General features: G+C 40.1%; 1 protein-coding gene across 5 annotated transcripts; it reads right to left on the bottom strand.

The window, feature by feature from the left end:
* Window positions 1-26,110: 26,110 nt before the first annotated feature.
* On the bottom strand, window positions 26,111-56,634 carry cdh19 (cadherin 19, type 2). 5 transcript variants are annotated; one of them, XM_023800298.2, is made up of 14 exons: window positions 56,418-56,634; window positions 56,264-56,302; window positions 55,735-55,788; window positions 43,245-43,634; window positions 42,826-43,120; window positions 42,250-42,369; window positions 39,801-39,968; window positions 38,533-38,720; window positions 35,434-35,687; window positions 33,563-33,699; window positions 33,331-33,452; window positions 32,224-32,341; window positions 31,170-31,421; window positions 26,111-29,510 (listed from the first exon to the last, which is right to left on the bottom strand). In XM_023800298.2, the coding sequence occupies exons 4-14, from the start codon at window positions 43,452-43,454 to the stop codon at window positions 28,996-28,998; spliced, it is 2,379 nt and encodes a 792-aa protein (XP_023656066.2). In that variant the 5' UTR covers window positions 43,455-43,634; window positions 55,735-55,788; window positions 56,264-56,302; window positions 56,418-56,634; the 3' UTR covers window positions 26,111-28,995. The 5 variants fall into 5 exon arrangements, with proteins under 5 accessions (XP_023656066.2, XP_023656067.2, XP_023656068.2 ...); XM_023800299.2 differs by lacking the exon at window positions 55,735-55,788; XM_023800300.2 differs by lacking the exons at window positions 55,735-55,788; window positions 56,264-56,302.
* Between the last annotated feature and the right edge of the window lie 15,455 nt (window positions 56,635-72,089).

Raw genomic sequence — 72,089 nt, 5'->3', positions numbered from 1 at the left:
TCTGGCACAGCCTCTTAGAGCGGCAGGAAAAAAACAGTGGCTGCCCTATACACAATACTGAAGGGTCACATCTCAAACCGTTTGTCTGATGGGACGTGTGCCTTTTGTGATATTCTCCTTAATAATATTTAATGTCCTTGATTGCAGTCCACAGTGGAGAAAATTACCATGTACTGTGACAAGTTCAGAGAAAAGCTCTTTTGCTGAGCTTCTGGCTATATTTAATTGTCCATTCATTTTCCATAACCACTTACCCAGTGAAGGGCGACAGTGAGTCCATTCCTGGAAGAAAATGGTGTGAGGCAGGGGAAACACTGCACAGGATGTCAATCTATAACACAATCACACCCTACAGGCAATTTAGAGACACCGATTCATGTAGGCAGTGTTTGGTAAGCAAAACAAGCATTCAAAGAAATCCCACGCATATCAGGTGCAATTTGGGGAATTTTGAGCTGACCTTGTGCCTTTGAGCTGGGGAAGGCAACCGGAGTTTCCAGAGGAAGCATGAACACGAACAAACTGAATAAACACAAAGGTTGGGCAGGAATTGAGTGCATAATATTGATATGAGGCCACCCTATCTTCTGCTGAACCACTGCATGACTCAGTGACTCACTGAGTCAGTGGTCATTAAAATGAAAAGAAATATATCCCTTGTGCTTGGTCCTCTTGGTTAGATGCTATTTTATACATCCTTGTGGAAATTAATTGAAACAAGGAAATGAAAAAACTTTTTTTTTTTCTAATTGGTATTGTGAATCTCACTATACTCACATTAATACCATAATATGAGCTCCTCAGCTTAGTTAGAGTAGTGTTTCTGATCACATGACTAATGGTTGCCAGACACCTACTGTTATTGCTGTGTCCTTGTAGGTCTTTTCTGTGTAGGCTCACGACCTTCGTGCACTTTTTGGGAGTCACATGCATTTCGTACAATGACTGAATCACAACTAACAGGTACTGTAGTTACCTCGCTAACCAAAATAAGTGTGATGCAATCCTGGCTGATATAATGACTGTGCATTGGCAATTATTACTTCATCTGATTGACAAACAATAATGCATTCCAATTCTCATTTACATGTACAACAAAATAAACAGATGCAAAATGGCAGCTTTCCTGCATTAAAAAAAAACACGAAACATGATAGTCAATGAAAAGGTGAAAAACACTGCAGTTTATTTCAGTTAATTTGCACAAGGATGTATTTAATTAGCAAAAATTATTTGTCAAGTTGGACTGAGTACACCAGACACACCACGATATTCTGGCATTGTGACATAAATAATTTTTATCATTTTAAAATCAGTTCAAAATGTGTGTTGTGCACAATTTTCTCCTATAACATCTCTTGATGACTTTTGTTTCCTTTCATTTTTCAAGTCTGTTCTTTCTTTATTCTGTTTTTCTTCTCTCTTCGTCTAATTATTGTATCCAGTACCTATATGGGGAATTTGTCATTCCTCTAGAGTAGTGAGACCAGACTGAGGTATTCTATAAGAGAGCCGCCTGGCTACCTCTTCATGGATCCTGGGATTGTGCAATCAACCATATACCTGGATCCACTCACCCGCAGTTTTATTTAGCTGTGATCAATTCCAGAGTCCAAGGCCATGGAACAGTACATCCAGGAAGCTTTGGATCAGGAATTTATCTGGTCTCCACCTAGCCTATCAATGCATTGATTACTATGGTCTAAATGAAGTGATTATGAAGTCTCTCTACCGTTTACTTTTAGTTCCTGCAGGCCTGGAGCAATTAAGGGAAGTCAAGTACATTACCAAGCTAGACCTGCAAAAAGTATACAATCTCATTAGGATGCACAAAGGGTATGAATGTAAGATGGCATTACATACCCGCAATGGACACTGTGAATATTTAGTAATGCATTTCGGTCTACCTAATCTTCCATTGATTGCTCAGGCTCTTCATTTGAAACTTTACATGATACTTTGGAATATCTTTTACTATTTATATTGACAATCTCTTTATGTAATCCTCAGATATCAAAGTTACATCAAGCATGTTTGCTTTCTGTTGTAGATTCACCTGGCTCATGTTTTAGGTAAGACAGAAAATTGTCAGTTTCATATACCAGACACCTACTTTCCGTAGTTATACAATTAGTGCTCAATAAATACCAACAGGTCAGTAGTAGCTGTGAAGGGGTGGCCTCCACCTAGGAAAGTGCCAGCACCACTTATGGCATTGCTTACAAAGAGCTGAACACCAGAATCACCAGTGCCCCAGTTCTGAAAAATGAGGGGGCAGCATGGGGGCAGTCCTTCCAAAGAGCAAGGTGAGACATCCAGGTTCCACCTGAGCACCTTCTTTTCTAAGAAGCTTTTATCTACAAAGAGGAACTATGGCATCAGCAATAGAGAATGTTTATCTGGTGCTTACAGATCATCGTAACCTCAAATCCATCAGGATGGCCAAGAAATCAAAACATCAGGGATCCAAGTCTATGCTTTTCTATGCGTTTCCAGCTTACCCTGTCATTGAGACATTGGTCAAAAATAGTTTGATGCACTCGCATCCATAACTAACAAAAGACTCAAGATGCCCCGGAAACTATTTTGTCCCAATTGTACAGTATAACATTACTTGGATACGGTGGGATAAAATGGATCCGATTCAGCAAACACTCATCAGCAAACCCAACTGACCCCCTGCTGGCACCCAACTAACCTTAATCACATATTTTGATTAATTTTACTTCTTGGACATAGTCTCCAGTTATCACCTACAAGCTGAACAGCCAAACAGAGAATGTCAACCAGGAAAGTATTTGCAAATCTGTTCAATTCTTTGTGATTATTATTATACCTGCCAACATGATTTATGCATGTTTCTTCCATGGGCTGACTACATGCAAAATTCCCTTAATAATAAATCAACTGGATAGGTGATCTTGGATAGTGGGCAGTGGTGGCTTTATGGTTAAGGAAGCGCTCTTGTAATTGAAAGATTGCAGGTTTGAATCCCTGACCAGCAAGTCACCACTGAGGTACCCTGAGCAAGGTACCACCCCCAAGCACTGCTCCCCGGGTGCTGAATTAGCTGCCCCCAGCTACGTCACGAAAGTCACATATGGGTTAAATGCAGAGGACACATTTTGTTGTTGCGCAATGTGTGCTGTGGTGTGTTGACAATGACCACTGATCACCAAATTCTAATTCTAGCTAATTTTCCCCATTTCCCCTAATTTTTCACTACTAGACTACCCATTCCCTTTGAATGGTGAACAATCAGACCATCCCAGTGGTGGACAAGTGGCTGAAACGCAGTGAGGAAGTGTGACAGGAAACACACGTGAACCTAGGTGCATGCCATTAGTTGCCAGAAGTTCCATGCTATCAGTGTGCTCTTCAGTACCAGCCAGGTGAAGGTGTTTGGCTCTCCACCTGTGATATATGTCTATAACTTTTTGAAATGTTTTATTACAGAAACAAACAACCCAAATGACAGTTCACTTTGGGCCAAGGTCTTGGCACTGTCCTTTAAGTCAATCCATGATATCCAAAACCTTTAGCATGTTAATTATGTATCCTATTTGTCATGGACCCGGACAGGTCTGGTGCAGGAACGTGGCATGACACAGGCACAAAAAAGGTGGACGACCCACTGGCGAAAAAGTCTGTATTTGTTGAATCTCAGTACTGTAGGATGTTTACGCAACATATTGAACAAATTTGGAAAAGGCAAAACCCATTTTAAAGCAGGGAACTGCAAGTTAACCAGTGAAATGACCGCGTGGATACCATCAACCCACACTTTCACATGAAAAACAGTAAATCTAGAAATGTGACCCATGATGTATTTTAATTATTAATTCCATTTATTTTATTCTACTGGGATTCCATGTATTTCTGTAAGCCAAAAACTATGTATTTTCTGTCATGACCTTATGTCGTACGATCCTTCCGTGTGCCACGCCCCCTTCATTACCTCATGTGAATTCCTGATTGTATTCAGCCGTTTCGTGTTATTTCTGAGTAGTCCTGTGTGTTTAAGTCAGCGTTCAAGTCTGTTTCCCCAGTTCTGTCCTTGAAGTCTTTTCCGTAGTTTACCTTGTCTGCCTGTTTGTCCTGAATAAACCCCGTTTCCTGCATCTCGGCTGCCTCATCCTGACTCCGTGCTCGCTCGCCCAACACTCGGACCTGACAGAATGACGGAACTCCAAGAAGACTCACTTCTGCAAGCCGAGAAACAACGCCTCGGTTTACTCCAGGGGGGTATTCCAGAAAGCTTGGTTAACTTACCATTTGGTAAATCTTAACCTCTGGGTTGATATACCCCAAACCCGCATACCATGAGTATGTCGGTTCCAAAACACCTGAGAAGAGTAAGTTCAATCAACCTCCTATTGGTTACCCAGAGTTAATGCGCGTGCACCGTGCATACATAAAGACGTTTTCAATGGATCGCCGATTTCACGAGTCAAAATGGAAAATCAAAGTGAAAAAAAGAGAGCGGCATACTTCACAGAGGCGGAGTTGGACGTTTTAATGCACGCATATGAGGAATTCAAGCCAATAATAATGAAAAAAGCAATACGGCTGCATCGGCTAAAGAAAGAGAGTTGGCTTGGCAAAAAATAACGGACAGAGTAAATGCGTGTGTATTAAATTGCAAATTTGACATCGCCTCCCCTTTTATTATAATGCAAAATAATTAAACACGTACCCCTCCGCATCCTTTTGACTGTTAAATCACTATGAAAGCATTTACTTTTCCTGCCATTCATTTCTTTAGGTTAAAATAACAATGTGTCTCGACTAGGAATATATGGTTTCTTATTTAATAAGGTGTAATCCTTCTGGAGACAGAAGAACTTTGAGCCAAGTCAAAATGAAACACAAAAACATTCTGCAAAAAGGTAATTGATTACACGATCACTTAACTATTTATTAAACACGATTTAGTATATTCTTTCTGTCATGTAGCTAATAGAAAAAAGGCTGAAGCCCGTCTAACTGGCGGGAGCCCACCACCACCTCCCCTCACCCCATCTGAGGGCAACCAGTGGTAACCAGCATTGTACTGTCCTGTAATGATTACCTATAGTTAGTGGAAAAAAGTAATGAGTTTGATGATTTTAACAAGGCAAAAAATTAAGGATACAAAATCAAGTTACCTGCACATTGATACTATGAATAGATTTCCTCCGCTATCTCGCTGTACTTGTATAGTGACAATAAAGACATCTATCTATCTATCTATCTATCTATCTATCTATCTATCTATCTAACATAGTCTCCCTCATTTATTGAAGGAGCTTTAATAGGAATGTAGGTGCCATCAATGCACCCAATTATGAATGAATGAATGAATGCCTTTTATTGTCACTATACATGTATTACATGTATTCCAAATTACATTTGGAAACCCTGAAATAGAAAGTCATATAGGGAAGTATCAAGTGTGTGTGTGTGCAGGATGAATACATGTAGGCTATAGATATAAATAGTATGACTATATATTAAATATGCATCATAGATTTTACTACAAAGGACAAACCTACCACTCTGTGGAATTCCTCTTTAATAACACGCAGAGCTTTATGGACAGGGAACTGTATAAACGTGTGTAAGAAGCGTTAAGTACCAGTCATACTGTGCGAACGGCTCTACACACAGTTGCCTTTCCCACATGCTCTGCGTCGCCCATATTGTACAAAAAATGCCCTGACGCAAAAAACCGAAGCGCTATGTACAGAATATTTTCTGTGCTAAGCGCAGACCCGCGGTTTGGGTTTGTGACATTTGCAATATGCGGTTTCAAGAGATGTTAAGTAAATGAACGATTCTTTTGAAAACTGATAACGCTTTTTCAAATAATCATTAGGAAATGACAAGACATCAATACGCGGTCTTATAACTCTCTCCCGGCGAAAAAAACCTTGTATAATTTATGCTTCCACGTTCACAGGATCGTCATCAAAAGCGCACGCCATGCTCAGTAACCTTCTGCAACAAACTTACCCTGGAACATAACCTGCTCAGTAGCAGGTTATCTTCAGAGAGTAAGCTGCTATGGTTACGTACATACCCAGAAAGTTAACCTCCGTTTTTGGAACCGAAAGTTGAGGTTATCCACTAACTTACCCTTAAACTTACCCGGGTATGTCACATAACCTGCTTTCTGGAATACCCCCCAGGAAGTGATATTCTGGCTAAACCAGTCCGAGGTCCGGGAGGACCCTGTGGCGCCGGAGTTAGCCAGCCGGAGCGGGACCCTCCTAAGGGAGATGCCTCCGCCCGGGAACACACCCCTCATGAGCGAAGTGCACGAAAACCTCCGGCAGCTCATGCAGCGCATGACTGAGGGGAGGATCCAGTCAGTCGCGCTACACAGGGCAGAAGTTGCCGAACCGCCGTCTGTCTTCCCGGAGATGGTCCAACCTCTGCTGCCAGCCACCAACCGGAGGAAAAAGAGAAAGAAGTCAAAGGAGAGGAGACTGGAGGAGGAACCATTGATCATCCTGGGAGCCGTCTCTCTCTCCGCAGCTTCTCTATCCATCGGATATCGTGAGGGGCGCCTCCCGATCTGGAATCAGGCAGGGCTCACCCCAGACATCATCACCGCTTCGTCCCTGCAGGTACCCAAAGCCCACGTCGCCACCACAGAACTGCCGCTGCTAGCAGCTTACCACTTCCAGGAGGCACGCCTGGCTAATAAGGGGGCCAGGGCAGTATGGGATACTATCCCGCGGGTCCTGAGGGCTCGTAAAGGGGCAACGCCTACTATTACGGCGCCAACCCTGGCGGCAATAACTGATGTTCCTGACTTGCCTGTTCAACCCGTGCCTGACCTATCTGTTTTGCCTGTTCCTAGCCTGTCTGACCTGCCTGACGTCCCTGAGGTTCTGTTCCCAGAGGCCCCTGCTGCACTGCCACCCACAGAGGCTCCGGTCCCGGCACCTCCACCTCCTGCTCCACCCGAGGTCCCGGAACCACTGCCCCCGGAGGTTCATGTGCCTCCCTTCCCGGCTGCACCCCCGGAGGTTCCTGCGCTGGTGGACGATGCTTCGACCCCTACCTTCCCATACCTGATGTGCCCGACTTTCCTGTACCTGATTTGCCTGACCTTCCGGCTCCACCCATCCCTGCTCCGACCACAGCGGCTCCTGCTCCACCCACAGAGGTTCTAGTTCCAATGCCCCTGGCTTCCTGCCCCGAGGAGGTCCTTGACTGTCAGACCATCGCTCCTTCTCCCCTATTGGAGATGGAGGAGGAGCTCAAATGTGACCCCTTGGAGATTACCTTGACTTCCCTGTTGACCCCCTCTGGGGGGTCACCCCGACCATCGCCCCAACGTGAGTGATCCCGGCTAGGTCCCCAACTGTTGGTGTCCCAGAAGGGGAGAGAACACCTGTGCAAGGGTCGGGTCTCACCCGCCCTGCCCCCTGGCTTGCCTTCAGTCTCCTTGGCTGTGGCTCCAGGGGCGCCTGCGGGTCCTCCGACTCCTGCTCAGCAGTTGCCTGCAGGTCCCCCTTCAAGGACCCGTCGGCCGCCTTCGGCCCTGCCTCTGATGCCTCGTCGGTCGCCTGCAGGTTCCCGAACTCCGGCTCGTCGGTGAATGGCACCTTCGCCTGCTGTGGCTATGCCGTCGCCTGCTGCGGCTTCCCCTCCCTCCTTGCCTTCGCCGGGGTCCCCTCCGACTTCCTTCTCGCCCCTTTCTGAGGTCCCCTCCTGCTCCGGCCTTGTGGTCGCCTGCTGCCCCTGTGGCTGCCACCTTCTGCCCACTGGGGTTCCCTCAGGCTTCCCGGTATCCCCTGTCCTTTCCTGTCCGGCCTCCTGTGTCTTCTCCTTGTCCCTCTGTGTCTCCTATGTTCTGCTTGTCTACATTCCCTGTGGTCTGTCAGTGGTTGTCCTGTTTCTTGTCCATGTGCCAGTTCTGTGTGTTTGTCCTGTTCCCGGTCTTCTGTTAATGGTTTGATAAAAGTTTGATAACTGCGGCCTCAGGTCTTCAAGGTGGTCCACACCTTCTGCTATAAATCTCAATGATGTTCATGCATATGCTGTCTTCTACTGGACTCTCGACAGCACTGTCTCATTCTACAACTCCAGTACTGGTTATATTACACCCAGCTCTGAGAGTTTATTGTCTCTGTTATACATGGCATGGGAAGAAACACTGGCAACCACAATAAGATGAGGATATCATTAAAATAATGATCAGATGTTAGTTAAAACTGTGCTCTACCACATGCAGAGCTGTTTTAATGTAAAATTTTCTTTAAGGAAGAATTTTGGCCTTTGGATTATGGGTGATTGGCGCCCTGTCCTGGTTTATTCCCTGTCTTGTGTCCGTTGCCTCTGGGATAGACTGCTGACTGCTGTGACCCTACAAAGGACAAGCAAGTATAGAAAAAGAATGGATTGATGGATTATATGAAAAATCATTGCTTCTAAACCCTACTACCCACCCATTCCCTGTAACTGCTCATCTAGTACAGGGTCACAATAAGGCCGGGGCCCATCCCAGGAAGTACAGGGGAATGGACAAGGGAAACTCTAGATCGAATGCCAGTCTGTCACAGGGGATGCAAACAAAATGAAACACTATGGGTAATTTGGAGAATATTGGAGAAGACTGGAATGCTCGGAGGAAAGCTTTGTAAACACTTGCGGATATGTAAGCTCCATACACACACATACATACCCTTAACCTTAACCATAAGTAACCAACCCAAATACAAGACTTTTGGCATTTTTACTTTTTTAATTGCATTCACAGATTTTTATAAAACGGTGGTTATCCAAATGTGGACCTCAAAAGATATCCCCAAAAGTAGGGAAATTTCAAGTTTTAGTACACTTTGGGGACAATTTGGCCCTCAAATGTAATCTATGCAAACCCACACACACACACACACACACAAGCAGGGGTGTGATTGCTGAAGATACTGTGAAGGTTCTACCCACTGAGCCACCACGTTGCCCCATACATTCTAACCATTAACATTAAAACATTGGCAAATGGAGAGTGGCATTATGGTCTCTGGAAGCAATTTGAGAGAGCTCCTGATAGCGATGCAATGGGTTTTAACACTGCATCACTCTCATCCGTAGATGCGAATCAGACAGAGCCGTATCCCTCAGCTAGAAATTGGTTTTAGGCTCCTAAGTGTGATTTTATTGTTTTCTGCTTTATTAACATCTTATTTTGTTTCATTTCTATACGTTTGGGTGGTTTTTAGACCCATGATCACATCCAGGAGCTCTCCTGGGCATTGTAACAAATGCTTTAGACCTTGACTTCTGCTACATGGTGCTTAACTAGTAGGGATTAAAAATGGGCCCTGCTTTCCACTGTTGTGCAGAGACGAGATATTAGGAAGAAGTGGAAGCAGAATTAGAAAAAGAAATAAAAGAGTAAAGGGTCTTTTGTTTCAGTAGTGCACTCAGAACGTTGACCAAAGCATCAATAAGCCATTAAGATCTCTAGATACCATGCAGAGCTGTACATACGCAGTGTGTTCCTGGGTCCGCTTCAACTGGGGCTTCTGCAGTACAGCCAGGAAAAGCCATTTTGGCAGACATGACTGGCACCCAGCGAGTGCCAGATTTTAGACTTTGATATGAACATATTCCCTTCCCTAGGGCTGCCGCAAGGAAAAAAACAAAACAAAAAAAAAATAACGGAAAATCGAAGCAAACTGGTTTACTGTCTGTGCGAGTGTAGCGCACCTGTTCAGTACCTGATGGAGAGCAGTGCAATTAACCATTCACTCGATACGTACAATGAAAGAGGAAAACAAGCAAGTGAATGTAGCAACTTCCACACACGTCTATAAAGGGAAGTAGGTGTTTGCTAAAACCCATATTTGCCATTTATTACCTCCTGCTGTTGTTGTTTTCTTCCTAGATCTCTCCAAAACTTTCGTTTCCTTCCAGTGTGGGTGTCATCTAACTAATATACAGAGGAGCAAGCCTCTTATTACACAAAGCCCCAGTATGGTAAATAAACAAAAGCACATCTCAAAGATGTATAATGTATTTATTCTAATGACATGTAGGTGCACTCATTCACCTTAGATGTGTGTCTGTCCTGTATTGAGAAGAAGATTAGTGCATCCTGCCAAAGACAAACTGGGCTTTTCTGATTCGTTCTCACGGGGAATAAAATGTTATAAAAATATTAAAAACAATAGCAAATCAGCCTGCCTTGTTTCTGTAGCTTCCAGGATAGGCTCCAGATCCCCTAGGGCAGGGGTGGGCAATCTTATCCGTAAAGGGCCGGTGTGTGTGCGGGTTTTCGCTGCTACTCCCTAATTAGGTCACTAATTAGAGGACTGATTGGCTGAAGAGTCCTCACACCTGGGTTTGAACAGCTGACCTAAAGGTTATCCCAAAAACCTGCATGCACATCGGCCCTTTGCAGATAAGATTGCCCACCCCTGCCCTAGACCCTGCATAGGACAAGCAGGTACTGATCATGGATGGATGGATGGATGGATGAATGGGACAATTCAATTTTCTATTCCCCATTGTTTTGTCTTACCTTTATTGTGTAGGTAACTGCTGTATGTACTGTATGTATGAGAGCCACTATCAACCAGAGAAATTCTGTCACACCTGTCCCTGCTTTACTAATTGGTTAATTTAACCTGCTCTGGGCTGGGTTCAATTGGAGCAGTGCTTGCTCTTTGGTCACCAGCATTGCTCTTCACAGTCAGCAGTAACCTTGTCCGAGGTTTGGTTTTTGTGGCTGTTAGTGTAGGTATGTTTTCTGTGTTTGTCAGTAGCCAGCAGGCTCTGACTTGGTGGTGTCGGTAGCCCCTGGGGTTCATGGTCCCTATTGACTGTAATTTGGGCTTTTGCTTGGGTGACCTCTGTGTTGGGGCTTCTTGATCCCAGGTGGCCATCATTCTGTAGCTGGTGTGCTGTGCTGCTGGCTTCCTACCTCTGGGGTTTTAACATCCTGGGCTTTGTTTTTGTCCCTTCTAGGTTCCCAGTTTGGGGTTTTCCAGGCCTCTGCAAATGAGTCAGCCTTCTGTTTGACCTCATCTTGGCCATCTGTCCAATCAGCAACCTAAGTGACCCTGGTTCCCTGTTTACAGCAGTGTTGGGGACAGTTGGTCTCAGAGGCTGGGGGGCAGAAGACATGGCATGATGGATGGTTGGCCCAGGTAGAGGTTCTGTCACAGATCTGTATTTTAATCTGTGTCCTGAACCAAAATTCCCTGTATGTGTGAACATACTTGATTAAATAAGCCTGATTCTGACTAGGGTGAAACAGCTGTGAAACATAGACTATAGACTATTGTACCTAACATGCCCTAGAAATGGTATCCTTTGCAATTGTTTGAAGACTGTGCAGTAGTTTGCAATTACTGTAAAAACCAGTTTCACTTATTCTGCATGTAACAACAGCAAGAAGATTAATTCATATAGTGCCTTTCACCAACCTAAGGACGCTTTACAGAGGAATGATAAAGAAAAAAAAAGCTAATCATTACAAATAAAGTACAGAAAAATTATAAAATGATAATAACATGGCAAAGACAACAGGTTAACTCTAATCATGGGACTTGAGTACTGAATATATGGCTTGGGGGACGGGGGTAGTTAAGTAAGAATCTCACATGCGGTGATAACTTTGAACTCCATAAATTTACATTACATGGTCCTGGAAATACTGTATAACTTGTACACTTGTTGACCACAGAATTGGTATATATTTTTAACAGTAATGTTCTTTGATGCTGTATGAAAATGAATTTTCCACTGGGATCAATAACGTAACATTCATCCTTCCATCCAGTTAAAATATATACAGTATCTACCCCAATTTAAATATCGATTCATGATAGTGTTCCAGACTGACACACCAGGGCATCTCTAAAACAAGACCCATCTGACTTTTTTGGATGAGCTTACGATGAGAACACAGGGGGCGCTGCATCTCTTCCCAGCATCCGTCCCAACTGGCCCTACACTGAGTGTTAGGTAATGAGTTCCCATTTGGGATCAGGGGAACCCAACTTCGTCTGCTCTCAGCTGCGCTCATGTTCTCCGGGATTGATCTCTATATAACTGATGCATAGGTCCTTTGTGTCTCTTAAATGAAGTATCTGGGTTGTCCATTGTTTTACTAGTACAATATGCCATACTCTGCATGAAGATGAAGGATTAGAAACCATGTTGGTGGATTGGACAGTAAATAACAGCTATGGCAGGGAAAACCCAGACAATTTGGGGCAGACTGATTAAATAAACGTGCAAAAATGCAAATTTACAGACTGCACTCCAAGGTCCTCCTCTGAAATGGGTAAAAAGTTCTGATAATCTTAAACAAAGTTATAAAACATTACTCTGTTTATTTTGTTTCAAAGGGAAGGAATAAAGAATTTACGTATTAAAGTATACCTTATCCAGGAAAACATAAAACAATTATTGAAGTTAAAAAAACTTCATATGTAATTTTAATATGGAATGAAACTACATCTAAACTTTTACCAGACTAATAATCATCTATAGAAAAACCTTATCCTTTACAGACCACCATATTTTATGTGTTTTCACTTTGTTCTTAGTTCTGAAGCTACAGATCTCTGGTGTATCCTTTTTATTTATTTTCTACCATTGCAGTCATTTAATAAAAATATATCATTATCACCTTATAATTTGTAAGTAGAAAAAAGGTTTCATTACAGAAACAATACAATAAGCAACACTGAGCACTAGGAACCTTGGAATACATTTATTTCATACTTTAGAGGACACAAAAAAGGCAAAAAAACCCTGATGGTCATTAAGATCGTTAGTTAGTTCTGAAATGGCAGGCACATAATGCTAAGACTGACGGCTAGACAAAGGCTGGGAACACTGTGGTAGCTGGAGACAGCCACCCTGCTGTTATAGGTCCAGACATGATGTTAGAGTATAGCAGGGGTGAGGGCTTCCCAGTGTGAGTCCTATCCGGTGCTTAGTGGGGTGCAGAAGTTCTAAATGTAATTAGAAATTGTTCATAAATCCACCCTCTCTTCTGCCTCCAGCTCGGAGCCATCTGCTCCTCAGGCCACCGACGAGACGCCGATATCCGGCTTCCGACGCTGTCCGGAGGAAGGGTCCATCCATCAGTCCAGCAAGCCGCTCATGAAGCATGAACCACCCCTTTCTGTGTCTGCAGCCTCCACGCTGTGTTTGCTAATCCGGGGCCAAAATGAATCAAGAGAATGAGACTCTCATCTCTACTTCACAGTTCGATTTCTCAGATGTTCATGCATCCCATACGTTTTTGAGCCCTTTGAAGGAATCTTTGGGCAGGAAATTATCTTTATGACTTTTCCCATTAGCTATTAGTTATGAAAATCATGCTCAGTGAGACAAATAGCCTGGTGGTTCCTATTCGTGCACGATATGATTGACCTTGCACCACTTTAGGAAGGGCGTCAAGATGTCCTTCTTCCTATAAGGGGTCTCCAAACCCGTTACCTGAATTCTATTACTGCTTCATGTTGGGGGTGTGGGGGGACCATAAGAAACCCCCAAAAAACGAAAATGACTTTAAACTTAATGATGGTGCGGTAGCTCTGAAAGAGATTATGCTTATAGGGAAATTGACACATAAGCTGGTTAATGAATTATTTTAACAAACATTAAGCATAAAACGCAATATTACTAAGTGGCATTCAGTCAGTGTTTTCCGCTGCTTTATTCCGTATGTTTCATGAGATGGACTGCAGACCTGCCAAAAGCCAGGACACTTCTGCTTTGAATGTTTGTTTGGGGTCACTTCCCATAAACCACTATATGACACGTTCTAGCTATGAACTGTCCACGTTCAGACTCTAACTGTTTACACAATTGAGACAAGCGTCAATCTGACAGTTTGGCATTCTGGGTGGGGGCATAAACACCCCCATCCCCATGCTGGCAGGAGATTGGTATTTAAACAGCATTCCCAGAAGATATAAATTTTGCCACTGGCCATATGGTGGTTGAAGCTAACACACCCCTAATGGCTGCATTAGACACCAGCAAGCTAACACGTACGCTATGCCCAACATCTCACCAACAAGCTAACATGTACGCTATGCCCAACATCTCACCAACAAGCTAACACATACGCTATGCCCAACATCTCACCAACAAGCTAACACGTACGCTATGCCCAACATCTCACCAACAAGCTAACACATACGCTATGCCCAACATCTCACCAACCTCTCTGCCATGGAACCTGTTTCCAACCAATGCACCTCATGGAAAGCCCAGTGGCTGAGAAGCACATGTCCTGCATCCACCATAGTCCTGCCTGTATAAATCCACTGACCACAGACACTTCGTTAGCAGAACTGACTTTGTGCATGCTTAAACATAACAATCAATGCCATAATTCACTGCCATTTTTTCAATTTTCCCTATTTGTGTGCGTGTGTGTGTGGATTATGTTTATTTTACATCGTGGGGACCGAATGATTGTAAATATTGGCATTGTGGGGACCATTTTTCAGGTCCCCACAAAGATCTGTGAAGATAATCAAAAAACTAAAAATGCCAAAAGTCTCATAGTTTGCTTGGTTACTTGGTTGAGGTTAGGGCTGGATAGGGGTTAAGGTCGTCATGTTGTGATTAGAGTTTTCCCCATAGAAATGGATGGAGAGTCCCCACAAAGATATAATTGCAAACCTGTGTGTGTGTGTGTGTGTGTGTGTGTGTGTGTTTTGCTTTGGATGGATGTAGTTTTTTTAGATTAATAGTACTGAAGTTGCATTCTTTTGTTGTGTATGGAACTAAGGGTTCTAGTAACAGTATGTTCTATTCCCTTTGGTTATTAGGTTAACAATAAGGACCATCTTTCTCTTTCTTTTTCTGATCCTTCAGGTGTGTAAATGTCATCTTCATATATTTTAGAGCCTTGAAGCATGGAGGGAATAACATTTCATTATTTCAGATATATTATCCTGTAAGCAACACTCATGAAAGAATATCTACTTTGAAAACTGTTTAATGTATTTAATGCATATCATTTGACAATAAGTACATAAAATCAAACCTTCAATTCCTATAAGCTCACAACCACACTGGTATAATGCATATTTAATCCACTTTTATTTCATTGACTTTTATTATTCACTTTATTGTTTGAATTTGGCTAAAAGTTCAATCCTAGCATTTATTGCAGTTTTTCAATGGAGATAATTGAGGTTCAGTAGTAAAAGTTTAAAGCTTGAAAGCTTGAGAACTCAGCTGCTTCTTGTTTATAAGTCTGCACTAATTATAGTAGCATTAGATCAGTGCTTAGAAGTCATGGTAGCTTAAGCATTGGCACAATGAACTACTGCATGGTTTGTAATATATTTTAACTGGAGTATCTGGTACCTAATAATAATCACTTTTAGCATCACTAAAGATGTGGAGTTGAATTAATGTGCAGCTGTTTTAGCCTATGTGTCGATAACAGGAAAATTGTTGTGAAAATGTATAACACAATCAAACACAATATAACTCAATATGACGTAATACTTTTAAATCAAGTAATTTGTTGTTCTGACAAGAACAATGCTTGTCTTCAGGCAACTGAAAGCGAAAGTAAAATAGAAAATGTGAATCAAGTGCTAGGTGCAATATGTAATTTATTTTTCATTACATGATGTATTTTTCCATGGAAAAAAATGGCAAATTAAATAAATCTTAGTCACAAGCAACACAAAGCCAAGAATACAAAGAAATCCCTGATGTGTTATTGCTGACGCCATCGCTAAGCAACAAGTGATGTCACTTGTCTGCTATGTGTCAAGGGGTAGCAACAAGCCGCAGAAAACCAATAAGCCAACATCCATCCATCCATCCATTTTCTGAAACCGCTTGTCCCATTCAGGGTCATGGGGGGTCCGGAGCCTATCCCGGAGGCAGGGAACAACCCAGGATGGGGTGCCAACCCATTGCAGGACACACTCACACAGCATTCGGTCACAGATGCACCTCCAACCAACAACTGCAGATTTCTTTTTAATATCTGACTGTTACTTTGTGACAGGCAATTATTATAGTTTTTAGGTATAACAAAGAACCGAGAGCAGTCGTTCAGCGGCCCCGCGGTTATTGTAGCCTCGCATCACACAGCTCTGGGTGGGTGAGGAAACTGCCCCCCCCCCCCCCCCCTGCTTTTGGCAAGGTTTCCTCCTGCAGTTCATGCAGGTTAGAAAATTGGAGTCTTTAAAATGCCCTTGATGTGTGAGTTTGTGCCCCATCTTGGACGCTTCCATTTAGTTACCGTTCATTTTAATTGTGTTCCATGTCTGGAATTTTAAGTAATGTTTTTTTTAATTAAAGATTAAATAGCGCATTGATTGAGAGCACATTAGGAGGAGCTGTGTGGCTCAGCGGGGTAGGACTTGTGCCCATGATCCGAATCCCGGGGCCCGCAGACTGATGCTGCCATTGGGCCCCTGAGTAAAGCCTTTAACTCCCAATTGCTCCAGTGGCACTGCATGCTGGCTGAGCCTGACCTGTGACCCCCAAGCTTTTTCTCACCTATATGTGTGTCTTATGGAGAGCAAGATGGGATAAGCAAGAAGACAGCATCCACACTGCGATCAATAAAGTATCATTATTCTATTGATTTACTACTAGGATTCCCCTGGCTGGCAGTACGTGTGTGGTTATAGAAAATTAATCGACACCCTTATGTCCAATGAGATTTGAGAATTCAACCATGCTGTGGTATAAAATAAGATTCTAATAAAAAAATAGACCACTCTGAGGATTTTCAGCATAGTGGATGGAGTTTGTGTGCTTTAATGATCCACAGTGCTATGGTGTATGGAGTTTGAGCTTCTGGTAGGGCTTCCCTTGGCGAACAAATCACTGCAGAAAAAGGTATCAAAAAAATACCAGTGCACCCTACAGGGAGGAGGTGTTTGCCAGCGAGTGTCTGGTGAATGGAGACCCACGTAACCCTGCGGGTCTCAGCCCGAATTAGCTACACGGAATCAGCTTGTGGGCTGGGTCAGGGGCACCGTTATTTTGGAGACGGGCATGAAGCCATGGAGAATGACATCTGCTCCGAGCCGCTCGGCATGCAGCCACTGCGACCCTCACCACCAAAAGCACTTTGAAAATGATAAAAAGCCATCATTTCCTTGTCTCTCAGGCCATATCCTCTGGCTATACCGAGCACCCGTCCTGTTTCCCTGACCACTGCAAAGAAAATGGCCGTCTTTTCTGCAGGTTCCTCTCTCCCAGTTTGTAAGACCCAAATAAAGCCTTCATCTACATAAATGTTCTTGCCATTCTCTCAAAAAGTAGCCTTAGATATGATCTTAAAATAAGTCCAGGAGATGCGTCTTCAGCCCGGTTTTCTATTAATCTGACACCCTTTCCATAAGCCACCCTGCACAGTCATCAAACCTGATTAAACGTACACCCTGGGCTGCACAGTAAGCTCACCCATTCGCCTGATACGAGTACTTTAGACGAAGAGCGAGTACAAAAACCTGAACACTGCTAAAAAAAAAAAAAAAAAAAACTGCATGTGAGATTACAACCAAAACCCACATTATGTTAAACATTCACAGGCATGTCTAAATATTCCCTGTGGTGATCATGAGTACAGGGCCGTCACGGCCAATCCCAGTTTCAAGCCAATCAGCTTGTAGGGCCAAAGCAATCGGTATTCCACCCCAGTATACACCACCTAAATATATAAACCCTGATGTGTATATTATGCCCCTGTATCAATGAAATGTGGGATAATATCCTGTTAAATGGTATTTATTCCCCTAGACCTTATTACTTATTACTTTTAAGGTAATTCAGGAAGAATGTCACTTGTAACTGAGGATTTCGGAACAGGTTCACTTCTGCCAGGGTCTTTTTTAACACCTCCTTAGCGTGAACTGATATTTAAAGGTCAGTGTGGCTCATTAGTACTCCGACCTCATTACAAAGGATAATTTCAGTATGAATACATGTTGCTTGAATCGCCTTAAAAGATGTTAAAAACATTTGCCGAAATGCCTGCCACTTTCTGCATGACCGGACCAGCAGACTGTGGTGCTTTCTGGTGTATGAAAGGCAGTCTGATTGCGTCAGGAGTGAGCACCACATACATGTGGATGCCAGTTTAGATATAGTCCATAATACACCTTTTTCCACCGTAATGAATAGAAAAATACACATGTACCACTGCAGCCTGGTCAAATGTATTGGCTTGCAAAGGGGAGCCACCCCCACCCCACCAAGTCAGCGGATTTAACCGAGGGAGACTTCTCCCCAGTTCACCCCCCAAGTTGAGAACCTGCCCCTTTGAGAAGCCTCTGCACAGCCCTGATTAGTACTAATAGTGGCTCAGCAGTTGTGACTGCAACCTTACATCTCAGCCATCTCTGGTCAAATTCGACACTCCAACTCTGTTTTGGCAAATGTTTTGCCTCTTGACCTTTCCTGTGCACTGAGTCTGTCCATTTCTTATCGCTCAGTGTGTGTGTTTACACCTTTCATATGTTCAGAGCCATAGATGGGTCCATTAATTGGTAGCATTCAATAGTCGCATCCTATACTTATAATTATATTTCTTAATTAACTATTATTTTTATAACTGGCCACAAGTATGGTAATTTTTTTTTTGCACAAAAAGTTGTTTACAGAATAACTGGATTTGTCAAAAGTTTGAGAGACTTTCTATTCATTAAATATACATAAAATTAAACAGTTTCAGTTGATGGAACTGACTTGCAGTATAGCAACAAATTATCATAATATTAATGAATAGTCAGTATGTAAGTGAATCATAAATAAGGCAGCACAATGTGAAATGTGTTTGCCAAATTGTCTTGACCGGAGCTCAGGATAAGCAAAACAGTAAGTGAAAAATTCACAGAACCACAAATAAATAAAGCAATCACATTCCCCTCATACTACATTTCACTTCCCTCCATTAAGCCTGGTTTCCACATTTTGTGTTATTTGACAAATCAGCTAATTGGCCTTCTGTGACATTCCGGGGGATTAAATACTCTAGGGGAAGCAAGTATTTTCCCAACGTCAAGTAAGTGTGTTACAAGCTACAGGCTGCCATTTCTAAAAACTAATACATCTACTAACCGAATTACTGGTGACAACAAGGTACAGTATGACCAGCAAACTCTACCACTCTTGCCTCACTGTAGTAATTACTTGGATGGTAAGTCACATTCTGTGGCATTTAAAGTATAAATAAGGCTCTAATTAAAATGTATTCTGAAAACCGTAGGGCCTCTGGGCATTGTGCACTGGAGCTTTGGGATTTCCAGCATTGCTGGGCCTAGTCTGATGGAGCCTTGCTGAAAATCAGCAGTGGGACTTGCTTCATGTACAGGGGCATGTACAAGGGCGGGCCAGAGACTAGCCAGCTGAAAGTTGATTGGCCCATGGAGTTTTGCCTCCTGTCACTCACCAAGTTAAAACATATCATTGGTTAAGGATAAGGTTGGCCCCTCAATATGACTTATGGCCTCTCTTTTGCCCCCCCCCCCCCTCCACCATAATTGAAATATCCTAGAATCACCCCTGCTCATGAAGGAAAGGACGTCCCTGGCTGGAGGGGATTATAAAGATTAATTGAAATTAAGTTGAAATTAACCAATATAATTAAACCTTGGGTGGGGTGCATAGATAGGCTTAAAGAATTTGTAGCAAAGCAGATCAGACTTTTCTGTATCTGTGTATGTGTGTATATTATATATGTGTGTGTGTGTGTGTGCGGATTATGTTTATATTACATTGCGGGGACCAAATGATAAATGTTATTTTGACGTTATGGGGACCATTTTTCAGGTGAAAATGCCAAGTTTCGTATTTAGTTTGGTTACTTATAGTTAAGGTTAGGGCTGGGTAGGAGTTAAGGTCGTCATGTTGGGATTAGAGTTCTCCCCATAGAAATGAATGGAGAGTCCCCACAAAGTATGTCTGCGTGTGTGTGTGTGTGTGTTTGTGTGTGTGTGATAAATAGCTCGATTACTTAATCTGTGGTTAAAAATAGGCATTTGTCCTCCCATTTCAAACATGGCATTTCTGAAATGTCAGTCATATTATTTAATAACTGTCAAAATGAAACAACACTACTTTCAGTTTTTCTTCAATTATGTATATCAAATGTCTCCCTACATCTTCCTAAGTTGCTGTGATACACAGCCAAACACGTAGTCCAATTCCCTTCTTAATTATTTTAAACTGCTGGTGGTTCGGGAGCCCTATTTGGTATTTTTAATGTTTTTCGGTCATACTGCAACACACTCTAGGGTGAAAGTGGACAAGAACTTTCTAAGACATCTATGTAAAAGCAGTTCATCTTTAGCAGGCTTCCAAGGTGGCATAGGTGCCAGGAAGCATTTGGGGATTTCATTTGTTCTGTTGTTTCTCCATTCATCCGTCTATCCATCCATCCATCCATCCATCCGTCCGTCCAGCAATATTAGCTGTGGAGGCAGCAGAAGGTACGAAGCTGGAACTGCTGTTTCTAAACCCTCCTTGATGAATAGCACTGGTGCAAATTTTTCACTGGTACCTTTCCTGCTTCATGAGATGCAGATAGAGTAGAGTAGAGTAGAAACTAAAATATGGAAAAAGATGTAATGAGAGGAACGACTGCTAACCCAGGTTGACCTTTAACTCCTCCTATTATCACAGTCTGTTAACAACTGCTTTGTAATTAATGTGCTAATGTGACTTTGGCGGGTGACCATGTGTGTCTGCTGGCCCCTCCACACCCCCCCCCCCCTTTGCCCCACTTTTTTCAATTAGTCAGTAGTTTCTAATATAGATTCTCATTACTGAAAGAAAATTGGATTTAAATTCCATGTCCATCAAAGGCAGAGTAATCTCAAGCCCATACAAGAGCATTATGCCATGAACTTACCTTCAAACTAATGTTGCTCTGGTTGAAAATTCAGCGTTTAATCTTTTTTCCCCATAAAGTGCTTCCGCTAAGTGCTTGCGCATTCGTGTATTTTACAATGAATTGAAACTTACATTTTCGTCAATGCATAGCAGACATATTAATTTACTGACATATTCACTTACTGTTCACTTACTACCTAGACTGTGGCGGTGGGGTTAATATGCGCAAAATGAGTATTCTTAGGTATTCTTTAACTTTTAAGATACAGTTAAAGTTGTGACACGGCATAATAGAATATTTATACGTATCATGTGTTTCCTAAATGTCACATTATACAACAGTATGCTTCTGTTTTTGACAGCAGTGGTTAGCACTTTCTAAATCTAATCAGTGTTGTGCTTTCCTGTGAGCATTACATAAAACATTATTTTGAAAAAAAAAATAGACAGCTGTATTTGAAATGTAATCTATTACATTTCACATTCATGAGTTTTGAAATGCCATAATTTCCATTCAATTAATATTACGAAACAAAGAATTTGCAATACTACTTAACTACATTTTTCAGCCACCACTTGGGTACTGTATGAAATTTTTGTCATTTAATCAACTTTATGTCAAGGGAACTCCCCAGGGCCGGAGTGGGACAAAATGTCACACCCCAGACTGGCTTCTGGGGTGGGTGGGAGAAACTGCATGTGATCAGCCAGATACAATCAGCACCCCCACCAACCAACACCAATAAGTAACTTTTCTACAAGAGCCCTTAAGTAAATGAAGGCGTTGACATAACCCATAGTCACATTTAGAGTGTATTCCTGTGTGGGTCCACACCCCCTGCTGGATAATATGCAGTACTGACAAATAACACAACTAAGGTCTTAACGTAAAGGTCTCCCACTCTAGTGCTGGAAAATCACCAGCCCTGCATTTTTGGGTTTCACCTCATTTAACACACTCTCTGCTAAATACCACCCATTTCATGAGCTGAATCAGGTGTAGTAGAACAGGAAGAGAACTAAACTGTTCAGATCTGGGGCTCTCCAGGACAGTAGGAGACCCCTGTCATAATGAAGCATCACAATTGTCAGAATTGTGTTAAAATCAACAATTACCTAGATAACATCAGAGCAAACACACCACTTCCTGGTCTTATAATACATCTCTCTACCTCTAATGGTAGAATTGTATAATTTTTCATAATATCTGCCATTGAAATATGCACCACACCATAACTTCCTTAACTATCAACCAAATCAGGATTCAAACCAAAACGTGCAGAGCACATCAGATTAGCAGTACATCAGCTTTACCACTTGGCCATATTGCCCGCCATGTTTATAATATTATGAATCTATATGCCACTGGGAGCCCTGAAAATATAAATAAAACGCAAAACATCTTAGAGGAACAGCATCTACACAGTGGCCAAAAACTGGCATTGATTCAACAGCCTAAACTAACAATAATAATCAGTAATTTGCTCAACAATTTCTTAGATGCCCTTCAGGTAATACTACTTTCGTTTTTTAGTAAAGGTCATCAGATTTGTCATTAAAAATGATGAGGAAACATACTAAACACTTGTAATTGCAGGGGAGGGTTTGGATGGGTTGAAAAATGATGTCCAAAGCCAAAGATGGCAGGAATAACTGCTGTTTCCAATTATTACCCCACTGTGCATACGCCGCACAACATCTGTCTTCCACTCAAGGTCATCCGGCTCAAATTCTGATTTTCACTGATTGTTCATTAAATGTGGCAAAGCATAGCTTAAAATTTTATTCAGCTTAAGGTTGGCATTAATTTCACATCAGAAGTTTTATATTATTATCATTATTATTATTAATAATAATAACAACAACAATCCATAGTGAGGTAACAATACTGGAAGAAAAGAAAGTTTAAATGACAGTAAACAGTCTTCTGTTGTCAGAAACAAAACAAAAAAAATCCGTCCATCCATCCATCCATTCATGTACCTATTACTACATCTTGGTTGGGGGGCTTGGAGCCTATCCCACACAGTATAGGGAAAAAAAGCAACTTTCACCATTAAACAGGATGCTAGTACATTACATAAAAAGACACAAATAAACTGTTACAGTGGGGCTTGTCAAAGGAGGAACAAGTCATGTAGCGGCACCAACAAAACTGGGTTTTACAGTATTTAACAGCATAGAACAGAAAGGGAGAAAACAGAAAACAAAGGGACTGTGAGGGGTCAAAACAAAACTAATACATTTGAAATCAAGGCATGGAGTAACACAGGAAAACAAACAAGGAATAACAATCAAAAAGATACAACTAACAAACACATAGCAACATAGGAAACCAACCAGACAAGGAAACAGCCACAACACACCAAAAAAAGCACAGAGCAAAAACAGGCATTTAAATACACACTGAAAACAGGGCTAACAAAGAACAGACGTGGAACAAACCAAAAGCAACTAATCAGCAAACTCATGGAACAACATGACAAAGGTGGAATAACTATAATTAACATGCACAGGAACTAGAGAGCATTAACAAACACAGAGGTCTAACAACACTAGGAAAAAGCTATGGACAAGTTCAAGCAGAACATAGTTAACCCAGGCACTGACACGGTTAACTATGACAGGAACACCAAGAAAGGACAAAGCAAACCATGTCAAACACTAAGGAAAATAAAACCAATATAAATTAAGCAAAAGGTGAGTGGCCCGGGGAGAGGGGAAACACACTAGGGACTAAGGATACAAGACAGAGGGGGGGAGCAGGGTGACCAGCGACACCTGCTGGCCAACAAGGGTCAAAATACATAGGGCAGGGAAGGACAGGTACTGACTCTGACATAATCGACCGATATCAGAAGCTCTATTATGCTTAGGCAAGAATATGTAGTCCTTGATTTAATACCATTTAATACTCATTCATAAATGCCCAGAAGAAAAGATTTGATATAAACTAACATTTAGCAGTGGGACCCCAAGTCTTCTGGTGGATTATCAGTAATTGGCTTGCATATAACTATCTCCCTATGTTGTGTGTAGATCATTTTAGACTGGTACCCTATGGTGCAGGGTTGACAACTTTTCAAACAATCACATCAAAAAATTGAACCAATAATACTATAAAAATCTCATTGCTGAAATGTATGCCAGTCATCAAACGTAACAAAATAGATTGTTACAGAGTTGTGTCTATTTGGGAATTATTAGATTTTAGGACCCAGTTATAAAACCCACCAAATTATATTTGCAATCAATTTAACCAAATAGAATATTATTTACATTCAGATGAAATAAAGCCACAATACAAAATGCACCACATTATAAAAACAAGAGTTCTGCCTCATATCTTCTATGTTCATTTTAGCGAAAGCAATGACTATGCTTTTCATTAGCCATTCCTTACTGATCTTCACATTCAAATGAGTTTTTGGTAACACTTAAGGCCATGTTTTTAAATCTATAAACACATTCATAATAACTAAAAATGCATAATAAAGCATTATAAACATGACTATAAATTTTATCAAAAGGCATACCACATTGTAACCATGAGTATTATGCATTATATAAGTTTAATGAAGCTCTCATCTATAATGCACTATAGATACTTTTATAATGCATTATAATGGTTGGGATAAGCATTGAAGATGCTTTGTACTGCATTAAAAAAGTATCTATAGTGCATTATAGATTACAGCTTCATAAGACAGTCATAATGCATAATAAACATAGCCATAATGTCTTGTGCTTTTTAATAAATATTTATAGTCATGTTTATAATGCTTTATGAATGTATTATAATGCATTATGAATGTGTTTATAAATTACTAAAAACATGGTAAATTGTTACCGCATTATTTTGATTGGCTGTAACTTGAATGAAAACAATATACTGTATCACTAATCCCAGGGGTGAACTTTTTAAAGTTAGGAAAAACTGTGAAATTTGTAGCTATCCTTTAGCTATTTCAGTTGTGGTGTAAAATGCATTGCTCAAAAATATAATATGGACATGTTATTAATTATGATGTATTTACTGTGTTAATTATAATGCATTATTTGGTGAATCAGTCATGTGTGGAATAATCAGGCTGGCATAGAGTTTATTTATACATACAGTGAATATGCTATCATTTTGGCCTGTCATTAAGCACCTTAATATGAGCTGTTCCTCAGATGAATAACCTGGTTGATCTTAACAAGCCTGTGCTGGTCTGGTGCCAGAATTGGATGTAGATTGACTGGCTGCTTGCCACAGTGCACAAGAAAGATCGGCACTAAGATATTTGATTGGCTGAATTTGTTGCTTTCTTACACCTTTCAGCTCTACAAGAGAAAAACAAGAATCTGAATGACCACCAGATGCAGTAAATCTAATAAACCTTTAGATAATTGCAAGGTAAGTCTCAATGGGCTTTTTTGAACCAAATAAAACTCATTGATTAGTGAGGACCATGACACTGAGATTCGAGTCCAATTGGAACCCTCTGGTGAAAAAGCCAACTTCTGCTGAAGTTCAGTAAGGTAATATATTTTAATGAAGCTTTTACAAGCAATTTCAATTGTCTACACTGCTCTGCTTCTGCTCCACATAATCCCATGTAATCCCTATAATCAAAAACAAAGCACAAAGTCATATCACTTTTGGTATTTTGTAAAATTATATTTTGCAAGTATAGGTATATGTGAGTTAGAAAAAAAAGCATAAAACACAAGTAAGAGTGTAAAAATAACATTAAATGTGAAAGCTGCCCTTAGTGCTGTCTTTTCACTGTTGAATACCATTGCTTGTTAAGAATGCTTTCCAAGCTAGTGACAGTAACCAAGGGTTTCATAGTGGTATGAAAAGGTCAATTGTCGAGAGACAGCTTTTCCGGACAACGAAAATTACAAGGCATTCAGATTTATCTTCTAAATTCATTTTAAAACATGACTGCATTGATTTTTTTTTTTGATGGGTGCACCAGTTGTGTTAAATTTTCTACTAAAGTTTGAACTTAAACCCTGCACACTTGGCAAGTTAATTTTTCAAGTTTTATTGTGTGTGACTTTCAAAGGGAAACAGGGAAATGCAAAATCAAAAGGAGAATAAAAAACAGCTTATATAACTTAAAGTGGCTATATTTAATATAATTTAATGGTCAGTATACCTGAATAATATATGCAAAAATGTAATGCACAAAAATATAGAGTGGAAAGCTCCCAAGCAAATGAACAGAAACCCACAAAACTTTGTTGGAAACTGACAAAATGCCTACAAGCCAGATCGAGTCTAATCATTTATTATGCAGCATTTCTGAAAAGCAATGACAGATAATAACTTAATAGGTACTTATTCAATAAATACAAAATAAAACATACATATATAATAACGATATGCAAATATACAATGAAATGGTGTGAGAGTAACACGACTTTGCCTTCTGATCCAGGGGCATTTGCAGGGTTTGAAGAAAGCTCGCTAAATGCTCTTTGTAATATTCCACATTTCCCATGAGGGACACACGCATGAAATGCACAACTACCCTTAGCGAGGAGCCGGGCACGTTCATGACTTTGGGGGATATCGGAAGACAAATTGCCATCCATTTGTGTGTAGAGCACATAACGCCTCAGTAGTTTTGTTGTACATTTTATAATGATCTGGTTTATAACGCAAGAAGGCTTTGTATTGGAAGCCACCGTGGGTTATTTTCTGTTCACCATCCCGGAGCATGGAGGAAGGGGCTAACTGTGCGTTAAATTGGGTTGATATTGGGCAATGACTTTGGATCAGTGCACTCTGCAATTTTAATTGCATGCCCTTTTTACATGGGGCAAAGCTCTGTAATGTCAATGCGCTCTCCAACATGTTGAGTGGATAGTTTCCATGCAGTAGAAGAACTCCTGATCTGCTTAGTATTCATACACTAGAGTCTCCTAAAGGTTACCATACCTAATTAGATATTTATGCAGGATTTTCAAAGGTCTTTCTGCTATTAATGATGTACCACTCCCGTGGGCTTCATAGATGGCATTTTGCCTGTGAATGCACGCCCTTCATAATGTTTTCATATACAATACAGTTGGGTATTTGAGGTGTGAAGTAATCCTTATGTCAAATGTACACTGCAACAAAAATATCTGAGCTCCGAGTTTGTATGGAAACATTGGTAACTCATAAAATGAGTGTCCATTGTTTGCTAATAAGTTTGATATATATATATATATATATATATATATATATATATATTGTGCTTTACCTAATATCAATTCCCCTTCATTTTAAAAGAATATTGCTGAAAGTGTTGTCAAGAAAAGAATAGTCATCCCACAAAAGTAAAAAGTATCTATTTCAAATCATAATGCCAAAAAATATACATCAAACACGTCTATGCAGATTCATAAAATTAAATGTATCCCACAGCAATTCAAGACAACCATTTTTTTGAAGCTATGGGGTTACATTCTTAGCACAAAATGGCACTTTTTCTCAATGAAGACAGAATTGATTTTACAAGAACCAATGCAAACAAAAGCTCCGGGCGCATGACCAAATTTCATGTTACAGAAATCTTAATAAATAATTTGTATCAAAGTTTCTGCAACTTGTAAAATGAATGTCCATCGTCTGCTTGTGTGTGTGTATAGTTCCAGTCAAAATTCTGGACACACCCAGCAGCCTACAGAAGAGAGTGATACTGTAACGTCACATGACCTGACCACCTGATTTAAACACAGTAGAAATGGTTCACCAGAGAAGAAAGTATGGTCAGCCAGTCCCTGGAGCAATAGGGGTTAGGGGCCTCACTCAAGGGCTCAATGGTAGCATCATTCCGCCGACCACGAGATTTTAACCGAAAACTTTCCTACTGAGCTGCCAACAAATTAATTTTCTTTTTTTTTGTTTAGTTTTTTGGTCAGTGCATAATTCATAGTGCATATATAATTTTATCATTTTGATGTCTTTGTAATAATTCTAAAATATAGAAAATTGTACAGATAAACCTTTCTGTGGGTATGTGTGTCCAAACATTCGATTGGCACTATGTTTATATATATATATGTGTGTGTGTGTGTGTGTGTGTGCATCTGTGTGTGTAGTGCTCTACTGAGTATTAATAATGTATCAAAAATTAACAACATTGATCTTACCAAAGTAAGCACTTATTACAAATCATAATGCCAAAAACCCACATCAGCCATCTCGGTATACAATTCATTAACATGACATTAAATCTGCCTTCTTTGGGGAAAATAAGAAGGAATGTCCGACATGCAGCCACGCTGCTCGAGTGCTTTTCAATTTTACATGCAAGAATCTAAAGTAAGTGTGAATATTTGTAACCCCCCTTGTCACCTGGGACTTCATTAAACCCGAAGTCACAGGCTCGATATGTAAGGAGCGGCGAGATTCGCTCGAGGCTCAATCTTACGGTCCAAGACCTCGGCTTTCCCGTCTGCCGTGTCCCCCGTCAGCGTTTGTAGCATTCGTTTTGTAATCTGTTTGTTTGTTTTTGATGCCCCCCACCCCGGCTCCACAAATCTATACTATACATCTATACTCCAGTCCTTCACAAGCATACCTCCTGACCACAACTCCCCAAATAAGTCACTCAACTCAGCTGTGAACACTACCCCCCTCCCCCCATGGTGTCTTGTCCAGGCAGGCTGAAAATCTCACAAAAAACCCAGACCAGTTTCGTTCAGAGTGCTTTGCATGTGTTCTACTCGTTCTTGCAGTATTGAACCCAGTTTCAGTAAACACTGAGTCCATTTTCAAAAACATTTAAAAATTCCCATATTTAAAAATTTGCTTACCTTTCCCCCCCCCACACACTTTCCTCATCATCCCCTGCATTTTGTTTTTACAATATTTATGGGTATGATTTCTTTGGAACAGTTTTATAATAATATTAAATACATATCCCACAGGAAAATAATACTGTATAACAGAATATGCTAGTGTGGTGCACACACTGTGAAAATGAAGGCACTGACATGTTAAAACAAATGAGAATTTAAAAAACATTTTGAAATACACAAATAAATGTGTTTTAAGAAAGAGTCCCCATGCTGAATACAAACAGAATGGAGTTATAGTACAGCGCTTATTTTTTCTCGCAAGCTTATTTTTTTTCCTGTTCCGTTTCCTCATTCGTGAGATCCTCCTCAGAAGCTCGTCTCCTCTTCGCTGCCCCCATGCCAGGGTGCCAGTCTCACGAGCCTCCTGCCCGAATCCTGCGGCCGCTCCGGACTCGTCTCCGACGCTGTGAGGGAGCCCAGGGAGCTGAGCGAGCCGGCCGACGAGCCCCTGCCCTCGAAGGCATATGTCCGCACGCAGTCGAAGGGCGGGGCAAATGGGTCGGTGTCGGCTTCCAGCAGCCGCTCCCGCATGAACTGCCGAAAGGCCTCATCCTCTGGGCCGATGTGGTAGGACTGACAGAATGACATGCGGATGCTGGCCTCGATCTCCGCCCTGCTGAACCTGTGCCTGTCTCTTCGCTTCGGTTGACGCCTCAGGGGCACCGGGCTGTAGGCTTCCAGGCTGTTCGTGGCCTCCGGCTCGGAGTGCCGGAACACCTTCCCGGGAAGGTCCGCCCACGCCACCGGCCCGCTCTCCTGCTTGGCCTCATTGCGCCGCCGGGTCTTGTGGCTCCTCACCGCCAGTGTTAGCGCGATGAGGACTGCGGACAGAAAATGGGCAGGCGGCTAGTGGATGATGAATGATTAATTGGGGGGGGGGACGGGTCGTGACTGAGAGGCAGGGCACCCCGATTCAACATCAACTGGGAGCTGCGATCCAGCACAATGGTCGCTCAAGCTTTAAGAACACCATTCCCACTGGGTTACTATATCAGTATATATACTATATCAGTACAAGAGCAACTATTTACAGGAAGTAAAGAAAACTTTTGTGTTTTTTCTATAAAACTTTCAAATAGGAAGTTCACGTAAAACAATTATCTTTACAATAGGCGATTCTAGGTTTTTCTCCCAGGGGGTGCAAGGTGAGTCATTCATCCATACAAAGCAATTTGTAAAAGAATATAGTAAATAAATACATGTCCAATAAATTATTATTGCATATTGATATAACTAACACATGGCACATTTCAAATATTACTTTACAGTGAAATTAAATTTTATCAAACTTAATTGGATCAAATTGCATTTTTATCTGATGAGCAGGGGATGCATCCATGGTCAAACTGCCTATGATCTCTACTGCCAATCTATAGCATATTATTAAACCATACATATGTTTTCTCATAAAGGCACATGTTTTTGTTTTGTTAAGCATTTAGTGGTGTTTAGTGTTGGTTAATAACACCATGGCAAGTGAGTGTTCTTCCAACGCTGGCATAAGTGACTGACCTTCCAGAAGTAAATGAATTAATAGCATTATATATATGCACACTTGTACTTGCCAGATTGATGGGAATGTGTTTAGTTTGAACTAATTCCATGCTCTGTACAAAAAAAGAGCAATTTCACAATTAGTGAAAACTGATGTTTTTTTGCAGCTGTAGCCATAAGACACACCAGAGCTGCTTTACTCTCAGTCACTGTTAAAGATTTAAAGGCATGGTGCTTCCAAAGGCTTTCTGCCAGCTCTGTTTGTTCCTGAGCACAATGTGGTGTGAGGAAGACCTAACACCTACTGTAACACCTACCACAGGAACAATGCATGTCAGCCAGTAACCTGGTGGCCCCAAACTGGTCTGCAGGAGGTGAGACATCCAGACTAACTGGGGAGGCCCTTGTTTCAATTACAAAGCAGCTGAGATCCAAATCTCAGATCACGATTGGGCACATGACTAAACACAGGGGCATGGCTAAAGGGGCACTCGCCTCAGCTGAAAGCTGATTGGCCCCTGGAGTGCCCCCTCCTCTGTCACTCACAAATTCAAATTAAAAACATATCATTGGCTAATGACAAAAATCAGCTTCTTTGTCTGAATTTATGAATTGTAAAATACTGAGGTCAAAAGTGTTAGCCCATCTTAGGTGTGCCCAATAATGGATCATGGTTATTGGAAAACATACTGGGGACTTGACCTTGGTGTCCTCAATGGTACAGTAGGTACGGGCATGCCCCCACCTCAACAAAAATCCTAGAATCGCCTCTGACTAAATATCTATTCTATTCAAGGCCATTTCAATCTCTTTTCCTCTAAGAGTCCTCCATCGATACATAGCCTAGGGTTTGTATGAAATAATTCAGTACTGCAGTGTTGTTTTTCAAGTAAAACGCCTTCAAAATTCAAAAGGAATAAATTTACTGGTTAGCCCCCCCCCCAATGTTGCTCAGAAATATCACACAGGTACCCCCCCCGCCCCACCTGTGACTGTGAGGACGCAGACGACAATGGCGACGAGCGCGTAGATGCCGAGCCCCATGGGAAGCGCGAGGGCCTGGACACCGTCGCTGGGGCAGTGACCTGCCGGCTCGCATCCGCACACCGTGATGGTGAGTGTGGCCGTGCTGCTGAGCGGGGGGACGCCGCTATCGGCGATCACGACGGGAAGAAGGTACTGGGTGCGGTCCTGCCGCGAGAAGGAGCTCCGGCGGGTCAGGATCCCGGCAGTGTTGTCTAAAATTAGCCAGAAAAGCCACGAGTAGAACGTACTTTTACAGCAGGCTGGAGGTAGAGAGAGTCTGACTCATTCTGCAGCCTCAAAATCCTCACTGCATCATTCACCATTTCTTTAATCTTCTTTAATTCCTCAGATCACCATACTTTAGATTTTCTAAGTCATTTTTAAAGAAAATATTCAAGGTTTTATTGTCATTGAGTTACACACAACAAGACTCTTTATTTGTTCGTTGTTGTGATGTGTTTTCTGTCATCTTACGTGTGAGGCTGTTTTTAAAGTCTTGGACAAAAACTGTTTTGTTTCATTGTACGCATGCACATTTTAAAGTGACAATAATACTGTATTTGACCGGGCATCCAAAGCCGAAGCAATCAAAAAGCAAATAATATAGAGGTAAACGATAATAAAGAGGTAAACAATATATGAAAGAATCGAACTGTATTTAGAGGTAAACAACGTATCGAGATAGTCAAAGTATTAAAGAAATGAATTATAAACAGACTAACAGAATAACATAAAGTGCAGGAGTAACAGGAAGTTTAGCTATATTTTCAAAGAAGAAGCTTCAGTGTCACCAAAGTCTGTACTCACATACACATGCATTGACATGTATATAGCAGTTTTATTACCTTGTAAATAGTCTGTGCTTTTGATGTACCTAATTTTAGGTTTAAAATGTAATAATATAGATCTGCCGAAAGATGAGCGTGACAGTCTGAAAGTGTAAGTGTCACGCCAGATATGTGAGAGTTGGCAGCCCCAAAGCTTAGCCCACTGCATGCCGTCCTTATGTCTGACCTTGGTTGTCTCGAAGTGTGAAGTTCGGGTTGATACGCTTCTCAGGAACCAAGGAGAAGTAAAAGTGGTGCCCCTCTCCAGGGTCATCCAGGTCCATGGCACTGACCAGCTGTACGAGCTGGAGGATGGAGGACACCGTCAGGGCGAGACCCGGCAAGTGTTGTGTCTTCTCTCAGATGGGAGAGGTGGAGGACTTCCTCTCTCGGGGCTTTTGCTTTCTTTAATTTACCGGTACTTACGACAAGGCTTAGGCTCTGTCTCTATGTATATACTCAATCTCTCTGCGGCCATTTTGTCTGGTACACCTGCTTGCAAACACCAACAGCCTGAGCCTAGTGGGAACTGTGTGGCCACGACACAATACACAGAGCACAGGGATGGGGTCACAAGGTTCAGTTACTGTTTGACGGAGCATTAGAAGGGGCCAGATGCTTGACCTAAACAATTTTTAACATGGCGTGATTGTTGGTGACAGGCATAGTGGCGGGACCAGCATCTCGGAAACAGTCATTCCCCCGGGATTTCCACACACTAGATTGCCGAGAATTTACAGAGAATGTTCTGACAAAAATTCTTTGGGTAACACCTTACTTGAGGGAGCACAAATAACGCAGTACTATACTCTTACTTAATGTATTAATTAACCAGAGAGTGTTAGTTTGTTATATACTGTTCCCATGTGTGTTCATCATTAATCAGTTATGACGGTTAATGTATTTCAAGTAGTTATTATATTTGTTTATGATTTGTACTTGAGTAGTAACTGAGTTTGTGTTACTTGTGCCTCCTCAAGTAAAGTGTTACCACACCTTGTTAAAGATAGAGATCAGAGGAAGTGGCCAGATTCATTAAAGCTAAGAGGTTGGCAATGAGCATAAGAATATCATGGCCCAAATGTGATAAGGAATGTTTCTGAATGCTGTTGAATTCTTGCCTCAAAAGATTCAAGCTATTCTGTAGGAAAATGTGGGCCCTTCCTGGTACTAGGCAGGTGTACCTAATACAGTGGCCACTGAGTGTATTGAGACATAGTAGTTACTTGGGGAAAGGATTGCATGATGTTAAATTTATATAAAAGCAATCGATAATGACTAATTGAATGCCAACCTCTCCAGACTGTGCGCCTTCACAAACATACGGCTGGTAGACTTTAGAGAACTGTGGAGCGTTGTCATTGACATCCAACACCTTGATGAACACTGGCACCGAAGAAAATAAACGATTCTGTTCTGAAAGTGCAAAACACACAATACACACAGAGTTTGGGTACCATCATAATCAGTGTCGTGATTGTAGCGTCTGTTCTGGAATTCTGTAGAATGTGAGAGGTTTGGCTTACTTGTTTCACTGGCAGTCACGGTAAAATTGTGCCAGGATACACTCTCCCGGTCCAAAGATTTCACAGTAATAATTGTTCCATTGTTTGGATCTATTTTGAACAGTTTCTTCACACTGGAGTCTCTATCAATATTATACCTGGAAAAAGATCACAAGACCCATAGTTTTTTTTACTTCAAAGGAAAAGTGTTAAAATTCAGTTCTGTGAGCATGTTTGTTCTGCTTTTCTGTAAATATAATCTTATATTGCTAAATAATATATCTGGTTTTATATTTAATAAATTAGCATCTTACTTGATGCAGCTCATGGTGAAAACTGCTGGTATGTAATCCAGTATAAATAAAGAGGAAAGCAATTTATATTCTTTACATTTCTGTGCCAGATTAGTCCACATTTTGCTTTTGTCCCTCTTTTCCCTTTTCAGAGTCTTTAGGAAGGACAATAATTGTTGTTTGCCTCATTGCAGTAGTTCCGAATCTCAACTGACATTTTATACCGAACTGCAACCAAATCACTTGACATACTTTGCTTTTAAAACGCATGAATAGAGACCCAATATGGTTTTCCCACATAAAAAGACTTTTATATAACACACATATATATTCTGTTTCATATGGAAAACCAACTTTTTGATTGACAATTTCAAACCTGGATTCATATTCAATTGCTTTTTATAAACAGGTATAAAATATTGCAGCATGCTTTTCATGACTCAACTGCCACAGCGCTGTAAACGATATCTGCGTCGTGTCTCGGGGATAACTGGAGCACAGAACCTCTAGGACATACAATACTGTACAGGCAGTTCGACAAAATTATGTTTAAATGATTATGTTTCAAAACCTCCTAAAATCACCCCAGTGTTTGCAGCAACCATCTAACATGTCCATGTTTGGCTAATTAATACCTCATCAAATTATTTCACTAATTAAGTTCATTAATTGGTGGTGAAATCTAATATTTACATGCCCCTGAATTGGTGTTCTGGCCATCCAACAAGATATTTGCAAATTTTTAGAGAACAGAAGAAACTCTTGTTATTTTTTGTTGTGTTACTCTTCATCTTAAAATATTCTAATGCCAAATTATTATTTTTGTTTCTGAGCAAACACATTTACTACCCAGCTAGATAGTTTTACTTGTAGATTAATAGTTTTAATTATTCATTTTCTCTGACTGATTAAGACTTTTGCACAGTACTATATATAATCTATATGTATAATATTTTGAGAAATGTCTTTCAATTCCTTATTTGATGGCAAAACAGCAGCTCTCTTCCTGCATAAGACCACACATTAATGGGTTTATAAACTCTCAGCCCACAGCTCATAAGCATTAGGGAGAAGCTCTGCATATGAGACATAGTCCATGATTATTATTCCAACCAGAGAGTTTGATATGCAGCGAGGCAGCAAACAGTCCACACTGCTTTGTGCTTTACCAGCAACCCATGTGCATTTCATAAAATCGTACCCGAGCTGAATAACAAACTAACACATTATTACCCCTTGCCCTGAACTGGTGGATTTAACCCTGTGATTTCTTTTTGATAAGGGTTAGCAATGAATTTAAATGGAATCAAGAAGGAGATTTAAAGGTATGCTATAGTCACAAGGTTTCATGTCATGCTGGAGTAATGCAATATAAATATGACTGTGGAGGGAACACAGAAATAAATAAATTTAGGTACATAAAAAACGAGTGAAATCACTTGAAATGAAACATTTTGCCACACTTGTGCTGGTCAATTCACAAAGCGGGCTTCCAAGATACCTTTTACAGATACGGTTTATAAACAAGACCCCTAAGCGCTTGTAAGGCTTTCCGCATGCCACAGAAGTTCGACGATAAAGTAGCTAATTTGACATCACCTAATCGAGTTATTAGCTGCATCACGATCCATGGCACTAACGGTGCCGACAGTCGTTCCCGCAGCCATGTTTTCCTGAACTTTCCACTCATACTCTTGAACAGGAAACACTGGGGCTTCATCCACGTCTTCCACGAAGATCTTTATGGTCGCCTGGTCCCGGAACTCATCGTAGCCGAGATAACGAGTGTCCATGGGATCGTTTATGGCCTCTGCGATGATGACAAACCGCTTCTTGGTTTCATAATCCAAGGTCTGAGGAGACACATTAATGGAAAACTGAGCAATGTAAATGAAATTTGCCATATTGTGTATCTGTGTGTGCCCTGTGATCCATATATGTCATTCAGTTCCTTATTTGGTGCCCTGTGATCCATAGATGCCATCGTGTTCCTTGTTTGGTGCCCTGTGATCCATAGATGTCATCATGTTCCTTGTTTGGTGCCCTGTGATCCATAGATGCCATCGTGTTCCTTGTTTGGTGCCCTGTGATCCATAGATGTCATCGTGTTCCTTGTTTGGTGCCCTGTGATCCATAGATGCCATCGTGTTCCTTGTTTGGTGCCCTGTACTTCCTAAGGTAAGCTACAGGCTAACCCTCACCCTAAATAAGTGAACTGGAAGTATTAGATATACTATATAAAACTGGCTTATACAATATTAATAAAACATACATAAAATAAATATTTCAATTTGTGGAATAATTATAGACAAGTTTACAGCTTTCAAACACTATTTTAACACGTTCCATTGGGAATACATTAGAGTAGCTTGTCAGTGGGTACCTAAACAGTGCTCTGGCATCATACGTGAGATTCTGCTCATATATAGGGCAGGCAGCCCTGAGCAGGTACAGTACTGTGCAAAAGTCTTGTCGTCAAAAGAAATGTTTAAAGCCATTTATCCATTCAGCATTAGAATATATGAAACTTAAGAGTAATGCAATAATAACTAGTAAGAAGTTACTATTATCTTGTCGGATGACTAGATGAACACCACTTCAGTTCCCAAACCTCTCATCAGGGGCACTCCAGCCATTCCAGGTATTTGTTACATTTCACCACCAGCTCAATCAATTATCTAATTTCATTACTTAAAAATATCAGTGAGATTATAATTAGCTAAATGTGGTGTGCTACTGGTCAAAAATTACATGGGTGCATTGGATGGTTGCTGCAAATACTGGGGTGATTTTAGCAGAAGTTTTAAAATAGCTAAGCTAACACACTGTGACAGGCATAATATCATAGTTTTACATTAACATGAAGGTCATTTAAACATCATTTTATTTGGCTACCTAAGACTTTTGCACAGTACTGTATATATATTACAGCAGCCGGTCAGTGGGTATATACATTAGAGTTGCTGTTCAGTGGGTATATAAGTTAGGGCCACTGATCAATGGGTAAATACATTAGAGTTGCTGGTCAGTGGATATATAAGTTCGACCAGTGGGTATATACATTAGAATATTCACTGATATAAAAATGAGAACCACCTGTTTAAGTTGCAGACATCAATGCAACCTACATGCTGTATGATTTGAAAATCAATTTCAATTTGCATCCTGAAAATGATTACATTCATCTGAATTTCCCATCTGGAGTGACTTATGCAGGCTTTGTGGGATAATACAGGCCATTGAGTTATTGCTCTATTATCAGCACATTACTTTAAAAGACACCAACCCACCAGTCTCCATTTTTCAGAAGTAGCTGGCCTGCACTCGTACATCATGAGAAAGATGAATGAGAGGTGATTGAAAGGCTGGTCTGAGCGTTTGGCAGCTCTCTGTATGTAACGGCTCCCCGCGATCAGCGAGTCACACTTATTATTCAAAACGTCCAGTCGGAAGCAATGCAACGATAAATGTTTTATGAAGCATTTTGACAAAGATGCATAGCGTGGGCGGTTAAGATCAATCAATCAGGTGAGAAGATGACAATTATAAACAAAGGTTTCCAGAGGAGGCCCAGCTGTGATGAATTTAAAAACTGACACTAGTGCAAAACTCAACACATGTCAATTAAGGAGTGTAGGGAAAAAATGGAAGAGTATGGTGAAAGCTGAAAGCTTGTCAACAAGTTCATGTTTAATTTTTGAACAAATATGTAGTGAACAAAGAAGCATTTTACAGACCAATTATTTTAAAAGAGTTTTTTTCTCCGAGGAGAGTATGATTCCTGGGACTTCCTGAAACTCGTACAGGTGGTGCATTTTATTTACGAATTATGCAAAAGTCTGTTGCTGATAACACAAGCTGTCGACCAATTCTCATTGTTAATAGGTTTATAAAGTAAAAGTTTCAGATACAAATGACTGTTGCTGTCATATCGATCTTGAATTTATTGCCATGCTTTGTACGAACAGGAACTAATTTTTCTGCATTTAACGTTTGGCCACTGAGACTAACACCAGCAGCAGGGGCTAACAGTTGAACTAACAAAATTAATTAAAAGGGACATAGCTTGATTATGCTGAACTCTTTTTGCTGAACTGCATTATAAACCAGACCATCTCAGGGCTGCTACTAATCATTAACATCAGTTTGGCTGCAACAACTTCAGTGTTGCATCAGTAACAACATTTCCAGGTAGATTTATCTGTTGTACACATGATTATACAATTGCGATACAATGTTATATATTATTTATGGTACAAGTTTAAAAACAAATCCTAGTTTTCAGCTCCCCTGCTTGGACCCCATAAATTCCTGTGGTGTAGGAATGGCAATTAAAATAACTTGAGAAAACCCCTAGTGTTTGATGCAGTGCATGTGAAAATATCTTTGTTGTGTGATGAAAGTTTTATAGAACTTAGTGCAATAAAACTGATAAATTACCATTAACAGACCTTAAGGGAATATCACTGGTATACAGATAACTTAAAATGTAAAATTTAGGTCAATGTTATTCTAGAGGAAGTAATTACATGTTTAAGTTTATGAAATTACAAAATAAAAATAAAAAAGTCTAATCAAATTTTTAACTAAAAGCATACTCATAAAGTGACATTAAAACTATGGTGATATATGCAGATATTTTAGTGTATTTACTAGGATTATGCCAAATAAGCAGGGCTATTCACTGATGTTATATACCTTGGCAAGCAGAATTACCCCCTCTTGTGTGACCGGGTCAGTATGGATCTGGAAAGTTCCATTGCCCTCCTTCTCCTCCAGACCGTAGGTCATTCTGGCATTGACACCCACGTCACTGTCATCGGCCTTAATCCGGCCCACGGTCGTACCCACCGCGGCGGATTCTGCCACAGCAAAGGAGTACAGACCTGGGAATATATAGGATTTAAGGGAGCCAGTAAATGATTGATGATCCCTAAGAGAGGATCATGGGATTTTATTTTACTTCACTTGACATTAATCTATACTGTTAGTAAATTAGACTCTCCGTATTTGCTGCAGTTGCAACTGTCAAAATGCAACTCTACACTGTAATAATCAAGTTCTGCACTGTGCTTTGCTGTAATCCTGCACATCTCTCTCATTATATGCGGTGGGTCTAAGATCCACAAGAGTGACCTTTGTTTGCTTTCTATTCTTGCTTTCTGTTAAAGCAAGTCACACATAGTTAGAGATGTCTATAAGCAGCAACAATGTTACGGTGTTACTTGTGCCTTCTATCTAGAAATGTAGAAAAGTCCAGAAGGGCTTGGTGTTCAAATTATGATTAATATGCTATCAGTAATTTGCTGTGCTGTAAATATAGGATCAGGAATAGGAAATGGATGTTAATTCCGAGGATTTAAGTTTCAGAAAGATCAGAGCTAGTTGCAAACTGTTATTTTGCAAGCTGCCTGGAAACTCCACAAAGTTTGTTTGTTTGTTTGTAAAGGTCATGACAAATGTCCCTTCAGATACGAGGGATTAAATGCGATATGTCCGACCGACTTGCAGCACATGTTGCTCTAGAGATTTGTTATAGTGCCACGGTTTTTAAAAGGGAATAAATGACAAAAGAAAACAGCAAGGTCCCTTGCTGTCAGATAAATTACAATCATCATTATTTTAACACACTGGGTCCAGTCATACACACACACACACACACACACACACACAGATATATATATATATATATATATACATACACACACACACACCCTTTTCTGTATGATATTTACACATCTATGTACACAACAAAACAAACAATGCACTTAGAAGTACACATCAATGTAGCTTTATATTTTAGCTAGCTGGTGAGATTATTATCGTTATCATTATTCACATAGTGAGCCATTCTTCTAATGAATGGAAATGGAATGCAGTTCAGACATTCTCATTAGTGAGGGAGTGAAAGGTGAAGGGCTGATCAATCTTATAGTCACCCCACAAAAATGCAGAGTTCAACTTACTGTGCTGGAAGACGGGTCCATTGTCATTGACATCAGACAATATAATGGTAACTGTGGTAGTAGCTGAGTAGCTACCAGATAATCCCATCATGTCCTTCACCTGCACTACTACAAAGTACTTTTCCCGAGTTTCCCTGTCCATGTTGGCCAGTGAGGTCACAATGATTCCTAGGAGACACGTAGCACATTCTATGCACAGGCTTTTCATATGCAGAGATTTTATGCCATGCACCACAACAATATACAGTACTGTGCAAAAGTCTTAGGTAGTCAAATAAATGATGTTCAAATAGTCGTCACGTTGGTAAAAATTATTTACTCAATTTAATTATTTGATTGAGTTGGTGGTCAAATATACATGGAATGTCTGTGGTGTCCCCGAGGAGAGGTTTGGGAACTGAAGCAGCGTTCATCTGTTGGTCTTATTAGCATATGTTCTAATGTTAAATTCTTGTAAATTATTTTTTTCCTGAGCAAATATCCACTGACTGCCGTAATGAATAGCCTTAAACATTTTCTTCGAGTGCCTAAAACTTTTGCACAGTAGTGTGGGTAGGGAAGAGCTTTGTGTAGAAGCTCAGCTGCATACTGTAGTTTGACTGTCTAGGAACATGACCGACATTGCTATCTAAAGGTTGGGTTTTTCTTTTTACTTTAAATTCTGACAATAAATCAGACACTGACAACAAACTCAGGCATCCATCTATTTTCTGAAACCACTTATCCTATTCAGTGCTGGGGGGGGGGGGGTGGTCTGGAGCCCATCTTGCAGGCTACATGAGCAAGGCCAGGCACCAACCCATCAAAGGGCACACTCATGCACCATTAACTCACACATGCACACCTATGGGCAACTTTGTAACTCTAATTAACCTCAGCATGTTTTTGGACTGTGGGGGGTAGCTGGAGTTCCCAGAGGGACCGCCACAATTCTCAGGTCCCAGAGGTGTGACACAATAGGGCTAACCACCACACCACCATGCCACCCCAAACATATAATCAATAAATGTTGTCTTATACAGTATCTGTAATATGAAGCTACTTTTATTCAGTGTATGCCAGTCACTACTGTTTATGATGTATGTTAGATTTTCTCAAGTTTGGTTCGTAATGGACTGATTGTTTGCACATTTGAACAAATATGTGCCTCAAATTTATAAGTCAAATAGGTCTCCTGATGCTCTGTCGTTTAAGATTAAAAGAAATTCCACCAAAAAAGGTATGTAAGCTTTGTTCATCATCAGATAATCGTAGGGATCCAAACTAAATTAAACACAAACAGGGATCTAACCCTCTGGTTTCTAAGGAATCTCACTTGCGTACAGGAGATTTCTGTTTTGTGATTCATCTTGCCAGAACAGAGAGCAGAACTTACACACACACCTGGTGTGTTCCTGATCACAGCGTTATAAATGCTTAATTTGTATTACACACATATGATAGTGGCATACTTTCTATATTTAATGATATTTATTTTTCTAAGAGATCCATTTCACAGTTTCTGATTTTCTCTAATTCCACATGGACATCAAATTAAAATCATCAGTAAAAATACTCCTTTTGTTTTGAAAGCTATAGCTATAGAAGTTCTATTTGTGCCTGACTCTAACACAGCCACAAAAGGGACTAAGTGTGAAATTCTGGTGAATTTCTGCTGTGACAAGTTTTCATTTCCTATGTGGTTTGTCCTGTTTCCCCATTTTAAACTAGGCAACACCTTCAACTAAAATATTTTTAATTAGGTATCTGGAAAACTATTTTTTTGGCTTTGCCATTTTAAAAACATTAACACACTAATAAGAATATCATTGATACATTGAGGTTGGGATAAAGTTTTACTGTCTATCTGCTTTACCCCAATGGGACCTAATAAATTAACCAATGGGAATTAAGTGGCTTAAACATTTCATTGGATGAAAAACCTACCAATCCTGAGTTTCACAGACTTGTTTGGCCCAACCCCAGTAATTTGTAATGGTGTCTTGTGCCAGAGGCAGTGGCCTGGCATGTTCGACAGGTCCAATTAGTGAGTTTCACATAGCAAAATAAATAAAATAAAAAAATACAAATTGCAGAGTACCTTTTTAATTATGCCTGTAGTAAAGCTTGAAAGCTAGGGGAAGGGGCTCATAATTTTCTTTTTTTCCTGTTTGTATTTGGTTGTGCTTCATTTTTAATAAAATTTAATGAGTTGCAGCTCAAGTTGAGAACTTTTGGTTGCATATTTATAGCAACTCAGAAGGCCTGTTAAAGCAGACTTGCAGGGCAATATTAATAACCAATAATATCAATTAAAATATGATATCCTAAGTAGTACATGTCCAACTGCTAATATAATTCCAATCACACAAAAAAAAAAAACAATAAAAATATACAAATAAAAATTAATGAATGACAATGAGGGAAAGTATTTCATTTGGAAACACCCAAAGTCCATTTGTAATTGTACCTGTTTTTGGCTCCACTGAGAAATACGGCTCCCCTTGCAGTATGGAGTAGATGAGCTTGGCGTGGTTCCCATGCGACGGATCATCTGCATCTGTGGCTGTCACTTGCACTACTGTGGTCCCTGTGTGGGGAGAGATTACACAGGTGGCGCTGGCTCGACCTGCCACTCACGCTCACAGGGGAAAATAATTACGCCAGAAGCCTGTGGAGTTTCTCTCAGCTGGGGATGACATACATGCTCAGAGTGGGACTTTGGGTGCCACAGGGACAATGCCGAGTGTGTGCGCCTGTCAGTCTCAGTCTGCTCTGACATATCCGCGTCTCGCTCATTTAAATAGGCAACATTTGCATAACAATATTTACTATTACAATAGTACAAGTGCCGTGTAAAAGTACCTAATAACAATATCCCTTGGAATCACCGAGATTCACTGTTGATTTACCCTCAAGTCCGACCATTAAAGCTGCCAAAATATGAAGTCTGTTAATGATACTAATAGAACGTGCAATGAACTATACATTCACTAAGGTTGCATAGGTGCCAGTTATATTTTGCACATAAAATAGATATACATACCACTGGGAGACATTTCTGGAATTACTGACACATACGGTTCATTCTGGAACTGTGGCATGTTGTCATTGATGTCCTGGACTTTGATGATGAATTCTGACTCAGGTTCAACAGGCTGGTTAGTTTTCCTGTTTATAGCCTGGGATCTCAGTATATAGAAGGCCTTCTCTTCCCTGTCGAGCTTGTGTAATGTGTAGATCTCCCCCGAATACTCGTCTATGATGAATACTTCTCCAGCACCCTCACCAGACAGAAGGTACTTAATGGAAAAGTCGCCTTTGTCATAGTCTGATTTGATCTACATAAAAAACCAAAAAATCAAAATTCATCTACCTGAAAAATGACACAATATCATTCTGGAATTTCCTCTGACCTAGATAAGGCATGATGTATTCCTTTTTCTTGTTTTAAGCATTATTTACCTGTCCAATCATTCGGGGATTTGGGTCCTCCTCCTGAACCAAAAGCTGTTTCCAAATCCAGCCGCGTCTGAAGCGCCGGTATGACACGTGCTCCTCTTCGGCCACACAGGGATCTCTGTGCTGCTTGGCCATCTGCACGTCCTCCGCCGTGGAGCATCTCGTCACCAGGGAGAAGAAGAGCAAAGGCAGGAACACGGAGTTGTGCATCATTTACTTTTGGCCTCTGCCCTTTGCCCCTCTTCTAGTCCGCTTTGCTCAGACAGCACCTGGCACTGCTGTCCCATTTACTGTAAATTGCAACCGCTCGAACCAACAGGACATGGGGGTGACATAACATCAGAGACGAAATCCATGATGCATCAGAAGGCCCATCATTATGCATGCCCATCTCTGTAAGACACAAATGCAATACTTTGCTTGAAACACATTGTTGCATCCTTTAATCTTCTCAATATAGCAAACCTTGAATGCACAACAGCAAGACGTACTACAGCCCAACCAGATACAGCTGAGATCTGGAAAAAAGTAAAAGAATAAGTATCCAAACATCATAAGTGAATGTATGCATGACCTGCCTTAGACTGTAGCATTGAGTATGTCTATACAGTATGTCTTTTTTCTTTCTTTTTTCTTTTCATCTGACTGCTGTGTTGGCCCCCTTCGTCCCCATCCCCGTCCCCAAAGGGTTGGCCATAAACTTGTTCATCTTTGTGTGTAAATCAATTTGATGCTAAAAATTAGATATAACTGATTTATGGGGCCCCTGAATTGTGTCTAAAAAGATCCTTAATCACAATTGGGACAGAAAAACCAGTGGACATGTTTAAGTCATTTGGACTAGCAGTTAGTATGGCTTATTTGAAGAATCGCATGAAGTTGCAGGTTAACCTGGTAAGCTTGATGTGTCTGCTTCTACAAAAACTAAGGAAACCCTACATAATTCAGCTATGGGAACTGACCACATGTATCACCATGACACATTACAGTACAGTAAGTTTTTCACTTATACCCATGTACTTTATTCATGGCTAATGTCTGAATTGACAGTGGTTAGATTCCTGATTTTTTCCAGTAAATATTACATTTGCCACCAGGTATTCTACAGTAGTAGTTGTGTCAGTTTTCCCTAATTTTTAGTCATTAACACTGGGCAGAAAACAGATTCATAAACAGTTTTTCTGTTGACCCACTCGTTGTACTGAGGTGGGTTAGATATTTTGACAGTGGTGTAAATACTCATATAAATATATAAAATTAAAAACATCTAGTATTTTAGTAAATGATTAAAATATACAGGTATATTGCCTTATATTCTAAATACTGTTTATAGTAGAATTAGCTTGCAGTGTAAAATGAATGAGAAAGTTGTGAAAACATTCAGAAATCTTTGGACAAACATGTGATACATTCTAGGCCCAGTATGTGAACATTTCTGATTGCGGCCTGGTCCTAAAGACCACTGTGTTAAGGCCAGTCAGTGATGCCTCAAATACAAAGCTTTGTACTTTAGGACATTTACAGCATATGAATTACAAAGCAGCATGAATCCATCATGGAGAAGAACAAACCATATACCGCAATAATTTTTCAAAAGTTATAACATTATTGGTTTTAAAAAAAAACTTTATTAGTAAAATATTTAAACACCACTCAAGTCATATATTACACATAATTTATTAATTTGCATTATTGATTATCCATGGAGACATTGAATATGTTAGATATACTGCTAATTACACACTTATAATTATTTGCAGTTGCGGCATAAAATAATGGAAATACCACATGAAAATGGAATATAAATTTTGAGTGACTAAATATCAATGACAAACGCAGCTACGGAGGTGAGTCATAATAGGTAGCAGTGCGAATGAGAATTAGAAATATGTGGCAGCTGTACAAGAGGTCTGATAATCAATACTTTGATATGTAAGATCAAGGAGATGGAGCCTTAATTGCAGGTGCATGACTCATAAAAACTGTGGAATTATTTAATTTATCAAGGGTAACAGTCTGAGAAATCTTGACAGCATATGTCAAACACTTAAAAAAATGTATTTCTTACATAGTACCAAGTCGACACTCATCAACAGGGTTAGACCACAAAATATAGCCTCCAAAATTAGCACAGAATTGAATTTGTTGAGTCTCAACAAAAACTATACATCATGAGCTTCCTTACATGGGGATTTATTTCAGAGCTTCTGTTGTGAAACCCCCTTCATCCATTTCAAATGAATAAAGACACATAACCTGATGTAAGGACCTTGCAACCCAGACCTCTGAGCAAAGGAAAAAGCAAAATGGCCTGATGAGTCATTTTTACTCCTTTTTCAGACATCCAGATGGGTTTACGTTTGGTGGAAGACAAAGGCTGCCTTCAGCTCATATTGTGAAGTTTTATGGGCGGCCAACTTGTGGGAGTCATGAGGTCATATAACAGCCCAGGAATATATGGCCATTTTAGTGGACCATGTCCACCCTATGGTGCCTAGGTTTGTGAAGTCCACCCAGAAGATCACAGGGACTGAACACCCCCCCCCCACTGGCCAGCTGTACCTTAACCGCTGCTCTAACGAGATTCATTCTATAATTCAGGGCCTTAGCTATCCCAGCCAAAAACTCTTCACACCCCTGCAGTCAGTGAGGAGGTTTCACAGTATCAGAACTCTGACTAGCAGATTCAAGAACAGCGTCTTCTTCCCCCAAGCCATTTCCAATGTATGCATTTCCCGTAACAGCCGTATCTTTGGCACATGCGCTTTATAAGCACTGTCATTGCACTTTATCAACTTCTGCATATTGTCTATAGTTTGCACTTGTCTCAGAGACTTGTTTAGTCTCTTTCGAACCAAGTGTGACTGAAAGAGCAAGCAATACAATGCAGCTGTTGCACATTGCAAATAAAAATGTTGAATCTTGGTACAGAGTTGCTTCATGTTCTCACGTCCCAAGAGGAAAACGCCACCATGTACACCAAGTGCAGCAACATCCACGGACCCTCGTCACATATCAGCAGGGAGCTATTCTTTTTCATGCCTTATCTGCCAGTAATTGATTAATTAGCCACATCCCTTTGCTAATTATTAAATGATTGCTGAACAAATGGTGCATTCAGGCAAACCTTGTGGAAAACTGCTAAAATAGTTGGCAGCCTTGATATTGACAGGCCATCAAAAGAACTCAAGACTCTGTTTCATTTCTCCCTACAGTATATCCTCTCGCTTTGTCGTTCAATTTTGAAAGCTTATAGAAGAAATCCTGGGATTTGTTTTTCAAGGGTAGAATTTTCATAACATTTAGAAATTGTTAATGAACTATTCTACTGTCATGTAGTATTTTTAATAATTGGCCTTTAAAGTTTGGAGCATTCTTTTTATTGTTTAATAATTTGAACAACTCAGCTAACAAATATCAAGTGAATGTGTAATTAAATTTGCCTTTTATCACTAAAACCTTCAACATAATTTAAAAAATATTTAACATTACTAATAAGCATTTCTGACAATTCTAGCACTGGGCACATTTCTGATGAGTAGAATCTTACATAATGCAAATGTTAAAATGCTTATATACCTCAGTCAGGAGTCAGAATCTAGAAAGGAATTATCTGTAGCTTAGAATAAATTTAAGGAATAAATCAGGTCATTGTGATTTTTTAGGTAAAACTAAAAGAAAGTGTATCTACAGGACTGCATGACTTGCTGATACTCAGTCTTAGACCAACTAAATAATAAAGTCATACTCTGATTTTATAGTATATTGTCTATTTGGGTGCATTGAAAATGTTAGACCTTAATGTCAATCTATCCATCCATCCAGCCAGCTAGACATCCATCTTCCAAAATTTTGGTGGCAGAGGAAAGTCTGAAGTTGGATAGGAAGTCAATCCATCCCAAGATCCGCTTGTCCCCACATGAGCAACTTAGAAATGCCAATTAGTTAACTGTGTATATGTGGATCATAGGGGAAATCCAGAATTTAAATAGGGTTGAAGTGAGTTATGATAGCCTCTAAGGGCGGCATAATGCATTTGTTAAGGAGAACTTATACAAAGGGAAATTTATTATATGGCTTAGACATTTCTTTTCTTTTTTTGCCGCGTGGCTGTAATGGAAGCTGCATTTCAATTTGAAATTGTAATATTTGCAAGAAAAATTCAACTGCAAACCCATCACAAAGTCGGCTAATCTGGAAACTTAGCAGAAAGGTATTATGCTTAAGATATAAACAGGATTCAGTAATTATTAATGATGCAATCTTACATATATATATATATATGACAAGCATAGCTATTTCTATTGAGCAAAGTCTATTACAAGCTTTGGTGTACCATATTAAAAACGTGGTGCTTTTTTCATATGGGAACCAGCGCTTATGTATAATAAGAAACATTGGCCTTTCTGTTTTAGATGAATCTTCTTGTCTGCAGAAATGATACTGTAATCCAACCTCTCCCTTGTATTGCTTTCACATCTCTCCCTATTTCATATTTCATCCACAGCCGTGCAGATGTTGGAGCAGGCGGTGGATTAATAACTAATGTTTCACTGAAGACATGCCAGACTTTTCTCAAGATATAAAGAACCAGTAAAATAATGAGATGCATAAACTATCGCTTTGATTCACTTTCTTTTCTAACTCATAGGTTTAAATACAACAGTTCTTTAAAACTGTTCAAAATAGTGTAAATGCTTTATGGTCTATATAATAAAATGACTAAACTTCATAAAAATGTGGAATAATGTATAATTTCAGGACAGTCTCCTATTTGTCTTCTGCTTATGAATAAATGCTTCGATTTTCAGCTGATGTTCAGCTTGTCATAGACGTCTTCAGAGGAAGTATGCCTTTCTGTAGAGTGCTGCTACAATATTTATTTATTTTCTAAAACTGCACGCATATTGTCAGTCAGGTGAATCGCAGTAATAAATCAATCTGCTATTATAATCTTTAATAGTAACTCACGTTACTTACAATTCTTGATGTAGAATACGTTCTAAAATTAACAGAAATAAGGCGAAATGTTAAATCATTAACAGAAGAATGGAGTTCTACGAACAATATGTTTTGGGCTCGTAAATGTGATAATAATCTGTTTAGGTACAAACGTCAAACACAAATGAAAAGCAGTGCAGGTGAACTAGGGTTGGCGTTCCCAGCCTTTTCATGACCGCATACTGGTTAATGTTGTGTAAAAATTTCACAGACCAGTAAAAATTGCGAACTGGGGGGAGGGGACCGCTGGTGGCAGATCAGTCAGTGAAACGTTTAATAAGTTTAAGTTTAGCCGTTTCTATTTTTTTTCCAACATGCGTGATTGTTAGCGGTCACAAAAAAGTCGTGGGGTGAAAATATATCGCTCAATTTTGGAAATTAACCAACCCCACTCAAAACTGCCAACATTCTGAGGGCTGAATGAATGCCAATATTGGCCCATGGACTGCAGACTAGGAACATTATTCCAGGCTCTCTGAAGCAGCTTTAGTGCATGATTTGATGTATGTGTGAATGTGTACGTACTTCTGTGCAGTGACATCCTATGGCCAATGCTTTATTACCTGCATGCCCTTGAATATGCTCCATGTATATAAGCTAGGCTGCTAACGACTTTATTTTGAAATGGAGTTTCTAATCATGTGAACATCTCATCCATCCTGAACAATCATTCATTGCAAGGCTTCATTGCACACTGCATGTAGGACATTTGAAAGAAAGCAGTTGTACATCTATAATAAAGTTTCTCAGTAGTAGGGCTTTAGTCACAGTGGATAGTGTGTATGGTGGAACAGTCATTGTTTGTGTCAGCCAAATTGAATTAAATGATTTTGCAGGAGTACTCAGTCTGTTGGGATTCCAAAGAAGTCATTTAAAGAAACAAAAACATCTGGATCCAGAACTACATAAGCTGAAAGTCAGAGTTTTTCAACTAAAATCATTATGTAGTCACATGTACTTGTTGGAGGTCACATCATCTACGTAATTCACATTATGAAAGCAGATTTATACAGGTAACTTTGGGGAATATAATGCAGAGGCTTATTTATTTGCTTCAAATGTCCCAAATTTCACCAGTTTTTAGTTTTGTAGGTTATTAGGACTATTGAAGGAATATGGACATTTGTGGCTTGGAAAGATAAATGCACACTGATGAACTTAGATTTTAATATAAATTGATTAAAACATTACTGCAACAAACATACAACACTCATGCTGAGGTAATTTTAACAACCGAGTAATATGACATGCTCAGTGTCACTAAACGCTGCCATAATGAATCTATCTAATCAGCTGTTATTGTTAATTTGCTAAAGACAGTAATAGGTACTGATTAACACTGACTCAGAACTTGCTATTGCAACATGCTATTGCAGAACTGAAAGCATATAAGCAATATATAAAAGTGATCTTGAAAAAATGTATTGTTAGTTTGGCTTTGGCAATGCCAGCTGTCAAAATTATAATACCAAATGTCACCAAATTCTTCTGCAAATTCCTCCACAAATATCATGCAAAAAGAAAGAACAGCTTGGTTTTCCTTTATAATTGTCACACCCACCTCACGTGATCGGCCATGATTGCCGGAAACTAAGGAAAACCACCGTATTTAAGCCTCGCACTGACATTAGTCTGGTGCGAGGTATTTTAGTAATGTACATACTGAGCGCTCTGACTATTCGTTGTCTCCCCAGTTACGTTCCATCTTCCTGGCCCTGCCCGCTCCATCCTCGACTCCTGCCTGCCCTCCTGCCCGTCCGCCCTCCCCGTGACACCCGTCGTGGATTTCCCCGTGTTCGTCCCCCGTGTCTCTGGCTTGACCTACTGGCTTCTCGACCCTCGGCATCCCCTTTCTCGACGACGACATCGGATCACGTTCTGGACTCTGGCTTCTGGCTCCTGGCAATGACTTGGATACGGCTCATGACCTCCCTTCTCTTAATCCCTAATAAACCTGGTTGCCTGAATTTGTCTCCGTGGATCTTTCTGTGCAGAACAATAATAATATTTTGAATGTCTCCTTCAGCATTCACCAATACGGAACAAAACTGCCACGTTGATCTTCACAAGAAATTAAAATTTCACAATATAGAAAATGTTTTTTGTTTCCATTATATTTTAGGTTGCTGTCTGGAATCTGCTTTTTGGACATTCTGACACGTTTTGGATTAATTTTTTTCCACATTTGCAATAGTGAATTTATACACATATTCAAAAACCTGCTGAATATATATGTGTGTATGGATTATGTTTATATTACATTGTGGGGAGCAAATGTTCCCCACAATGTAATAAAACCTGCTGTTTTGACATAGTGGGGACCATTTTTCAGACCCACACTAAGATTTGAGAAGGCAATTAAAAAACTAAAAATGCCAAAGGTCTCATATTTTTTGGTTATTTATGGTTAAGGTCATCCTGTTGGGATTAGAATTTTCCCCATAGAAACTAATGGAGAGTCCCCACACAGATTTAATTACAAACCTGTGTGTGTGTGTGTGTGTGTGTGTGTGTGTTTGTGTGTGTCTGAAATATAGAAAGATAGTGTCACAACAACCTTCCACTTTGCACTACCTCTGACCAAAGGCCACAACCTTAATCGTAAAGACCCACATGTCCTGGTTTTCTGTCAGTCTTCTGCACCTTAGCAGGTTACCCCCCCCAAGTAATCAGTGCTGACAGGCCGCTCTCTACAAGGAACATACTGTAGCTGAGGCACCAAGACAGATTCAAGCTCCAAGTTACTGTGGGCATCACCTACTGTAGGATGGAGTTCTGGAACTAAATGAGGTCGAGTGATCAGCCAAGAGCAAACAAAACAAACCAGAAAGACTGAGCAGGAAAAATCAACCTCAAACCTGGGCAAGGAAACCCTGACCAGAAAGAGTGTAAATACACTGCTTACAGGTGTAGCTGATTATACGTCCGCAGACATCCCACCTGAGTCTCCCGCAAATTGACAGCAGCTCCCTGACACCCACAAATGATGCGCAGTGTCCCAGAACTCTGTCGTTCCGCTACTCAGTGGTGGTAAAACTAGCCAGCAAGAAGTATTACCACTGCAACCTTCTCAACCCTGGTCAGCAAATTACGCCAGTCGGCAATATTCATATACGGCAGAGGTCACTAACAGGTGGACTGCGGTCCGGGTCCGGACCCAGAAGCTGTCCCATACGGACAGGGGCGTTGCTAGAGATTTTGGGCCCCATGAAAGCATATCATATTAGGCCCCCCAGTCCAAACCAATCCAGTTATTTTCCTAATTTTTTAGGGCCCCTGTCACTCAGGGGCCCTTGGAATCGTCCTAGCTTTCCTCCCCCTTACGGCACCCCTGCATACGGACCCGGACTGATAGCAAAAACATTAAGTTATTATTTAAATAATTCTATTTTAACCGGCACAGCGTTTGTAGTCTTTTCGGTAGTGGTTTAGCAGTAGAACCGTCGTTTCCCCCGCCAATGAACGTCAAACGCCTTTGACCACCAAGCAAGACGTAATTTGGCTTATATAGCCCTTTGTCTGCGCTAATGTGATATTAGTGTTAATAGCAGCAGTGAAGCTAACACCCGCAAACAAAAAGCCGTAATGTTCCTAACAGAGTGACTGGTCTGTCCTGAAATCATACAGCTGAAAAGTTTTCAAATACAGTATGTATTATATAACATGTTGGATAAATAGACGTAGTTTATTGTTGATTTCATGTTTGTTGAACTTTTTAACATATGTATAAAGTAATGTTATCTGTTATATAAATAAACTCAGGTGTAACAAAAAATGTACATTTTCATGGCTGCCAAATCTCAAGCATCTGGCATGACACTCACACTTTCAGACTCGTGGAAATTTTACAGCAAATCCATATTATTCCATTATAAAACCTAAAATTAGCTACGTCAAAGGTGTATTTAGATGGTTAAATACAAAAGCAGACTATTTACAAGGTAAGAACTGTTACATGTGTGCAGACATCCCGAATTGACCATCTCACTCCAGCCAGCTGGCCGAAGTTCTATGTCACGTGACAATAAATATTGTCAAAACGTTTTTGAATTGTACTGAATTAATTTGATTTGACAGTCAGGTACTGATTACATGCAATATTTATACAACTAATAGGATACTTAAATATATATCACACTAAATAGTTAGACATTATGATCTTCCGGACCTTTGCTTCAAGAAATTTTCTCTAACTGGACCTCTTTAAATTTTAGTTGAATACCCCTGATATACGGTATTACCGTAATACCAGCCTGCCACTGGCCAGCACCCCCTTCCTGCTGGGTGCTCCTCTCTGCCTTCCTGAACAATATCCCAAAGGTGGAATGTCTGCATTAGGAACATCTGGAAGCTGCTGTGGTTCATCACACCTGTAGCAAGTAGCTATTAAGCTGGATTCTGGTCTTGATGTGACTGAAAGAAATCATTCTAATATACATATTCAAGTAAATATTATTATAGAAGTTCAGAACAAAATCCTAATAAATAAAAGCAGAGAGAGTAGCCACACTGTTTAGATGTTTACCTGACAAAGCAGGAGCTAGTACTGTAGCCTCTGAGCTTTGATATTAGTTTCTGTAGCTCCCAAGCTACCTCTGAGCTTCTGTGGCTTTCTTACAGATGATCTAGGTTACTCTCATCGGAAAAAGACACGTGACTTAGGTCAGGTGAACTGGTATCGCTCAGTTTCTGTTTGTTGATGCGTCCTTTAATAGACTGACATCCAATTAACCAGCCTTGTACCCTGTGCTGCCTGGGGTAACCGTCAGGCCTCCCAAGATTCTGAACAGGAAAAGTGGTTGGACAGTTGATGTGTAGGTGGCGGTTCGTTAACGTGGGCCACTTGGGCAGCAACCCCCATTAAATATCCAGTGAAGAAAGTATACTTAGACAAGTTAAACATAAATTACATTACATAAAACAAAATAATTTTGAAGGTAGTCTGTCAGCATTCATTAAAAATTGGTACCAAATTGTATTTGGTTAATTTTTGTGTTAATGCATATATTATCTGGGTGAGGCTGCTCTCTAATTGTTATTTTTTTCTCCAGATTTTCAGACATTCCCACTTTTATTGGCGGCGAATTGGAAACGTGAGTCTTTCTGGAGATGGCAGCTTCCAGTGGAACTGTAAAAATCAAAGAAAACTTGTTTATTTCCTTACATAAATACACTTCCACTGGAAGAAAAAAAGGGGGTAGTTTGGAGGAGCTTGGACCGGAACAATCTGATTCACATGTCCAGTAGCCGGCAAGTGATTGAGGATGAGCTTACACCTGGGGATTTATGTTCAAGTATGTTTATGTTTAGGCAGCATTCCAGTGTGCTGTGTTTATGTTTAGACTTCATTTTATCTATCTATCTATCTATCTATCTATCTATCTATCTATCTATCTATCTATCTATCTATCTATCTATTGCTGAGCAACGATGTGCTACCCCCCCCCAAAAAAAACAAACAAACAATTGTCACCAGCCACCACTGTTGATGTGTATATGGATGGATGGATGGATGGTATCTTCGAATTCTGATTATTTCTGTGAGTATGCCCTGTAGTTTACTGGCAGCCCATCCAGGATACCAGGGTTCCCTGCCTTGTGCCCTTTAGACCAGGTTGGAGGATCCTGATCCATGGAGAGCCGGTGTGGGTTTTTGGGAAGACCTCTCAGTCAGCCAATAACAGTGGGTCCCCAGGACTGGAGTTGAGAACCACTGTATTATTAATGGCTGACTTGGAGGCCATCCCAAAAACCCACACCCACACTGGCTCTCCATGGATCAAGTTCCCCACCCCTGCTCTACACTAACCATGACTCTGTACTAAAAAAAAGCAGTTTCTCAACAATATATCGAAAAAAAATAAATGGAAATATTATTATTGAAATTTCCAGGTTTCTTTAGCCCATATTTAAGCACCACTCACAAGCTAAAGCACTGTGCATTGTGAGCCTCAGTAAACACAGTAGTTTTGTACTTTAATAAAGGGAGCTTCAACACAATCTTCACATTGGTCGGCTGCAATCCTTTAAGTAACCTTTATTAATGTTTGCACGGATGAAATGTCATCACCATCCACCTGTAACAGGTGGAAAGAAACCCCAGCCTGTATGTAAAGACTCCAAAAGTGTATATTTCTAGACGATGTTGCTAATAAATGGGGTTAGACCATGGTACACATTTTTGTTGTACATATACAGTATGACATTCTGATATTTCACAGGAATTATAAAGGGTTCCACATGACATAGTAAAGATATGAATGTTTTCGTTATTCTTGGTATGGGGCTTTATTTCAACAAAATAACACCACTTAAAATGTATTTAATGCAACACAAAAGGCATAAATTAAAATAAATGAGTGAAATATTTTTTAGTCTTCCTGAAAGAGTTACGTTCATCTTTGTCTTTGTCTGCCTTTACGTCCTTTGCTTTTTGATTTAAAAAAAAAAATGTCTTTGGCATTGATAAAGCCTTTTATGCCATGTGTCCACCCATGCTATGCGGAGAAGACTGTAAGAAAAGTCTTTTTTCTAGTGCTTTGTAGTCCATCTGATGGCCCACGGTGCACAGAGGAGGAGGAAGGTGTACTTAAGGGCTAATGACTGTGTAAATGCTGTTCAGCTGTGGCAGCTTTGATTTGTCCTTCATGCGAACAACAAGAGAAAAAAATATATACTACCATCCCACTGAATTAATACTAAAAGAGTCCGTGAACCGGCTCCCTTTCAAGTGCATTTCAAAGTGCTGCCTTGCGCCGGCGTTCACAGCTACGAAAGCGGCATGTTAAGCTGAACTGATTTTAGGGAAGCTAGTAGCAACTGCCTTTAGCAGCAGCTACAGCAAACAGACTCACAACCTTTGTGTCGATGACCTTTAAGACTGGAATGCTGGGTGTCAGAGTTTCTCTCTCGGGGTTTTATTAATTCCCCATAGAGGAACTGATCTGTTTTTTTTTTTCTTTTTATATATTTTGTAATATACATAGATCACTCTTAGCATGTCACCCAGTAAAGTGAATCTTAACTCCTGTACCTGTGGAAAGGATTCTTTGGAATAATTAAGTAGAATTACTATACATGTAGAAAAACACTGCAAAAAAATTAAATTATGAACATAAAAAATCATAGTCATAAGAACCCTCATACTGTCTTAATGTTGCTTAAAGCTGCACACACACACACACACACACACGCACACACACGCGGGAGCAATTAGGGGTTAAGGACTTTACTCAAAGGCCCAACGGTGACATTACTCTGCCAACCCTGGGGTCACAGGCACAGCGTCCCAGCCCACTGTTCACTGTAAAATGTATTATTTTTATACTAGCACTGAATTTGCACACATGAAATTATACAGGCATCCGTGTTTCATGTGGAAGTTATTTATAACTGCTTTTTCAGTTAACATGCTTGTTTATGAATCATTTTGCTGTCATACTTTCAAAGGTGCGAAGCTTCTGTTTTTTTTTTTAGTTGTCTCTTCTCTTACCCTTGTAAATTGCTGTTGAAGGCACATCAGTTCAGTCTCCATCAGATTACCACTCTGAAAGCAGATGCACTTAATTGGTCATGAGAGGGCCTTGTCGGCATGTGATGTTTATTGTTCCGCTTGGCGAAGCTCTGACACTTCATCTTTTCTAAATCTGATCCCTGTCCACTCTTTAATAAACCCGCCTCATTCAGAAGCATGTTTTCAGCCTCAAAGTATAATAAAAGGAGCTTCAGGGTAATTAAACTTTATTCTTTTATTTGTGCCTTTAATGTTATTGCCATTATTTTTAACATCACAGCGTTTCAATTTACTTTAATTTATTTCACTATGCATGGAATCATAGACGCTTACTTTTCATTACATCATGCTTGTGTAGCTTATTTGGTTTAATTTTGACTTTATATAACAATCGTTGAATAAACCATAGCAGTAGTCAAGATGCTCTTTCAAACCATTTCAATTTGCACGAATATTTAAAATATAAATTTATTTTAAATAGCATGCACTCTGTCTGTTATCGACCTACCTGCAAACAGTTATAAGAAAATAATTTCAACACCGCAGCCTAAGGAAGGGAAGAAAAAAAGATTCAACTGACCCAATGACCTTTTATCTATGATGTTTTTGACAGTAAACCAACAAAATCAGCTCCCCGACAATGACGCAAATCACAGTCCTACCTTAAAAAATAAGATCTGCACTTCCAATCTATTCCATTTCACCAGGTTCACCATAGGTTCATGAGACAAATCTGCACAGATTCCAGCTGAATACACAGGCCTCCTCAAGCAGACATCATAAACAGTGCAGGGAAATGGTATCCAGAATGTCTACAGGACGAAGACTTCTCTGGCTTTTCTCTATACCAAACATTCCCAACTCATACCCATCTCTCCTTTTTTCCCTCCCTTTTTAGTGAAACTTCTAGAGGGGAAGAACAAACACAGGGACTTTTGTCTGGAATCACATTGGAACTGAGCTGTACATTCACTGCCTTCATTATAATGCAGACGGCTCAAGCCAGGGGATGGCAATGGGTTTTTTTTTGTCCTTTTGTGGACAATACAGCATTTATTAGAAGTTAGCTAGAGTACCAGGATGGTAGTCCAGATCAGGCAAGGATTTTTTTGTGCGATGCATTCTTTCTTGACACTGCTGTAGAAAGATTGAGCCATTCCTTTGAGGCCTTTAAAACTGACACGTGAAAAAATGTGCTGTTTGCATTTGTTTGACATCATCACACATTTTTGGAACCAAGGACATACCTTATTGTTAAAGTGTTGATGTGTGGCTGTAGCTCATACTAGATGGAGAATCAGACCAATATCACCTGCTGTTCAATTTGAGGAAAATTTTCTGCTGCATTTCTCTAAAACAGCCCTTGCTTTGAATGTTTTGACCTCCCGTTTTACTTACAATGCATACATGATTATTAATAAGTTCATAAATAAACATCAATATTTCTGCATGTTTTTGGTTTTTTTCCATCACAGTTTAGAACTTTCATTTTCTATTTTGACTAAAGTTGACAGAACAAATATCAAATACATCATGCATGCGATAATTGCTAGTTTATTGCTGTCAGAATGCCGGACATAGGAAACGTTTTTTAATTAAGGCTGCTGACATAGCGTTTTGAATCTCTCATGTTGCAAATTACGTATTCAAACATGAAGCATGAGGAGGGAACGTGCCTGGAGACAGAATTGAAAACACTGCCTCAACTCTTTGTAAATTGGAAGGCGAGTTTAAATTTTCAGTTCAGTTCACCGTTGTTACTAGTAGGGGGTCATTTCATGACACACAAGACAGATTGCTAGTGACTATCAGCCAAGGAAGAGCTCAGTTACTGCCAAATGTGAAGCACACATGTGGTCCATCTCAATCTGCATGTCAAGAGACATAATGCCGACATAATAACAGATCAACATGCACTTTATTAGGTACACATAGCTAGTACTGAGTAGGGCCCACGTTTGCCTTCGGAACCACGACTAGACAGTTCATGTTCAGAGAGGCTATTTTTCTTTTTTTTTTCAGTCACGACCTTCTTGTTAGCTGTAATGAGTATGGCTGTTCTCCTCTGACCTCTCTCATTAACAGGGTTTTTTTTTTCACCACAAAATTCTTGCTAACTCTGTGAGCTATAGACACTCTGGTGTGTGAAAATGGTGGATGTTTCTGAGATGCTGGATCCCCCACGTCGGACACTAACAATCACACCATGTTCAAAGCATCTTAGCTCTTCTAATGTTGATGCAAACAGTAACTGAAGCTCTTGACCACATTTTGATGTTGTGCCTGCAGCCACATGATTGGCTGTTTGTAGGCGCAGGCTGTTTGCACATTACACTGACCACTAAGTATATCTAGTGTAATATTCTCAAAAGGCATATGCTAAAGTCAGATCCCAACAGGAAAGCTAGCACACTTCAGTTCTGCTGAGATTAATCTGTAGATGGACTTGTTAGAAATAGTACAAGCTGTCTGCTAAGTTTATTTCACACACCTCTCTCCCAGGGAAAACTCTCTAACATATCCAAATTTTCAAAATTGTAAGCAATATCTGTTTCTGTGCCAGCAAACTTCTGATTCAGTGTGATTTACATTTACATTTTAGACTCTGCTTTTAGTGACTCTGACACTTAGCTTACTTACCAGTTTGCTTCCTGATCCGTGTATTTGCATGATGACACTTACTTGGATGTCATATTAAAATATAACTGTAGATTTGAAAATCTTACTTCGGGTTTATATTGAAGGAACTTCATTTATATATGATGAATCACTAAAGCGGGTTATTCGAACTTTTTTTTTTCCCTCGGAAAGATTATGTGAATATAGTTGTTCCCAAAAATCCCTTGAAAACAAAAATTTGAATCACAAAGGATACTGTATGATTTATGATGTGTGCTGCATCACCTCCCATAGCAGAAACAGAGGCTCTCCAATCCAAGAAGGTAGATGAAGAAAAAGAAAACACCGCTTTATTCATCTCTTTCTGCAACAAACAGCCCTCCTCCAAAAGTCCCATTAGTTACTGCAAATGCTTTTTTCCCACCTTTTATCCATTGACATCCAAAGCCGTTAATATCGGCAGCCTTTTCAGCTAAATCACCAGCAGCAATTTAAAGTCAAGGTTAAGACGGTGAATAAAGTGTACTCAGTTAGCTGTAGTTTGGCCAGAGTATCTGATAATAGGCCCAACAGTAAAAAAGGGAGTCATTTCAAAAATATACACCCTACCATGGCTAAATTGGCTAGCAGTGACAGTGTATAATCTTGTGCAATAACCGGCATAAATTACGTGAAGTGGAGAGGGCATTGATGGCTTAGTAGAGGGGACAGCCCCCAGTACTCACAAATATGAAACAAGTTTGCTATGCATTATGGGAAGTATTGTTGAGTTAGAGGGACATGCAGTTGATTTATATTCTCAGTTCACGTTCAAGGATATCATTCCATCATCTAATTGGTGTACCCTGTGGACTTGCTTACCATCACAAACATTTTTTCCCCAGAAATTATCAACTAAATTATTATAGTACAAGCATCACAACCGTTATATGACCGTCTGGTAAAACACAAGGAATTTGGAAGTTGCTTTAATTAATGATTCTGGTGTAAGACACTGTTAGTTCTATTTAAATAAGATCTCAGATCAAAGAAGATGTTTTTCCTTTGACTAATAAGCATATAAACCAAGTGTTAACTACTGATATTTCTGATATTTTCATAATTTAATGAAAGACTTTTTGTAATTCTTTGTAATTAGAAATATCAATACCAATTTTTAATACAAATAAGTTTTATTTTTTCTTTAAGCATTCATACGTATGTTCATTTTTATCATAGCGTATCAACAAGCCCATCCATCCATCCATCCATCCACCTTCCATACCTGCTTATCCAGTACAGGCTTGTGCTAAGCCTGGGTCCTGACATAGAGACACCCTGGACTGGATGCCAGTCCACCACAGGTCAGATACTGGCTGATGATTGTGTTAAACGAACAAAGCCTCTGTTTCTTCCCATGCAGACTAATATATGTAACCAGCAAGGAACAATAGAGCCCTGGCACACTATCACAGATTGTACAGTTTAATCCAGAACAATTAGACCTTTTGCTTGTATGCGATGTAAACCACTAATATCAGTTGTGACCCCAAACCCAAATAGACAAATCAGTTTTAGGGCCTTAGTGCACTAAAACTGTCCACAACAAATGTTAACTTGAATTATATTTGCTCGAAGTAGAATTATACTCTGCCCATCTTACAACCAGGGATGTGTAATTCAGGTCCAGAGAGTAAAAGTCCACAGGGTACTCAACTGGTTGGTTGAAAAAAAATCTTTGTCTGGACTGTTACTCTCTTGATCTGAACTACCCACATCTACCCACTTATCCTAGACATAACTTCACAATGCTAACTCTACAATGGTCAATAACAGATTTACAAATGATGAAAATGTGATACAGGAACTCTTTTTAGTTAAATAGTACTATTCTTTTCCATTGTGGCTTTTCCAGTGTTCTTTATGCAAATTTGGTACTGATGTCCTGGTTGGCAGGATATAGCAGCATCTTTATAGCGTATATTATGACGTAATGAATGGGTCTATGTTTGTACCAGCTAGCAGAATAACAGTTCAGACAATTAAACTCTCTTCGTGTCTACAATAGCATCAAAATGTGAAATAAAAAATATAGTAAATTTCATGATATGTATTAGTTATATTTTCCATTATTAAGTTGATGCTATTATATGTGACTTCTTGTCCTGGAAATGGAAAATGTACCATAACAAAAGAGCTTTCATTGAGTGAAATAATCACTTCAATTCTGTACCATGATATCATGACCAATAAATGTTTCTTGTTTCTTTAAGGGTTTTCTTTTACATTTTCTACATTCCTTGGTTTAAACTTACTGCAATTAAATAGCACTGTTCTCGAAATGTTTTTCTTAGTATTCATAATCAGCTGAGCTATTTTTGTAGCACTATTTCAATAAATGAATTTTTAATTTAAAAAGTGTCATATTAAAGGCTTTTGATATGCTGTTATTTTAAATAAGAGTTTCTGTTATTTAAAATGAAATATTATATTGATGTATTTTTCGTTGGTTTTTGAGTAGAGTGCATTTTTTTTTTTTTCCAAAAGAATTTTCTTGTTCGGCAAAAGAAAGAAAAAAACCAAGCACTTCAGAGCAGGGACGCACAAAGACAGCTCTGTTTCACTTAAGACTCGCTTCATTTGCAGGAGACCATTATCACGGATGACTGCAGCTCACACATGAGTCTCCTCAGAGCCCGGCAACATGGGAAAAAATGACACACTGTTGTCCCCACTCTCCCACAGGAACCAGGGGTCTAATGGAAAGCCTCGCTCTCAAGCTCTTCTCACACATGTTTGTTACATTTAGTTGCTCATGTGACGTCTTTATCGAAAGAAACTTTCTATATATTTATGCAGATAGATATTTTCAAGAGGTATTCACATTAAGTGCCTTGGAAAAGGATACGATGTTCGGGGGCACAGCAGGGGCATAGATATCCTGGCAGAATCAAGGGGGGCTAGCACTTTACAGGGACCCTTGAACACGTAAAATTATATGTAAAATCGGGCAGGGGGACCAAGATGACATTTTGTCAGGGGGCCAAGAGTTTCTAGCTATGCCCCTGATGACATCAGAACCCCTGATCGAATAGAATGCCTTTATTGTCATTGTATATTGCAAGTACAACTAAATTCGATAGCTTCTCTCTGCCTTCTCTTCGAACCTCATAACTAAAAACATTAACCATACATAACTGACAGCCATTGAAACACATCATTTACATCCCACAAAATGAATAAAATTAGTTTGAAACTGCTTGTCACTTATGACAAATATGCCAAATACAAAGATGTTTATTGCTGAGATATGCCTCCCCCCCCCCCCCCCCCCCAGGTTATGTTTCAGATCGATATTTCAGCGTTATGTAGACTTTATATTTTTGGCATGAGATTAGGTTGTCCACTGCCCATGGAAGAGGACACAGGACAACTGCGAGGAGGTGCGTCACGCTTGGGGAGGACCAGCTGGACCAGGAGCACAGTGAGCTGGTGGGACAACAGCAGCCGCTGCGGGAGGAGTTGGACCGCCTATGGAAAGATGTGGAGAAAATTATGTGGGTAGAGGTCTCGAGATTAAAGCAAGAGACCACCGTTGAGCTGTGCAGCCGGGAGGAGGTCTACCGTGGTCTTGGGGCCCAGCTGGTGGAGGAGCACTGGGGGCGGAGTCCAACCTATGGGACTGCCTGGGGAGGTGCCGTGACTGGGAGGGCTTGTTAGCCTATGAGTGCCAGAAGCTTGATCACCACAGAGTTGTGACCCTAACCTCATTGAAGGTATTTGGGATGTACTGAAGGAGGCTTTATGGAGTGGTTCAACTCACTTGTCAATACAGGATCTCGGTGAGAAATTAATGCAAATATGGATTAAAACAAAGGGTGAGATGTTGCATAAGCCTGTGGAAACAATGCCATGACAAATGTGCGCCATAATCAAAGCTAAAGGCGGTCCAATGAAAAATTCAAATGGCGACTTTTTTTTTGGCCAGGCAGTGTATACCGAATGAGAAGATGATGTTACAGAGGAAGGTAGAGACAGTAGTAGATAGTGAGAGATAGCAAACCCCAGCAAGGCTGTGCATGACTGCACAATCGCAGCAAATCAGCACAGCAAAGTCACAAAGGCTGAGTGTGCACAAAGTTCCCTGAGAATGGTGATTAATAAGCATCGTCTCTGCTGACCCATTACCTGATAACAACCCCTACTCATTGGGGCAGAAGGTCACATAGTTTAGGATTCTCCTTGTTCAATCAGAGAAGTCCAGGTGAACAAATAGGCAAAAAGATCTAAGTCACTTTGGATAAAAGGATCAGCCACACAATTAAATGTATGAGTAATTATGGTCAAATTAAACACAGTTCTACTGGCTAGCTTAATCAACTCCCACATAAACTCAGGCACTCACTTTATTACCAGGTAAATCTTGACTCAGATCATTTACTGGGCCAGTGGGCAGGATGAGGACAGCTTTGATAAGGATTTGTTAAAGCGGGGTGGGATTATAAGAATTTTACCCTTAAACCAGTAAGAATTTACACAGCATAGTACTGATAACATTATTGATATTGTAGCACCAGTGGAGCGCATGTCCCAGCATATACCATATACCAAGCACTGTGTATATGTTTCTTTTTTTCTTTATATATTTTTTTACTTATATATTTATACAGTTTTAGAAATTGTTTTCTATTGTTTCTATTGTCTATATTGTTATTTTTTGCTGATCCTATGGATCCTGTTATACTTTCTTTTTTTACTGTCTTTTTCATTATTGCTGCTGTTCTAAAAGAATTTCCCCATTGTGGGATTAATAAAGTCAATCTAATCTAATATAATCTAATCTAATCTAATGCCCCGCATGCAATTGCAAATAGCCCTTGTTGTTGTTGTTATTGTTAATGTTAATGGTTGCATTTCCCTATTGTCGCTCTTGTGTTTGCCCGTGTCTTGTGTGTAACCGGTCCGATCCTCACGTGTATTTAGCATGTGTGCATCTTGCAGTTCGCCGTCTGACAGCCTTGTGTTTCCCATCTGTGTATTGGGTTCGGTGCTCGTTGGGTGCCCGTGTTAGTCCTTTTAAGGACTGTGAATAAAGAGCATGTTTTCCCCGGCAAGCAGGTCTCCATGTCTCTCTCTGCTCCTACGATGCCTCGGTTCCCCCAGTGCCACAATATAGATGAAGATGTGCACAATTCAATACCAAACCAGATTAGTTTGATCTAAAAGGGGAAAAGACTATCAAATCATTACATTATTAATAAAACTGTTTGAAAATTAGAGTGCGAATGTATCTATGTAGAGGATTTTTTTTAAACAAGTGAAAAACAAGCGTGTCTTCAAATGGAATGAAATGAACAAGTTTTCTGTTAAGGTTTAAAAAGAAAACAGCAACCAAAAATTGAAACCGAACATCCCACAAGATGGCTGCCCATATACCAACAGATGGGCTGAAGGCAACCTTTGTCAAATAAAAACCCAGGTTTAAAAATCATCAGACTGCTTTACAGTTTTTTTCATTCCTTAACCAATGGTCCTTAGCCCAGGAAATGTGTCTTTGTGCATCAGCCTTGGATTCAAACCATTTTGGAATTCTAGCCCTGCCAAACGTTCTAGCTTTGCAAACTTCATGACATATGTTTCTTTTAGGATTGGGTCATCGAGGTGTTGATTCATTTCTGTGGTTATTCCTGGGGCTATACATTTGTGATTTTCAGCAAATATCCTGTCAAGTGCCTTGCCAATTCAGATTATATATGTTTGTCATATATACTTTTGTTTTGTGAGCGATGCACCTGAAATTCCTGAACCAAGTTTTTGCCCCCTTGGGAAGTCAGTTAGGTGCTTCAGGTTCCTTTTAAATCTCTGTGATTTGCCGGATCTCCTTTTTCACTGACATTTATACCTGGCCTTTGTGACTGTGTTTATAATTGTGATGCAATCACTTCAGAGTTAGTCTTTCCATGTAAAGCTTCCCATATTTTCAACACCCATTACATATACACAAGCACAAATATACATTAGGTACACTTACCAGACACTTTTATCAAAAGCAATGATTTTTTTTGAGAAAGCAGGAATCACCCAAAAATGCTAAAAAAAAAGAATGATTAAGGTATAATGTGTAAGGGTAGGTGATGTGCCCATGGGCGTTGCCACCATTAAATCCCCCCCCCCCCCCCCACACACATTGAAAATGCTTCTGACGCCCCAGGATGTGCCTTTTGCTTTCTTTGGTGTGCTGCTGCCCCCCTTGATGGCAAACAGGTACTGCATCAATGCGCCCCCCCCCCCCCACACAAAAGAAAAAAAAAAAAACTTGGGCCTGGGCATCAGGTTTGTTCTGGTTCCAACACTGGTTAATGGATTTGAGCCGCCGACCTTCTGATCACAAGCACAGCGTCCAAACCCATGGATGAGTCACATATCACCTGAAATATCTGGCAAATTTATGCTCATTGCTCACATCACGCCATTTTACTAAATATATATAGACATTTGTCATACCTGCACATTAATTTATACATCCCGACTATGTCATGAAACAGTGTACATAAATGTCAGATACCGTACAGAAATACAGAACTGACAAAAGACCGAGAGTGAGTAACTCATACAAAGCCATTTGCGGCAATTGGGGTGAACGCAGATGACAAAATGAAAAGCTGTTAAATACTCATACCAAAAACAGAATTGGCGAGCGCAGATCAAAATTAATAAGGGCAACCCGTGTCAAGCTGACAGCCCGTCTCTGCATCGGAGCGGGAGCATGCGTACCTCGTCTGTGTGAATGGAAATTTGCATCAGTGTGACAGCGAGGATTCACTCCCGCGTAATTATCCTCACCTCCTGGATAACACGAGACCTTTCCTGCTCCTCGGCTGGCTTTGCGTGCCGAATGGGCCCTTTCTCAATGCACAAGCTTCAATGGGCAATGCACCAATCTCGTTGTCTGTGAAAATTACCATCAAACCATTTACTTGAATTTTTTTTTTTTCTTGTTTGTTTGTTCATCTTGTTTTCTTCCACAAAGCAGTCAGAAAAGGCAGTGTGAATATGCAATCCAGTAATATACCGACAGACAAGTGTGTTAATATTGTATTTCATTATTTTTATCATTGAAAATAAATAATATACCTGACTTTGACTTTGTATCAATAAAAAAGTAAAAGATCCATCCAATCCATCCCTCCATTTTCTAACTGCTTCTCCCAGTCTGCATCACATGATATTCAGAAACTGGTGATTTCATTTCCACATATCTGGTGAAAACAATGCAGTAACCTGAGGCTTTCAGTGTTATCTTGATCTACGTGTACATATACGCATGCTTTTGAACTGCTGCTGTTTTGCCTCCTAGTTCCTAAGTAAAAGTTATAGCAAACAGTTGATCACAAAAAAAAAACGTTTGAATGCCAGAAATAGCTGCTGGCTATATACAGAATCCAAAATATTGTCATATCTCAGATACCTTTAGAGGAACAGAGCAATAAGATAAGAACAGATAAGAAATGGAGGTTTTAGAGACAAAATTCAGTTCAATTTGAATGATAAGTGAGAACAAAATCTCTAACCATTTACAGAATGTCTGATAGGCTTCATTCTACATTCTGAAACAGAGCTGTAATCCATTCAAGGTGGCCATTGATCTATTGAGCGGAGTTAGCTGTTTCTTAACCACGATTCTCTAGCGAACTGCTCATATGACTGATATCTTTTGACAGTAGTATTATGTAAGTAGCCTTACTGTAGTCTTCATTCTAAAAATGCTAGATTTGCATTATCTGAGGGAAACGTTTTTGTTTTTTTTTTTGTTTTTTTGCGTTATAAGTCATTCAGCACTATTCTTTAATCAGGAAAAATCACACTGCAGCAGAAATCCCATATTCTGTAAAACTTTACTGTGAGCCTGAGATCCTTAATAGAAAAATAAAATGGCTTTGTGGTTCTTATAGTATGATAGGATATTTTATTAGTGCTGGTACCAACTACACCATTGTCCTTGACCAAAGAAATTAGAAAAATAGGCTCTCTCAAAGCCAATGTCTTTGACGTGTAAATTACACAACATCTCCTTCAAAGTACTGAGAGCAAACCAAAGAAAATAAACAACTCCTTTCTTACACATTTTCTTTAGAATGACTGTGGCACTTATATAAAAAGGCTGAGCCTTTCACCCATCTATTCATCTTCTGACTGTTTATCTAGGTCAGGGTTTGTGGGGACCCTCTTCTCAGCAGCACAAGGAACACCCTGGCAATTGTAGGATTTTTCAAGGTGGAGGGCATAGAAGGGGCCAAAATTCATTTCAAGGGGCCAGCCTTATCATTTGCCAATAATACAGTATGTTTTGAATTTGTGAATGACAAAGGGGGCCAATCAGCTTTTACGTGGGTTTAGTGCCCCTGTGGCTCCATGCACCCCTATAAATGGTCCTGAATGAGATTCCAGTCAGTTGCGCCTATATTTTTACCAAAAACAGAAAAAAACAGGGTTAAAAAGCCTTAGTTCAGAATTATCATTGAACACATGTGGATGCTTTTACAATGTTTTCTATTTAAAATGGAGTGTTACCATTTTTTCATTTATTTATTGTGGACTGCAAACTCAGTTGGAGTATAGTTCAATTCAAGATATCAGCATGGCTGCATAATTGTGAATCACGTTTGATTTTCATGAATAAAAGCCTCCAATTCAATGTGGAAATGATAATTATGTTAAAAAGAAATTAAAAAACAGTAGGTTGCTAACCACCACTTAAAGGGGTGTCTGTTTTCATTCTGTTTGAATACTAATAGCCCTGGAAATAGATTAGAAAATACCCTGACACGCTGTTTGGGGGATTAATTCATGGCCACTATGCATTCAGTAACCAGGAACATGGACTATTTAAGAGTCTTGTTATGGCATTCTGCCCAATTGTGCTCTGTTGGCCAATAAGGTGAGCATATCTCATCATGCCCTTAACCTCTTCCCTCTCACATAGACAAGCTGTTGGGCTTTCATTAATGCAGACAGATGTGAACCTCCATGCATTTCATTATTTCGACCATTTGAAAATCTGTGCAAGTTCTTGATTCATTAGTATGGTGTAGGCCATTATATAAGCCTTGATTTAACAAATTTGAGGAACTTCTGAAAGCATTTTGATTTAAATTCTCCTGGTTGCATGAGTTACAACAAGTTCTGATATATCCAAAGACTTTTCTTCTATGTGCGTCACGTTTCAATCATGGATTGAGAGCAGTTACACATTTCATTCTTGAAATGTCAATCTTTATTCATAGCACCCTGGTGCATGGAATTCTTTATTCATAAAATACTGTTAGCCTGAAACTTTATTAGCATCAACTTAGTGGAGCAGTGGGAAATACCCATTCAACCATGGTAAGCACCCTTTCATGCAACTGAACAAGCTAGGTTTTAGTCATCCGTACCCCTTATAACCCAATCTTCCTGTGCATTCCGTACCTCGGGGAACTTGTTTCCTGGAAAAAGTGAGCCAGAAATGTGGTTGTACCGTGGTATCAGCTATTAGAGTAGAGTAGAGTGAGGTACAGTAGAGTAGTGCAGGATACATAGAGTACAATAGAGTAGGGCAGGTTACAGTAGAGTGCAGTACAGTAGAGCAGGTTACAGTAGAGTGCAGTAGAGTTAGGACAATTCACAGCTTTTATATTGGTAAGTAGGAATGGTTAGATAGATATTGTGGTTTTCTCCTAGACAGGCTCCACGCCTCTCTGTTTCCTAGACATTAGCAGGGGTGCAACGTATGCAACAGTTCTGGCAGCGTAGTGTTGCAAGGACACAGAGAACTACATTATTTATGCTGCTGCCATGCAATGATGTGTAGAATATGGAATTGTTTCAGGTCTGGCCCCACCTCCCTACGCATGTTGCCCATCACCCCCCACCCCAACCCCAGTGAAAATCGTAAACCCAGCCGTCAGATTTGTTCCACCGCCATCACCGCCTACATGCCGGATAGCTCGGCTTGGTTCAAGTCTCCTTGCCATCTACCAGCTTCTTCCAGTGCCCATATCACCCTAGATTACCTCTGTTCTTTCTCCCTCAAAGGGTTACACAGTGATCCTAAGCATCATGGATCAATTTCCAAGGATATTAGATCAGTACCTTTGTCCAAATTACCCTCTGCTAAGGGAAGTCTTCTTCCATAAGGTGTTTGGTCTCTGTAGGGTCCCAGAGGATGTTGTCATCGGGCTAAGAGGCCCAGTTCAATGTCTAGGCCTGGAGGGAATTTTCTTTTGCAGGATTTATTTTTAGCATGAATGCTAAAGAGACTTAACTGGTAAAAAACAAGTGGATAGATTAGGTGTTTTTTTTAAATAAAAAATAATTAGATGCCCAAAAGGAGGAAGCCATGATGGAAAACTTGACACCGTCAAACCATAGTATAGGAATTGTCATGGCTTGGAGATCATTTTCTACCTATGGGTCAACATGACTACATCATCATCATTAGCTTATTGTAGTATCTTCGTATGATGCAGGGGGATGTCAGGGATTCCCATCAGTGATTTGAAGTTTTAACAAAAATCGTACGTGACGATTAAAATAGTCATTCACTTTTCATAAAATGTCAAACTCCAGGGACTGATCCCAATGGAAACATAATTTTTCTTCTGAAGCAGTTGAACCAGAAGTAAGAAATAATAAAAAAAATCGTAAATAATTCAACAATGGATCATAAGTTATTATGGGAAATGTTTCTTGCAGCCAACACTGGTAAAGTTTGTGCCTCAGCTTATTAGATAAGACAGTTCATTTACTTATGCACACAATGATATTGGCATCTCTGTTACACCGGCATGTAATAGATCAAAAAAATCATGCCCCACTCTGCTTTTCAAGTAACATAAAAGCTGATACAGACATTTCAGTAGACAGCATCGATCCTCGCGGATGGAACGGGGTGAACTTTGCCCACAGATGATGACAGATAGGTGGAGCGGACGGCTGTTCCCCGTGCTTAACTGCTGTCTCAATGAACGGGGAGGCAGATGAAGCGGTGGCTTTTTAAAAGCCTGGACCAGGTGAAGAATGACATATTCCATGGCACTGTGTAATTAAAACTCTGCAAGATCAGCAGCAGCATGGCAATAATGGCAGGCAACAATGAACGATGAAAGCTTTCTGCTCTGCTCCTCTGCATTTTAAAGCCCTTTAAAATGGAATGGAATGTTAGCAATGGCCTTGTACTTTTATAATTCTCATAAGCGATTCCTCAATCTTGATTTTCCTGTATATAGGGAGTTTTATATGATTTTGTATACAACGCTAATGCAATATCTTGTATTTTTGTCCCCTTGAAAGCTTGTAAAAACTTTTTACTATGGAAATAATTTTAAAAATTTAAAAGGGAAATATTTAGGATTATTCAGAGAGATGTGATTGGTGGAGGGCAGGAGGATGGAGATGCAGATAGATCGGAACTTCTCTGGGGCAGGATGGTGACCTGGACTCGGGGATTTCTGTTATAATTTTTTATTTTATCACATAACAGGAGGGCAGCACAGAGGCTCATGCAGCTGGGGACAGAAGTTTGAACTTCCAGTATCTCTCAGGATTCCTCTAGATCGACGTTTCTCGACTCAGTCCTCAGGGACCTCCACATTTTTGTTCCCCCACAGCTCGGAACACACCTGTACCGGGTATTGAGTGTTCTTGGTTGTTTGGTTCAGATGTGCTGGGAGCTGGGAGGGAACAAAAATGTGGCCTGACTGGGGGTCCCCGAGGACTGGGTTAAGAAACACTGCTCCAGATTCTCTGTTTTCTTTCATACAGTTAGGTTAGCTGGCATCTCTAAATTGTCCTTTGTGTGTGAGTATGCGTGTCCGCCGATGGCATTCCTGGCATTCCACCCATCCAGGGTGCCCGGTGTCGGGTGCCACATGACTTGGGTCCTTGGCCTCCCATCAGAAGATGGATTAATAGATTATAAAACAGCTGTGTTATATATTTGCTCATTTTATCAGACATCCCAATTCAAAGCGACATACAATAGCGACAGGAGGACCAGACCCTGGTGCAAATGGGGGTTAAGGCTCTTGGTCAAGTGGCCAACAGTAACCATACTCCAGCATCCTTGGGATTTGAACGTTGTGATTGCAGACACAGCATCCTAACCCACACAGCCACACACTGCCCACAACATGTAATTATAAATTATGATAGTTTACCTTTTAAAAATATTTTCAGGGATTGGTGGGGTGAACAAACAAACTAACAAAATACTGATGTTTCCAGGCCAAAAGGGGATTTTAATCCCACTCAAACATGGCTTGTGTAACAACTTGGGATGAAGCAAAATAGAGCACACTGATTTTGTGGATAAAAAAGTAGGTGAAGCAATCGTAACTTTTTTTGGGATAATGATTAATTAATTGGTTCTCTCCCTCATGAGACTAAGTTTGATTGCAATGGACCCTCTCCAGAAATTTCCTTGGCAAAAGCTGGCACAAATGGCTTACTGTAGGTAAGTCCAAATATCTACTGTGGATTAATTGGTTGCGGTTTGGAAGAGAAACATAATTGCAATCGATTCTTAAACCGTGCTGTCAATTATAAATCCATTCCTGGTTACAAGTTACAGCTTATATTTGATTCTTTCATTGCAAGTTAACAGTATGATAGGGCTCTGTATCACTCTCTGCCATAATTCAGCCATGGATGAAAGAATAAAAACCTCACTGACACTAGTCAGAAAAAAACACCTTCCCATGGACTCTGTTGCTGGATCTCTGCCAATATTGACTCTCGGCAGTCATAACCGCTGATGTCCTCCTTGGACAGATTCCAAATCACACAGACATTGAGCCCCTGCTGGATCTCTCCATTAACATTGTCAATAGACAAAAGGACTCACAAAATCCTGACAAATTTCCAACATAATTGTGCCTCACACCTAGTCATTCACATTTTAATTTCTTGAACAAACAAGGTTACAGGTTTTTATTTATTTACGTTCTCTACATTTTTTTTCCCAAAAATGATCTTCCGGTGTCTTTACGTTTGAGAAAGCCATACTAGTATTAAGGAGTTTGTTATAACGAATTAAATGACAAAGCTGCATGACATGCAGAAGAACAAAAGGCTGCAGTTTTTATTAAATAACGAGTAAATTGGAAAATGACATGGGGATTGCAGCTTGAGTAAGGTATCAAGAACTGGAAATGCCTTCTGGGACAAGAAGCATAACTGATGTCAGCTTAATACAGTAGGTCGTTATTTACAGGTAACTAAATGGGTCATCACCTGACTTTGCCCCAGCCATCCATGTCTTGTAATAACAATGGTGACATTGCCCTTATGTCATTTAGCTAACACCAAATCAGCTAATAGATTGCAAAGATGATTTTAGAATTCTCCAGCTAGCCCTGGCTTATTGGATAAGGTTTTGCTGCTATCTGTTATTTGAATATCAAAGCAATCTTTGAAATCTAAAATATATTTAAATCTTTTTTTCCAGGAACACTCAAAATAAACATTGCAGACACAGAGCATAGCAGACATAGAGCATGAACCGCTGTCATGTCAAATGAGAAGCTATTCCCACAATGCATCATTTAACATGCCTCATTTCTGCGGACCAATCATCTTGCTCTACAACGTGCCAGTGATTGGTGGGAAGATGTAATGTAGCCTAATGTAGTTAAGGTCTGGTGATTTCTAGAATCTGAAGAACACAGAGGTAATTAGGGAACCCAGAAATTAGCTTA

This window comes from Paramormyrops kingsleyae, chromosome 1 (assembly GCF_048594095.1).
Source record: "Paramormyrops kingsleyae isolate MSU_618 chromosome 1, PKINGS_0.4, whole genome shotgun sequence".
Classification (NCBI taxonomy): domain Eukaryota; kingdom Metazoa; phylum Chordata; class Actinopteri; order Osteoglossiformes; family Mormyridae; genus Paramormyrops; species Paramormyrops kingsleyae.
Note: the sequence above shows the minus strand (reverse complement) of the source record. Positions and strands in the feature narration are given on the sequence as shown.

Excerpts from the sequence above, each read along its gene's own strand:
- cdh19 (XM_023800298.2), bottom strand. The coding sequence starts at position 43,454 with ATGATGCACAACTCCGTGTTCCTGCCTTTGCTCTTCTTCTCCCTGGTG. Across the intron at positions 38,721-39,800 it reads TGGACCCGTCTTCCAGCACA|GTCTGTACTCCTTTGCTGTG; the intron begins GTAAGTTGAACT and ends ATATATTCCCAG. Across the intron at positions 33,700-35,433 it reads GCAGCTAATAACTCGATTAG|GTATAATATTGATAGAGACT; the intron begins GTGATGTCAAAT and ends ATCTTTTTCCAG.